At 44.7% G+C, this 72,089-nt stretch overlaps 2 protein-coding genes across 3 annotated transcripts; one reads left to right on the top strand and one right to left on the bottom strand.

The window, feature by feature from the left end:
• The first annotated feature begins 23,365 nt into the window (after nucleotides 1–23,365).
• Nucleotides 23,366–43,411, top strand: LACTB (lactamase beta). The gene is made up of 6 exons (XM_044279805.1): nucleotides 23,366–23,648; nucleotides 29,168–29,234; nucleotides 29,935–30,125; nucleotides 31,899–32,220; nucleotides 36,462–36,627; nucleotides 42,828–43,411. Exons 1-6 carry the CDS (start codon nucleotides 23,463–23,465, stop codon nucleotides 43,333–43,335), a joined length of 1,440 nt encoding a protein of 479 aa, XP_044135740.1. The 5' UTR covers nucleotides 23,366–23,462; the 3' UTR covers nucleotides 43,336–43,411.
• A 6,138-nt stretch (nucleotides 43,412–49,549) lies between these two features.
• Nucleotides 49,550–58,509, bottom strand: RPS27L (ribosomal protein S27 like). 2 transcript variants are annotated; one of them, XM_044283353.1, is made up of 4 exons: nucleotides 58,382–58,509; nucleotides 52,739–52,847; nucleotides 50,685–50,795; nucleotides 49,550–49,787 (listed from the first exon to the last, which is right to left on the bottom strand). In XM_044283353.1, exons 1-4 carry the CDS (start codon nucleotides 58,385–58,387, stop codon nucleotides 49,759–49,761), a joined length of 255 nt encoding a protein of 84 aa, XP_044139288.1. In that variant the 5' UTR covers nucleotides 58,388–58,509; the 3' UTR covers nucleotides 49,550–49,758. The 2 variants fall into 2 exon arrangements, with proteins under 2 accessions (XP_044139288.1, XP_044139287.1); XM_044283352.1 differs by lacking the exon at nucleotides 58,382–58,509 and adding an exon at nucleotides 52,986–53,135.
• Nucleotides 58,510–72,089: the final 13,580 nt, after the last annotated feature.

Genomic DNA, 72,089 nt, shown 5'->3' with positions numbered 1-72,089 from the left:
TCATCAAGAGAATGCCAAGAGTGTGCAAAGCAGTAATCAAAGCAAAAGGTGGCTACTTTGAAGAACCTAGAACAGTGATGGCTAACCTTAGCACTCCAGCTGTGGTGAAACTACAACTCCCAGCATGCTCCATTTATTTCTATAGCGTTCTGAGAGCAGCCAAGCAAGGGGGGCATCTTGGGAGTTGTAGTTTTACCACAGCTGGAGTGCCAAGGTTAGCCATCACTGACCTAGAATATTACATATTTTCAGTTGTTTCACACTTTTTTGTTATGTATATAATTCCACATGTGTTAATTCATAGTTTTGATGCCTTCAGTGTGAAGCTACAATTTTCATAGTCATGAAAATAAAGAAAACTCTTTGAATGAGAATGTGTGTCCAAACTTTTGGTCTGTACTGTTCATCCTTAATAGAAGTTACACAAGAGGGGCCAGATTGTGCTTTAATAACAGTGGCTAATAAATGACCAGCACTCTCACCTTCCATAAAATATCTCTGGTTCCTTAAAAAATGGCTTTTTCCATTAGATGTTCCTTTAACAGCCCTTGCGCCTCCCTCTAATTAGCTTTATTTTCCTGCGTTGGGTTTGTTTATATATTTGGATTCTGTGGTCAATACTCTATTGGATAGCTCTACAGCGAGAGCCCTACTTTTGGTCTTGTGGGCACTAATACCTCCTTATATATGCCTTCATTATATCCCATACTATCGGTACAGTGGCAGTTCCAATATTTGAAGTGAAAAATTCCACCAGTGCATTAGCGATCGTACCGCCAGTATCCACGAGCTGAAGCCAGAATGGCTTCAAACGCCAAATAGGTCATAAATTTAGCCCCAGGTTTCCTAACTTCAATTGCGCCAGGATGGGAGAGTGGTCAGACACAGTCCGGGGGAGGTAAGAGACCTCTTGCACAAGTTCCAATAAGGACAGAGATCCCAACACTAGATCAATTCTGGACAAGGAATTATTTGAGGAAGAGTAGCAAGAATATTGCCTTTCCTCTCGATGCTTAGCCCTCCAGAGATCGCACATATCTACCTCTAATATCAATCTAGCCAATCCTGAGGGTGAGGGGCCCAATACACCAGCATTTGAAGTGAATTTATCCAGAGGCTTGTCCATGTACATATTAAAGTCCCCAACCATCAGCACAGGGACACCAGGGAACCTGGCTGTAAACACTAGTATTTTTGTCAGAACCTTGCTGGAGTACGATGGGGAAATGTATACTGCCACCAGGATCAATCTAAAATGAAAAATAGAGCGGTCTACACATATATATATCTTCCAGTATTGGGAATAGATCTACAGGGAGTGCAGAATTATTAGGCAAGTTGTATTTTTGAGGATTAATTTTATTATTGAACAACAACCATGTTCTCAATGAACCCAAAAAACTAATATCAAAGCTGAATATTTTTGGAAGTAGTTTTTAGTTTGTTTTTAGTTTGTTTTTAGTTTTAGCTATTTTAGGGGGATATATGTGTGTGCAGGTGACTATTACTGTGCATAATTATTAGGCAACTTAACAAAAAACAAATATAAACCCATTTCAATTATTTATTTTTACCAGTGAAACCAATATAACATCTCAACATTCACAAATATACATTTCTGACATTCAAAAACAAAACAAAAACAAATCAGTGACCAATATAGCCACCTTTCTTTGCAAGGACACTCAAAAGCCTGCCATCCATGGATTCTGTCAGTGTTTTGATCTGTTCGCCATCAACATTGCGTGCAGCAGCAACCACAGCCTCCCAGACACTGTTCAGAGAGGTGTACTGTTTTCCCTCCTTGTAAATCTCACATTTGATGGTGGACCACAGGTTCTCAATGGGGTTCAGATCAGGTGAACAAGGAGGCCATGTCATTAGATTTTCTTCTTTTATACCCTTTCTTGCCAGCCACGCTGTGGAGTACTTGGACGCGTGTGATGGAGCATTGTCCTGCATGAATGATACCAGCCCAAACCAGTACTCCACCTCCACCTTGCTGGCGTCTGAGTCGGACTGGAGCTTTCTGCCCTTTACCAATCCAGCCACGGGCCCATCCATCTGGCCCATCAAGACTCACTCTCATTTCATCAGTCCATAAAACCTTAGAAAAATCAGTCTTAAGATATTTCTTGGCCCAGTCTTGACGTTTCAGCTTGTGTGTCTTGTTCAGTGGTGGTCGTCTTTCAGTCTTTCAGTTCATGGGCAGTTATTTTGCGCCTTGGTTTTTCCACACGCTTCTTGCGACCCTGTTGACTATTTTGAATGAAACGCTTGATTGTTCGATGATCACGCTTCAGAAGCTTTGCAATTTTAAGAGTGCTGCATCCCTCTGCAAGATATCTCACTATTTTTGACTTTTCTGAGCCTGTCAAGTCCTTCTTTTGACCCATTTTGCCAAAGGAAAGGAAGTTGCCTAATAATTATGCACACCTGATATAGGGTGTTGATGTCATTAGACCACACCCCTTCTCATTACAGAGATGCACATCACCTGATATGCTTAATTGGTAGTAGGCTTTCGAGCCTATACAGCTTGGAGTAAGACAACATGCATAAAGAGGATGATGTGGTCAAAATACTCATTTGCCTAATAATTCTGCACTCCCTGTATGTATTAAGATACTAACACCACGCGCATGGGTAGAATAAGTGCGCCATCCATGCTCTGTGTATCAGATGAGTTTTGTCAGATGTAAAATGTGTTTTAGATAGGCAAAGAATTGCTGTTTAGAAGTCTGACCCATTCCCTTGGGTGCAAAGCAGTAATCAAAGCAAAAGGTGGCCACTTTGAAGAACCTAGAACAGTGATGGCGAACCTATGGCACGGGTGCCAGAGGTGGCACTCAGAGCCCTCTCTGTGGGCACCCGCACTCTGGAAAAAGTCTATGGTGTATCAATATGCCTTAGACTCTTCCTGCCCTTCATCAGCGCAGGCGCACTATGAACAGCATAAGCAGTGCACTGAATGTAGGCAGGCTATGATAGCTAAATAATAGAGTACATGGCAGACATACTATATTGGACTGTAGTATTCAGGTTACATTGCCGCATTGGCACTTTGCGATAAATATGTGGGTTTTGGGTTGCAGTTTGGGCACTCGGCCTCTCAAAGGTTCGCCATCACTGACCTAGAATATGACATATTTTCAGTTGTTTCACACTTTTTTGTTATGTATATAATTCCACATGTGTTAATTCATAGTTTTGATGCCTTCAGTGTGAATCTACAGTTTTCATAGTCATGAAAATAAAAAAAACTCTTTGAATGAGAAGGTGTGACATCTACAGTACCCCACCCCCTTAACAGTGACCTCCACAGCCCCTTTAACAGTGAGCTTCACAGCACCCCACTTCCTTGACATTGACCTCCTCAGGGACCAGCTCATTAACAGTAACCTATACAGCATGCCGCCCTTTAACACTGACCTCCATATGGGACCGTCCCCTTATCTGTGACCTCCACTGTTCCCTGCCCCCTTCAAAGTGAGCTCACAGTACCCTGCTGACTTAACAGTGAGCTCCACAGTAGCTGCTCTTTTAATAGTGGCCCCTGCCCCCTTGACAGTGACCTCCACAGCGCCCTGCCCCTTTAAGGCTAGGGCTACATGACGACATGTGTCGCGCGACATTTTGTCACACCAATGTCGCGCAACAATTGTTATGATGGGCTATGGTGTCATGCTGCGACACGACAGTCGCAAGAAATCCATCCAAAACTATGATTATAAAAATTGTGTAGCCCTAGCCTTAAGCTAACCTACAGCAGTGAAGAAAAATGGCTTGGTTGTTACGGAAACCTGTATTAACCCCTTAGGGACCCATGACGTATCGGTACAGCATGGTTTCCAAGTCCTTAAGGACCCATGACGTATTGGTACAGCATGGTTTCCGAGTCCTTAAGGACCCATGACGTACCGGTACGTCATGTGTTGTTCCGATCACCGCCGCCCGGCGGGCGGTGATCAAAACAACGTGGCCGCTCAAATCATTGAGCAGGCACCTCGGCTAAATGCGCGGGGGGGTCCCATGACCCCCCCGTGTCGGCGATCGCCGCAAACCGCAGGTCAATTCAGACCTGCGGTTTGCGGCTTTTACCTGGTGCGGCGGCGGTGGTCGGCAGTGCCATCGGGTCCCCATGCGGCTGTAGGGGGGACCCGATGGCATGGAAGGCACTGCCTTCCGGTGAAGAGCCTGTGAGATCCAGCCCCCTGGATCTCACAGGCCGGAAGCTGTATGAGTAATACACACTGTATTACTCATACAGCCAATGCATTCCAATACAGAAGTATTGGAGTGCATTGTAAAGGATTAGACCCCCCAAAAGTTCATGTCCCAAAGTGGGACAAAAAAGAAAGTGAAAAAAAAGTTTTCCCCAAAAAATTTAAAGTTTCAAGTAAAAATAAACAAAAACCTAATTTTCCCCAAATAAAGTAAAAAAAAAATGGTAAAAAATAGGGGGGGAAAAATGTATACATATTAGGTATCACCGCGTCCTTATCGACCGGCTCTATAAACCTATCACATGACCTAACCCCTCAGATGAACACCGTAAAAATAAAAAATAAAAACGATGCTAAATAAAAAAAATTCATACATCACCCTACATCACAAAAAGTACAACAGCAAGTGATCAAAAAGGCCCACCAAAATAGTACCAATCTAACCGTCACCTCATCCCGCAAAAAAATAGCCCCTACCTGAGACAATCGCCCAAAAAATAAAAAAACTATGGCTCAGAATATGGAGACACTAAAACATCATTTTTTTTTGTTTTAAAAAAGCTGTTATTGTGTAAAACTTACATAAATAAATAAAAAGTATACATATTTGGTATCGCCGCGTTCGTATCGACCGGCGCTATGAAAATATATCACATGACCTAACCCCTCAGATAAACACCGTAAAAAATAAAAACTGTGCTAAATAAACCATTTTTTGTTACCTTACATCACAAAAAGTGTAATAGCAAGCGATCAAAAAGTCATATGCACCCCAAAATAGTAACAATCAAACCATCATCTCATCCCGCAAAAAAAAAGAGACCCTACCTAAGAAAAAACTATAGCTCTCAGAATATGGAGACACTAAAACATAATTTTTTTTTGTTTCAAAATTAATATTATTGTGTAAAACTTACATAAATTAAAAAAAGTATACATATTAGGTATCGCCGAGTCCGTATCGACCGCCTCTATTAAAATATCACATGACCTAACTCCTCAGATGAACACCGTAAAAAATTTAAAATAAAAACTGTGCTAAATAAACCATTTTTTTGTCACCTTACATCACAAAAAGTGTAATAGCAAGCGATCAAAAAGTCACACGCAACCCAAAATAGTGCCAATAAAACTGTCATCTCATCCTGCAAAAATCATACCCTACCCAAGGTAATCGCACAAAAACTGAAAAAAATATGGCTCTCAGACTATGGAAACACTAAAACATGATTTTTTTTGCTTCAAAAAAGAAATTATTGTGTAAAACTTACTAATATGTATATTTTTTTTATTTATGTATCACCGCATCCGTGACAACCTGGTCTATAAAAATATCACATGATCTAACCTGTCAGATGAATGTTGTAAATAACTAACAAAAAATAAAAACGGTGCCAAAACAGCTATTTCTTGTAATCTTGCCTCACAAAAAGTGTAATATAGAGCAAGCAAAAACCATATGCACCCTAAACTAGTACCAACAATACTGCCACCCTCTCCCATAGTTTCTAAAATAGGGCCACTTTTTTGGAGTTTCTACTCTAGGGGTGCATCAGGGGGGCTTCAAATGGGACATGGTGTCAAAAAAAAAACAGTCCAGCAAAATCTGCCTTCCAAAAACCATATGGCATTCCTTTCCTTCCTTCTGCGCCCTGCCGTGTGCCCTACAGTAGTTTACGACCACATATGGGGTGTTTCTGTAAACTATAGAATCAGGGCCATAAATATTGAGTTTGGTTTGGCTGTTAACCCTTGCTTTTTAACTGGAAAAAAAATATTAAAATGGAAAATCTGCCAAAAAAGTGAAATTTTCAAATTGTATCTCTATTTTCCATTAATTCTTGTGGAACACCTAAAGGGTTAACGACGTTTGTAAAATCAGTTTTGAATACCTCGAGGGGTGTAGTTTCTAGAATGGGGTCATTTTTTGGTGGTTTCTATTATGTAAGGTCAAAAATGGAACGCCTTTAGCTTTGATTACGGCACGCATTCGCTGTGGCATTGTTCCGATAAGCTTCTGCAATGTCACAAGATTTATTTCCATCCAGTGTTGCATTAATTTTTCACCAAGATCTTGCATTGATGATGGTAGAGTCTGACTGCTGCGCAAAGCCTTCTCCAGCACATCCCAAAGATTCTCAATGGGGTTAAGGTCTGGACACTGTGGTGGCCAATCCAATGTGTGAAAAAGATGTCTCATGCTCCCTGAACCACTCTTTCACAATTTGAGCCCGATGAATCCTGGCATTGTCATCTTGGAATATGCCCGTGGCATCAACGAAGAACAAATCCATTGATGGAATAACCTGGTCATTCAGTAGGTTCAGGTAGTCAGCTGACCTCATTCTTGAAGCACATACTGTGGCTGAACCTAGACCTGACCAACTGCAGCAACCCCAGATCATAGCACTGCCCCCACAGGCTTGTACAGTAGGCACTAGGCAAGATGGGTGCATCACTTCATCTGCCTCTCTTCTTACCCTGATGCACCCATCACTCTGGAACAGGGTAAATCTGGACTCATCAGACCACATGACCTTCTTCCATTGCTCCCGAGTCCAATCTTTATGCTCCCTAGCAAATTGAAGCCTTTTTTTCTGGTTTGCCTCACTGATTTTCTTACGGCTACACAGCTGTTCAGTCCCAATCCCTTGAGTTCCCTTCGAAATTGTGCATGTGTAAATACTCTTACTTTCACTATTAAACATAGCCCTGAGTTCTACTGTTGTTTTTCTTCTATTTGATTTTACCAGACGTTTAAGTGATCGGCGATCACAATCATTCAGGCTACATTTCTTCCTCGAATACGATGGGTCCCCAACTATCCTTCCAGTTTTTAATAATGCGTTGGACAGTTCTTTACCCCATTTTTGTAGTTTCTTAGATGTTTTCTCTGCTTGATGCATGCCAATGATTTAACCCTTCTCAAACAGACTAACATCTTTTCCACGACCACGAGATGTGTCTTTCGACGTGGTTGTTTAAGAAATGAGAAGCACCTCATTGCACCAGTTGGGGTTAAATAACTTGTTGCCAGCTGAAAGATAATCGCCCATGCAGTAATTATCTAATAGGAGGCTCATAACTATTTGCTTAGTTAAATCAAGGTGTTTTTTTGGGAATAGGCAGTGTGTGTGTGTGTGTGTGTGTGTGTGTGTGTGTGTGTGTATATATATATATATATATATACTGCGTTTATATTTTTGGTCAGTGTACATATATATATATATATATATATATATATATATAAATAAAAAATGTGGGGGGCTCAGCCAGCACAACCCTATATGCAGGTGTATATTGCTATGGCGAAATACAGATACAAACGCAAAAACACAAATGCAATCGCACTCTGAAAACCAGCACTCTGCCCTGCCTCTATGCTGGATGTTGAAAGAGGCATTGGGTACTATCCAGGGATGTGTGGGTACTTGCATCCGGGATCCGATGAAAGCTGTAATGGCACCGGACGGGGTTAAAAGCAGAGTGTGCCTGGCGTTGCATGCTGTACCTGCGCTCCCTGGACTTTGTGTGGCTGTCATGGCCCATAACAGGTAGGAACTAGTATTAGGGACCACTCATGGAGGCGACCTTGACGTGGTGATTGGCTTATTACGCTTTGGCCAAAATGTACACCAATGCCTCATTCAACATCCAGCATAGAGGCAGGGCAGAGTGCTGGTTGCAGAGTGCGATTGCATTTGTGTTTTTGCGTTTGTGTATATATATATATATACCTGCCAAATGTATAATTTTATCCAGTTTCCTCATATGCCATTTACTGGGAAAAAACAAAAACACAAGTCTAAGCGTGATTAGCAAATCAAAGTTGGGCCTCTCACACGTCCGTGTCAATGGTGGTTCATCCAAGATGTCCATGAAGAATCTGTTTGGCACGTGTTTGTCCGGTTTGTGCTATGCTAAAAAGTGGCAATCTTTGTTTTGCTCATCTTGTCCCAGCGTCCCACTAAGGTTACCTAAAAGCCCCTTTACATTCATATGAATGCTCATTTCCTATAATTCCCCCATGTAATGGTGCTACCAATCACAAGCGAATATTAGTTTGTCTGCAGCAGATCCCTGTTTACACAGGAGGCCATCACCCAACAAACAAGGAAATTGTATGGGGAAGAATGATCGTAGTAAACTTCCCCCAATTGTCGCTGCATCAAAATACAGCTAATGAGCAAAGAGGAATGTTCATCAGAATTACCGTATTGTCTGCTGTTTTGGCACCTATAAAAGGGCCTTACAGGGAATGTCATCAGAAAATGACCTGCTGTTTTAAATCACTTTATATGTTTAAAATATATTTTTTAATCATTTTTGATATTTTCAATTGTCGATGTCACGTTTGATATTTAGACTAAAACCAAAAATCCTGCAGTTTTTGCACTGGCTGCTATGTCTAATAATTGGCTCCACTTCTTGATCTGTACAGATCACTTTACTGCAGTTAAGGCTACTTTCACAATCGCTTTTTGTGCTGATCCGTCATGGATGGATCCGTTCAGACAATACAACCGTCTGCATCCGTTCAGAACGGATCAGTTTGTATTATCTTTAACATGGCCAAGACGGATCCGTTTTGAACACCATTGAAAGTCAATGGAGGACGGATCCGTTTTCTATTGTGTCAGCGAACACGGATCCATCCCCATTGACTTTCATTGTGTGCCAGGACGGATCCGTTTGGCTCAGATTGATGCCGCAGCGTTTTGGTGTTCGTCTCCAAAGCGGAATGGAGACTGAACTGATGCAAACTGAAGCATTCTGAGCGGATCCTTTTCCATTCAGAATGCATTAGAATGCAAACAGATCCGTTTTGGACCGCTTGTGAGAGCCCTGAACGGATCTCAGAAACGGAAAGCCAAAACGCAAGTGTGAAAGTAGACTAACTCATTCTCATCCTGTCTGTAATGATATCACCTCTGTATATAGATAAGACAGGATCCACCATTCACAATAGGTGATTGTCAGAGCTAAGGCTACTTTAACACGAGCGTCAGGATCCGTTCTGCCGCTCCGTCCCCATTGACTATAATGGGGACGGGGGCGGAGCTCCGGTGCAGCACGGCGAAAGGCCGCCGGACTAAAAGTACTGCATGTCCGACTTTTTAGTCTGGCGGTCTCTCGATGTGCACTGCCGTGCTGCGCCAGAGCTCCGCCCCCATCCCCATTATAGTCAATGGGGATGGAGCGGCAGTCCGGCGGCACGGCGGAATAGCGTCAGGACGGATCCGACAGGGTTAACAGCCTGTCGGATACGTCCTGCCACTAGTGTGCCTAATATATTCTTTCTTTGTACAATGACCTCTGCACAGGTCACAGAGCATGCCTAGAAAACTCTCCTATAGAAGTCAATGAGGTCCTCTCCTGACCATTGTGTCTATGGCCCATGTGGCTGCCGTAGACCAATTTTTGTAAATGCTGTTAAGAACAACTCAGGCAAGATGGCTGCCGCCATAATCATGTTCAGAAAATAGAAAAAAATATCTACAATCAAAAAATAAAAACCGATAATAAAAAAAAGAGATGTTACTATCTGCTTTTTAACTGGCAGATAAAAATTTTGGTGACACATTTTACTTTTACGCTATGTCTCTCATGAAATTGAAACTGTTAATCAAGGACATTTTATGTCTACTTAGGGTGCTGGATCAGGTACGTGTAGTCACAGAATGCCATGCTCCTTAAGCAAATAAACCACCCAGTATTCACTTAATGCTGTAAAACTTAGGAGTGGTGTGTTGCACAAAGTTTTTTATGCGAGGGATGTTATATGAACTGTATAAGATAAAACACTACTCCCAAAAAGTTAAGGATATCTGGCTTGCGGCTGAAATTTATGGTAAAAGTAAAAGGTTCACACTACAGTGATATATATCATGAAAGTAGAGCATTTAAATAGAAGCAGCAATGGTGATTTCCTCATCGCAATTTATTGAACCAAAAGCCAACAACAGTGGTGCGTATACCCCACAAAAAATGTCATTGTCTCAAAAACTTGTCATGTGGCCTTAAGCATCAATTACAGATTGACAACGACGTCTCTTGCTGTTCCCAAGTCTGCTGAAGCATGGCGTCCCACTCTTCTTGAAGCACAGCCCTCTGGTGTTCGAGGTTCTGGGGTACAGGGTTACGAGTATGTACACGGCGACTCAGCTGATCCCATATGTTTTCAATGGGATTCAGGTCTGGAGAAAATGCAGGTCACTACATTTGAGGTACCTCAGTCTCCAGCAGCCATTCCCTAATGATGAAACCTCGCTGAGCTTGAGCATTGTCGTCCATGAAGATGAAATTAGGCCTGTGTTGTTCATGCAGAGGCACAATGACGATTTATGATGCTATTCAAGTAGTATGGGCTTGTCACTGGACCATTCACAAAGTGTAGGGCAGTTCTGTATTAACGAGACACACCTGCCCACACTGTAACACCACCACCAAAGGCTCATCTAGTGACAACAGTGGCTGATGCATAGCGCTTTCCTTGACGTCTCCAACATCATTGGCGGTTATTTCTGCTTAGCATCAATCGACTTTCATCAGTGAACAGCACTGAGGCCCACTGGTCACTTGTTCAGTGTAGATACTCTCTGGCCCATGCAAGACTATGACACCAGTGCCGGGTGGTGTGGTCAGGTACCCTTGTGGGTTGTCTAGCATGCAGAACACACTGATGTAAACAGTTTTGAATGGTCTGACGTGACACTTGGGTGCCTTTCACCTGCCTTAAATGTGCCTGGAGTTGTGTGGCATTCATCATCTGGTTCCGCAGGGCATTGTTCAAAAGCAGTCATCAGTATGGAATGTGTTCAAAGGACATCCACTTCTATATGTCACATTCCGGAGGACTGAACAGACCTCTGGAACATCTTGCACAAAGGACACCGGCAGATTACAGAACAGGAAACAACAGAATACTTTATTACACAAGTAATAAAGGAACATGACAATAATGCAGGACTAGTAGGTAGGCAATAGTAGTAGCATTACCACTGAACCAAGTTCACCAGCAAGAGCCCCTGGTGATGGGGATGAACTTGGACCAGGGCTCACTGGTTGCACCTCCAGCATGGTCCCAATATACTTGGCCGCTGCCTGCAGAGAACCACGCTGGTGCAAGTAAATGACTGGAACCCAAATAAACTCATGACATGGATCAGTCAAGACACACAGGAACCAGCACACAAGCAGATGCCTGGACCCCATTCGGAACAGAAGCACAGCGGTTAAGGGCAGTGCTGCACACAGACTAAATGTCCTCCCTCCAGAGAACCCAGGAGCCCTCTCACGAAGGCAGGACATACACAGGACAGGAACAGAAGCAGAAAGCACAGCCAGGCTATACATGAAACAGACAGGACTAGAAGCAGTTAGGCACTGCCAGGCTAGACATGGAACAGACAGGATCAGAAGCAGTTAGGCACTGCCAGGCTATACATGAAACAGACAGGACTAAAAGCAGTTAGGCACTGCCAGGCTAGACATGGAACAGACAGGATCAGAAGCAGTTAGGCACTGCCAGGCTAGACATAGAACAGACAGGATCAAGACACAGAACGGGTACAGAAAATCAGGCAAGGAATGGACCAGGATACAACAACAACACATTACCAGGCGACACCACACAGAAGGGCTGATGGCAAAAAAAAACTGGGTCAGCAGCAAGTGGCTACACCCAGCAAGGCAAAAGACAGACTGACCCCAAAGCTCACAGATAAAAATAGCTGCATAACCAGGGCACCTGATATACCACACCCAGGCCCAGACCAGGGAATGTTAACCCCAGCAGAACTAGGAGTAACCAGAAGCATAGAACTTGCAATCATTAGTGTCAATTCCCACCAGTCACAAAATTCTGCAGCTAGCATGCCCAAACAACTATCATACACAGGATAAACTGTAGCCAGTACGAGGTTACAGGCAGCCAGACTACACAACAAGGAATGACAAAAGCGCACACTGCATCCAAACTCAGACCCTGTTCACTGTTGTTCTTTTTCATAAGTGTATAAAACATTTATCTAAATATCCTAGTTATAGTGGATTTGATTATATATACCTATAAGAGGCCATATTGTTATATGTATGTATTTTAAATATGGCCGAGAGAAGTTCATGGAAAGGTCACTGTAAATAAGATTTCTCCTCATGGATGTACCAGTCTGAAAAGAGGCCTTCTTGTCTCCTTAGGGATTTATGACAGGAGATAAGGGTGCTCTCCAGATGCAGCTAGTGCTAATTACCGCTACAGTTTGGTATTTATTAATGAAGCAGAAAATCTGTGATATCTATATACGCTTATAATCAACCTTAGTTTTGTATAAGAAAATCAATGACATATGTATCATTTTATATTGTTACGTATTATTAAGGACGTTTATGTATCTGTTATCATATATATATATTCTTAGGAACTCATATATTCCTATTATATGAAGAAGACAGTTTGGGTATGGACTTTGTTAATGAGTATCTGTAAAGATGTGGTATTTTTACTAACAATCAATTAACCGTTGGTGTAGCAGAGGAGGCACAGATATCTCTGTGAGAAAACAAGGCTCATTTATTTTATTATCGGTCCCATAAATTAACAGTGTGAGAAACATTCAACGGGGCACCTAGAAGTCTGTCCTTAATTGGTAAAAAGTGTCAGAATTATTCCCTATAGCTTTGATTTAGGTTCCAGAGGTCGTGTGTATAGAATGTGAGATAAAGTCATATTTGGATATTTAACCCTTAATAGAATGATACTAATAGCTTAGGTAATAGTGTCACCTAGGGGTAAATGAGCAACATTACACCAACAGCAGAAGTGCATTTTGGGTAATACAATGTGCGGCTCCTATCTCCGTATTCTTTTTCTCCTTCTTTGAATCATATTGTGTATTGCATACCGTGAGCCGGCACTCTTACTTTAATCTGGATGTGCCCCCGTTCTTTGAATCACAATGACATCACAGTCCTTATCATATGTACACGCCTAGCTGACAATGATTGAAAAACTCCAAGCTAGGAAGGTGTGTCTAACTGATAAGTTTGTGACCATAAACCACACATACATGAGGAAAGGGACCACCACCAACAACAATAAGAAAAGAGAAAACACAGAGAAACAAAGAAAACCCAGGAGAAAGATCCTAATGACCAGATCATACCTTAGAGCTGACTTCCCTTAGTCTCTGCACATCATCTGTATTCTCGGTAATGTATAACTTTATTTCATGTAGCATTGATATAAATTAATAAGCCTGATATTTAGTAAACTCCCCGCTGTTGGCGGATGTATAGTTATTAAAAGTGCTACATCAATATTGTCCCTATTTAGTAACGATGCATATTACTGAATAAAACACCTAAATATTGATTTCAGAGGTAACTCTCTGATTGGAATAATTTCATTCCATAGTCAATACCAGGCTTGATAATTTATATTTTTACCCCATTATCCAAAATTTTCCATAGTTGGGTGCAGAACAAGGGTTCATATCTTTTATTAACATTATTGAGTTTTTATATTAAAAAAATTGTGGTCGAGGCAGATTGTATTATATTCTTCTGTCTAATATGTACTCTGTATACGATGGTATTTGTGTGGCGAATTTTGGGTACTGCATATCACTGTGTATCTTTGCAGATTATTGAGTTTTACATTGATTAATCTTTGATTGTATTTTAAATTATTGTACAATAAATCATTTATATTTTTGCATAGATGCTTGTACCTTGTTTTACTGATTGCACAATATAATTAGATAACCGATCAAACTCTTTTTGAGGTATTATATATGTCCACCTCGAGGATCAACTGCCTTTGAAATTTCTCCTTTGATCCTTTATTTGATATAAAGTAATTTGCTTTATATCTCCGACATCACACTCAAGGCCACAGCCAGCAAGCATCACAGAACCAGCATACATGGGAACGCCACAGCCGGTACACAAAGTGCATGTAGCCAGCCGGCACGGCACCGGTGACAGGAGCCACAGAAATATGGATGTGGGAAGACATAAACACAGGCAACAGTTCACACACAACACCGCAGCCAGCACACAGCCTCAAGTAACCAGCATACACAGGAGTCAAAGTACACAGCCACAGCTGTCACAGTGAACCACACTGTGACACTATGCCTTCCTGTGACTCTTCTAGTCTCTCTGTATCTCTGTTGCAACCTGCTGATGACACTCTGTGACACTCTAAGCTCAGTGGCCACTTCCGTCTGAGAACATTGTGCTTGAAGCCTCCCAATGCCAAGGTACTGTTGATCAATTGTTAGGCGTTGTCTTGGTCTCATGATGTCAAAATCAGAACAGCCTGATGAGGAGGACTTTTTAAATACCAATTCTAATTGAACCAGGAAATTTATTGGGCGATTCATGGATCAAACACCTGTTGTGAACTTTGCCTTGAAGCTCCTTGTTAGATAACAGCAAGTTGTGCTAAAATATTGAACAGTTGGACATGTGCATTCAAAAGTTCAGAGAAGGTCACATTAACTTAACCTGTAAAGGTTAGAGTGCATTTTAGGTTCATCATGACATTTCCCCCACAAGCCAAGTGTCCCTAACTTTTTGAGTAGTGTATAGTCACTAGTAAATGACTAGTAAACATCAGCAGTAATACACTTGTTCAAAGCTGAAAGCACTTCTGTGTCTTAAGTATAAAATGTGTACAAGTGCACAGACAGGGCTGTACAAGGTGTGAATAACTAGGCTGCAAAGATCCATACATGCTCACGCCAACCTTGCAGCTGGACCTAAAACAAGGCAGAAAACATTTTAGTGTAACAACTTATTATGAGCCCAGTTCATGCACTGGTTCTGGAGACATGTCAGTTTCAATGCACCTCTGTGGAGTAGGTGGGATGATGATGATTCTGGGCACTGCACTTTACCCCATGCTCCCAGATGGTGTAAGTTGGCATCAAATCAGAACAGTCCTATCAGTGACTGACAGCCTTCCCTCTGTGTATAAAGAAAGCTGTCAATCACGGATAGAACCGTCTCCTCGACTTCAAAGCCCAGAATGAGTGGGAACATAAATGAGTGAAATACAAGTTATACAGAATCTTTTCCCACAAAATTATATACCAATCTGCTCAGCTCCTCCTGCTGTATAACATGCTGCTTGCTGATTAGTGATGGCCTTGCGGTTTGCCCGGCGGTTGGTTCGCGGTGAACTTTGCGCGTTCGCGATCCGCCGAACATGCGAACATATGGCGATGTCCGTGCGCGCCATATTCTTTTGCATTGCGCCGAACTTTGACCCATGACACATCCATCAGGTGGGACAGGACAGCCAATTGAGACGTTTTAGCACATGGACACCCCCCCAACCCTATACAGAACCTGATCTGGCAGCCATTTTACATTATGTGTTTTGCCATTGTAGGGACAGGTTGCATTTTAGAGCAGGTGCAGGCTGTTGGGAACTTAGGGACACAAAACGCTAGCTAATAGGGCCACAAAAGACCTTTTAAGGACTGGTAACGTTGTGCTATCGATAGGTGTGATAAACAGAGGGGAGTGATATACTTATAATATACTTTCTAACATAGAAAGTATATTATAGTGCATTTGTATGCTTCCAGAAAATACTGATTGAGGGCTGCGATCTATCAGCTTCCACAAAATAGTGATAGAGGTTCTCTATATACCTGCGTCCACAAAATACAGATTGCGGGTTTTGATATACCTGCTTCAACTAACAACTGATTTAGGCCGCCCATATATCAGCTTCCACAAAATAGTGATAGAGGTTTTCTATATAACTGAGTCCACCAAATTACTGCTTGAGGGTGATATACCAGCTTCAATTAACAACTGATTGAGGCCTGCTATATATCAGCTTCTACAAAATAGTGATAGAGGTTTTCCATATACCTGAGTCCACAAAATTACTGCTTGAGGGTGATATACCAGCTTCAACTAACAACTGATTGAGGCCTGCCATATATCAGCTTCAACTAACAACTGATTGAGGCCTGCCATATATCAGCTTCAACTAACAGCTGATTGAGGCCTGCCATATATCACCTTCCACAAAATAGTGATAGAGGTTTTCCATATACCTGCATCCACAAAATTACTGCTTGAGGGGGATATATCTGCTTCAACTAACAACTGTCCGACGCCTGCCATTTATCAGCTTCAACAAAATAGTGATAGAGGTTTTCCATATACCTTTGTCTACAAAATTACTGCTTGAGGGTGATATGCCAGCTTCAACTAACAACTGATTGAGGCCTGCCATATATCAGCTTCAACTAACAACTGATTGAGGCCTGCCATATATCACCTTCCACAAAATAGTGATAGAGGTTTTCCATATACCTGCGTCCACAAAATTACTGCTTGAGGGTGATATACCAGCTTCAACTAACAACTGATTGAGGCTTGCCATATATCAGCTTCTACAAAATAGTGATAGAGGTTTTCCATATACCTGCGTCCACAAAATACAGATTGCGGGTTTTGATATACCAGCTTCAACTAACAACTGATTGAGGCCTGCCATATATCAGCTTCCACAAATACTGCTCTTTTCTAGGGACTTTGGCACAGGGTCGTTTTGAAAATGACAGGCAGAGGAAGAAGCAGGCCGTTCCGCAGGGGTGGTAGGGGTCGGGCAGGTGCACCAGGCCGGAGCCTAAGTGGGAAGTTGGAGAAGGTGCGTGCGATTATGTCAAAGGACGCACCAGAGTTGGTTGAGTGGCTCACTAATCCTTCAGCTTCTGCACCCTCCTATTTTCCCATCCATTCCCAGACCTTACCGATGTGCAGCCATTCTTGGCATCAGATGAGAAAGAGGAGTTAGCAACGGCCGCCACCCACCCAGCGGTCTGACGACAGTACCCAGATCAGCCCAAGGAGGGTGGTCCCCGCTGTTGCTGACTACTCCGAGCTCTCTAATATCAGTGTTGGTGAAGGTGACGATGATGACGTGTCAATGGACGTCAAGTGGGCGCCCACAAGCCCACAAGAGAGAAAGAGGAGGGGAGTTCAGAGAAAGAGATGGAGCAGCAGATAGGGAGGAGAAGGAAGAGAAGCAGGCAGAACTCACAGTGCACAAGAGGCAAAAAGCAGACTGCAAATGTATCTGGAGCAAGCCATCCACCATGCACGGTCACATCTTGCACTCCCAGGACGCCGGCACATGGCTCCGCAGTGTGGGCTTTTTTTTAACGTGTCAGCTGCTGACAATAGTGTTGCCATCTGCAGCCTGTGCTGTCAAAGTCACGGTAAGCCCAAAACTCACCTAGGGACGACCGCCTTAAGAAGGCACCTAGCCTCCCATCACCAAGCCCAGTGGGAGCAAAGCCATCAGGACCAACAAAGCCACACTCCTGGCGCTTTACGTCCTGCTTCTTCTCCTTCTATTTGTCCTCCACTCCACCGTGCAATAGTCGCGTTCATCTGGCACAAGGCAGGCTTCCGTGGCCCAAATGTTCGAGCGTAAAAAAATTATGACAATGGAAAATCCTCTTGCCCAACGGCTGACCGCTGTCTTGTCGGAACTGCTAGCACGCCATATAAATTGGTGGACTCGGAGGCCTTTATAAAATTTGTGGCTATTGGCACACCGCAATGGAAGGTCCCCGGAAGGATTTCTCCTAGAAGGGCATTCCTGAACTATATGGCCACATTCAGCGGCTAGTTAATATATCTCTGGCACACAGTGTCGGTTCCAAGATACATCTGACCACAGACACGTAGTCTAGCAAACACAGGCAGGGAAGGTACATAACTTTTACTGCCCACTGGGTGAACCTTCTGACGGCCTCTTCTTCTCCTCCTCGGCTGACTCCTCCTTTTCCACTGCTACCGCCTCTTCCGCTGCATCCCCCAAGCTCCCCAGAACCTATTCAACGTGCCAGGTGAGACGTTGCCATGCTGTGCTGCAGCTGTTGTTCCTGGAAGCCAAGAGCCACACCGGTCCTGAACTGCTTTCAGCTCTGCGGTCACAGGCCAATCAGTGGCTAACCCCGCTCAATTTGACAGTTGGTAAAGTGGTGTGCGACAACGGTGCCAATCTGCTGAGCGTGCTGAAACAGGGCAAAATGACACGTGCCGTGCATGGCACACATCCTGAACTTAGTAGTGCAGCGATTCGTTGCCAAATACCCTGGGGACCAGGACGTCTTGCGGCTGTCACCACCAGACATCTGAGAAGCTCTGACAGATGCCTTTCAGAACCTCCTCCTTGAGCTTCCTTTTGGTTTTGCTTTCATTTTCTCGTCTCATTAGCCTCTCTCAGCTGTCATGTAGTTGCACTGATTGCATCCCTTCCCAGACTGCTTCACTTTGCGGTTTATATTCCTTCCTGCAGTGTGTGTATGCCGATCCTACTTCTGAGTCTTCTACAGATAAGTTTTGTTCATTCATTTGTGTTTTTCTGTTTGCTGGATCCCAGGTGACCCTGACTCCCTCTGTATCAAGTGTAGAGAGCCGGTGGTCGTGTCCCCTCACTATTATAGGGTGTTCAGGTGTTATACAGTCGAGGTACGAGGATATGCGATCATCTACCATTGGGATTTTCGCATAGGCTGAGCAGTCAGGGAGAGTGCCAGGTCTGATGCAGGGCTCTCCCTTTTGTTCCTTAGTTTTGGATCCAGTCAGTCGGATATTCATTTTGTGTCTTCTAGTTTCCTGTACACCTTCCGTCACAGCGGCAGGCCAGGAAAATCTCTGGCCATTTTAGAAGATCTTACACGGCCATGGCTCGCCTTGCTGACGTTCAGTGGCGAAACCACTTGCCCGTCAGACATCTGATTTGTGACAGCCTAACGCGCTGAAACTCCACCTTGTATATGCTTGATAGACTGCTCCAGCAACGTGCCGTTAACGACTACCTGTACGAACTCTGCAGCAAAACAGGTTGTGGGGAGCTCGGTTTCTTTTCACCGCGCCAGTTGCTGCTCATATGCAACGCATGCAGGCTTCTGCGGACATTTGAGGAGACGATCGAACTGGTCAGTCGCAGCCAGGGCGCCATCAGTGACATCGTACCTTACACCTTCTTTATGGAGCGTGCATTGCGTCGTGTCATTGATCAAGCCGTCGAGGAGCAGGAGCTGGAAGATGAGGAAGTCACAATGCTGAATGAGTTCCCAGGGGGGGCTACTCCATCTGAGACAAGTCAGCAGGAGTCTGAAGAATAGCCAGAGGATGGTGGCTGGGAGAGGAGGAGGAGCAAGAAGAGCAGGCTTTAAACTTTTCAGGGATCCTTGGTGTTGTCCATGGCTGGGGGGAGGAGACTGAGGACGACATTCTCCTGGGCGATGAGCAGGAGCCAGGGCGCTCCACCGCTTCCAACTTAGTGCAAATGGGGGCCTTCATGCTCCAGTGTTTGAAGAGGGACCACCGTATAAAAAGCATAAAGGTCAAGTACCTGTACTGGGTGGCAATGTACTTAGACCCCCGATACAAACACAAAATGGCGAACATGTTACCAGCATCACAGAGGGCTGTCAGAATTCAGTATTTCCAGGCCTTGCTGCGAGAGATGCTGCATTCTGCTGTTGTGGGCGCTGGCAGAGGAATTTCCACTCACAGTGAAACAGGTGCAGGTACTAATCCTACCGCGACTGCAAAAAGAAGGTGGTTTGAATATGTGTTGGTCACTTCGGATGTGAGATCATTCTTGCAGGTGTCCAACTACATCGGGTTAACGGCCGATGTGGAAGCTCTGAGAAGCGAGGAACCCTCTTGACTACTGGGTGTGCAGGCTTGACCTGTGGCCAGAGCTGGCACAATTTACCATGGAATTCTTGGCTTGCCCCTCGTCGAGTGTCCTGTCCGAAAGGACGTTCAGCGCAGCAGGGGGGATCGTGACCGATAAGCGCACGCGCCTAGCTCACAACAGTGTGGACTACCTCACATTTTTTTAATGAGGCATGGATCTCGGAGGAATTCTACACCTGTGATGACCACGTGTAATTAAATTTCCTCATGCCAGTCCACACATATCAGCCACCACCCAGAACAAAGAATGGTTCTTGCCTTATGTATATACAGCGGCACAAACGGCCTTTTATGTCAGGTGAATGCCTAATTTTTGGGGCCTGTACTGGCCGACAGTTACATATTTATCCTGTGACCGCCTAATGTACCTCCAGCTACAGAATCCAAAGTTCTGTGCTGTCAGGTGAATGCCTATTGGCTAATATTTGGGGCCTGTACTGGCCGACAGTTACATTTTTTATCTCTAGCCACATAATCACACCCTTGTCTCACTCCTCTGCCTCTCATTATGGTGGCGTATGAACCGCATTCACCATAAGGACCTTCTAATGTCACAGGGTCATGAGACTGTGCCCCCCACCCCGTACTGTGCCCCCTTACACCCTGAATTGTGCCCTCTTATCACACCCTGTGCAGTGCCCCTAGTCATTTCCTGTACTGTGCCCTCTTATACCCTTTTATCCGGTCACGGTATGGCAGAGTTTTCCGGTCACTGTACAGAGGTGTTAGGCTACTTTCACACTTGCGTTCGGTGCGGATTTGTCTTGTATCTGCACAGACGGATCCGCACCGATAATGCAAACACATGTATCCGTTCAGAACGGATCCGTTTGCATTATTCTTTCAAAAAAAAAGTCTAAGTCCGTGGTAACAAAATCCATAACGCAATTCACCTTTTACCATCAAATGAAGTGTGAACGAATTTCATAAGCGTAAATTTGCTGATCTCTATACATTATACTTACCTGTTCCCAGGCACCCGTGTCGTGCCTGATCCCTGCACGGCCGCCGCTGGATCTCCCCTTTGTATGGATCAAAACATGAGGCAATGGGCGGAGCAGCCAATAGCTGGCCGCGGCGGGGATGAGCCTCCATAGCAGCTAGGAAGGCTGGTCCTCGTCGCGGCCTGCTATTGGCTGTACCCCGCCATCGCCTCATGTTTTGATCCATACGAAGGGGAGATCCAGCGGCGGCCGTGCAGGGAACCGGCACGACACGGGTGCCAGGGAACAGGTAAGTATAATGTATAGAGATGAGTAAATTTACGCTTATGAAATTTGTTCACACTTCATTTCATGGTAAAAGGTGAATTGCGTTATGGATTCCGTTACCACGGACCATAACACAATTCTATTACGGAATGCATAACCCTTTGGAGGCATTCCGTTATTCAATCCGTCATAATAGAAGTCTATGGGCTGCAAAACAGATCCGTCCCGTTTCCGTTATAGCAGGTGCCGCAAGACAATTACAGTGCGGACTGACTAAGGCCGAGTTCAGATGTGTGAAATTAATAAACATCCACAGACACTAGTGACATGCTGCAGATTTTAAAATCCACACGGCAGGTCAATTTCTGCATGGAAAAAATATGCAAAGTGTACATAAGATTTGTCTAATCTCATTCACTGTGCTGGTACTGTAATACGCTGTGGTTTTTCTGCAAAAAAATCTGCACAGAAAAAACTCATGCAATCCGCAATGTGTGAAGGTACCCACCTAAACGGTGAAGTCCTAATTTAATTAAAGATGACCTTTCATCTGTTTTACTTATACTTATACCTGTACTTGCGGGGTTTTTCCTCCCTGGCTGTGACTCTCTCCGCTGTGATTGGATCGCGGCACAGCCAGGGCGAAGGAGACGCTGTCATAAAGCTGGGCCATTTGTTCAAACCTGTTTGGCTTGTGCAAATTTAGATTTTGCGGGGCGGCCTGGTTATTGGTGGGTGACTGACCTACTCCTAGGTGAATTGGAGGGTTCTTGCCTATAACCACCCGACAACGCCCCTTGATAAACCCTGGCGTCTCCTCCTCCCTGTACCGATGCTCAGTATTAACATACTGAGCAGGAAAACTTCAGGAGGGCGCAGCGGGCGATGTTTAAAAAAAACCAAAAAACGAAACGGTGGCAGCATCAGTGGGGGTACCCCGCAAGGTACAGGTATTTAGCTCCTATAAGTAAAACAAATGAAAGGTGAGGCTCATATGGCCATGTGTACTGTCCATGTGTTATCCTAAGGCCCCTTTTACACGAGCGAGTATTCCGCGCGGGTGCAATGCGTGATGAGAACCCATTGCGCCCGCACGGAATCCGGACCCATTCATTTCAATGGGGCTGTGTACATATGTGTTGGTTTTCATGCATCACTTGTGCGTTGCGTGAAAATCGCAGCATGTTCTATATTTTGCAATTTTCACACAACGCTGGCCCCATAGAAGTGAATGGAGCTGCGTGAAAATCGCATCCGCAAGCGTTTTTCACAGATGGTTGCTAAGAGATGTTTGTATACAGTCAGTTTTTTATCACGAGCGTGCAAAACTCATTGCACCCATGCGATAAAAACTGAACGCGATCGCAGTTCAGTTTTGCCTGCGATCGCACATTTTACACTGAACGCATTCGCAACGCATCCGGACCTAATAACGGACACGCTCTTCTGCAAGGGGCCTAACCCTTAGGCCCCTTTAACACGAGCGAGTTTTCCGCACGGGTGCAATCCGTGACGTGAACGCATAGCACCCGCACTGAATCCTGACCCATTCATTTCAATGTGTCTTTGTACATGAGTGTTTATTTTCACACATCAGTTCACACATTTTCACACATCAGTTCGTGAAAATCACAGCATGTTCTATATTCTGCGTTTTTTCACGCAACGCTGGCTCCATAGAAGTGAATGGGGCTTCAGTGAAAAACGCATCACATCTGGAAGCAAGTGCGGGTGCGATGCGTTTTTCACTGATGGTTGTTAGGAGATGTTGTTTGTAAACATTCAGTTTTTTAAAACTCATCAAAACGCATTGCACCCGCGCTGAAAAAACTTAACACAATTGCAGACAAAACTGACTGAACTTGCTTGCAAAATGGTGCGAGTTTCACTGAACGCATCCGGAGCCAATCCGTCACGCTCGTGTGAAAGAGGCCTAAATGTTCCTTGGCTCTGGACAATAAATACCCAAGGGTTAAAACGTAAAATAATGAATACATTGAATGGGATAATTCTGCGCTTTACACTAATCATAGTAATATTTTAGAGAAATAACTAATGTAAACAATATATATCATACTGTATAGTACACCCCCCAGAATTTGTACATTTGGTTTATTCCTAATTTCTTATGCGATACTTTATTATAGCCTTGGTGTGTACCACGTCCCTGCAGAGGGGAATCCAAGGCCCAGCCCTCCTCGGTGTCTCCTGATTTACACCGCCGAGTTTGTGTATCACTGTTCGGACCTGGAAGTGCTGGGGATCCGGAACTATGTTTTCCCGAATAACGCGACCTGCCCGCGCTCTTCCCCGGGTCTTGCTCGGCCTAGGGCTCGCTGTAGCAGCGGCTCGAGTTGCGGAAGGGCCCGGGGAGGAAGACGGACAAAAAAGAAGGAAAACCCGCGAGGCCTACGTGACAGCTATAGAGAGGAGCAGGGACCTGCTGAGGAGAGTGAAGGTACGACAGGGCTGTGCGGATAAACGCAGACCATAGCGCCAACATAGTCCGCAGGGCAGCGCACGATGGGACAGGCGTAGTGGAATGTCGCAGGGAGAGTTCTGGCGCAGAGTAGTGTGCGACATTCTACAATTGTGTCTCAGCACTGGGAGGCTACAAGACCTAATGTTTTGCCCTTTTCTCCTCCTTGGTGTGACAGAATCCTGAGGAGCCAGTCCCTATATTAAACCATTGACCTGTTTTATTGCAGCTGCTATTACTCGTTGGGCCTTATGCACATCAATTCTAGGGCTATGTTCACACACCACCGGTAAACTGATCCATGCACACAGCGGTTTGTGTCCGTCCAAAACCTGGTTCTCGTGTTGAATCCCATTATAGTCTAAGGCAGGGGTAGGCTGGCAGCCTCTAGCTGTTGCGAAGCTACAACTCCCAGCATGCTCTGCTCTTCTTAGACCTCTAATAGAAATGAATAGAGCATGCTGGGAATTGTAGTTTCACAGCCGGAGTGCTGAAGGTTGCTGGCCGATGGGCTCTAGCAGTGAACGATAATGCTGGATCTGGTGAACTCCGGCAGGCTTTTGTCTGCTGGATCCGTTTACCGGTGGTGTGAACGTAGCCTTAAGGCCTCATGCACACGGCCGTGGCCGGCAAACAGCGGAATGGGTCCGCAATCTGGAGCTGCGGTGCAGAACGGATGCACATGTTCTATTTTTTTGCAGTGCGGACAGATCACCGACCCATTCAAGTTGAATGGGTCTTGATCCGTCCCAGCCGCCGCACAGACATTGCCTATGCATTGGGGACCGCAAATTGCACATTTAGAAAATAGTGAATTTTTTCAAAATTTTCAGTGATTTTTTTTTAATAAATAGATTTAGATATAAATAAAGGTTTACCATTAACATGAAGTACAATGTGTCACGAGAAAACAGTCTAAGGCTACTTTCACACTTGCGTTCAGAGCGGATCCGTCTGATACGGATCCGCTCATATAATGCAGACGGTGGATCCGTTCAGAACGGATCCGTCTGCATTATATTGTAAAAAAAATTCTAAGTGTCAAAGTAGCCTCAGACGGATCTGTCCAGACTTTACATTGAAAGTCAATGGGGGACGGATCAGTTTGAAAATTGAGCCATACTGTGTCAACTTCAAACGGATCCGTCCCCATTGACTTACATTGTAAGTCTGGACGGATCCGTTTGCCTCCGCACGGCCAGGAGGACATCCGAACGCTGCAAGCAGCGTTCAGGTGTCCGCCTGCTGAGCAGAGCGGAGGACAAACGGTGCCAGACTGATGCATTCTGAGCGGATCCGGGTCCACTCAGAATGCATTAGGGCTGGACGGATCCGTTCGGGGACGCCTGTGAGAGCCTTCAAACGGAACTCACAAGCGGAGCCCCGAACGCTAGTGTGAAAGTAGCCTCAGAATGTCTTGGATAAGTAAGTGCTCCAAAGTCATCACCACATAATGTGACACATGTCGGATTTGCAGTCCTTAAGGTGAAAATTGGCTATGTCCTTATGGGGTAAAGGGTTTTCCAGGATTTCCATATTGATGACCTATCCTCAGGATAGGTCATCAATATGAGATTGGCTGGGGTGTGTTTTTAGGAAGCCGCAGCTCTTACAGGAGCTCCAGTGAGTGCCTCAGCCTCCTTTCAGCTTCCCAACCACAGCGCCATACATTGTATAGTGGCTGTGTTTGGTATTACAGCTCAGCCCCTTTCACTTTAATGGGGCTAAACTGAGCCTAGGCCATGTGACCAATGAACGTAAAATCATACAGTGTCGGGGCCTCTTCGTACAGCTGATCAGCGGGGGTCCTAAGAGTCGGACCCCTTCCATTCTCATATTGATGGCATTTTCTGAAGGTAAGCCTTCAATATGTAAGTTTTGAAACTGTGACTTGATTGTTAACTACTCGTTTTTCTTGCTGCACCAGTTTTCATACATGTTCCTCAATGAATCGTAGAAGAATCACTGGGAGATCTGCCACGTGACCGAGCTGTTGGGTCTCATACTCGGCCGCACATTTCCAGTGTTTATTTCAAATACGACACAATACAAAATATTTGTAATACAAAAGGGAACCTGTGGGCACCAAAATGGCCCCTGAACTGCCGCAGCACCTTTATAGCTGATGCCATCTGATTTCTAATGATATGCTTGTCTAAATTGTCCGATGGGCATGAATGTTGTACAGCAACTTTAATGCCACGCCCTTCATGTTTGATTGTTGGGCTTGTTCTTTTCAATCATGCACGATTCCTGCTTGAGATCTTGCGAGAGCGATCCATGCACAAGATCTCAAGTAGAATCTCGCATGAAGGAAATGACAACAGCCCATCAATCAGACGCGGAAAGGGGGAGCAGCAAACCTGACTTCATTTGCATACAGCAATCATGCCCATCGGACAACTTAGACAAGCACATCATTAGAAAGCAGATGGCATCAGCATTAAGATACTGTAGGCAGTTGAGGGGCCATTTTGGTGCTGACAATAGAATGTAGCACCACATACCTATTATACCCAGTGATGTATCTTCTGATGTAAACGTTCTCTTTCCTCATCTTCTCCATTCAGACCAGACCACCATGACAACTTTTTTCAGCCGCATCTTGTCTGCAGAGTTTTAGTGGGGAACCTAAGATTCTGTCTCTGCACAATCTTAGGTTCCTCACTTTTCATCATCATCCCCACCTCTCAACACCAACTCCAATTTCTGATGCCGCCTCAGTACTGTGCTGTGTTCCCCAATGACCAAAAATAACAGTTCCATACAGATAGCACCCTCCCCAATACAAATAGAGCTCCCAAACTGCCCTCAATAGTAATAGTGCCCCCTGAAGTACCACCAATAGCTATAATGTTCCCCATGATGTCCCCTATAGAATTAAGAAGCCCCTATTGTGCCCCCAGTAGTAATAAGGCTGATCTATAAGGTAACCCTATAGAGTAGGGCTGAAATGTTTACTCGATTGAATCAAGTAATTTGACAAAAAAATAATCATCCTTGATGCAAATTTTTTGCATCGAGGATTCGTTTGTGTCATAGTGACGACGGAGCGGAAGTGAAGCGCTTGCTTTTACTTACCACTCCATGGTCACCCGGCGGCCCGCACTGCGCTGCCCTTTCTTCCCGACACATCGTCAGGTCATAGTGCACGTAAGCGCGCACTATGACCCGACGCTGTGTGACGTCAGGACGACAGTGCAGCGCGCTGAGAAGAAGATGGAGGAGCTGTGGAGTGGTGCCCCTACAGGAAAGGTAAGTACTGTTCCTGGGGTCATGGCTAGGAGGGGCAGATGGTGGCACTGGGGTGGCAGCTGGTGGCACTTAGGGGGCAAGCTGGTGGCACCTAGGGGGCAAGCTGGTGGCACTGGGGGGCAGCTGATGGCAATTGGGGGCAAGCTGGTGGCACTGAGGGGAAGCTGATGGCACACTAGGTGGCAGCTCATGGCACTGGGGGGGGCAGTTGATGGCTTTGAGGGGGCAGCTGGTGGCACTGGGGGGCAAGCTGGTGGCACTAGGGTGGGGGAGAGCTGAAGGCACTGTGGGAACGGAGCTGATGGCACAGGGGGATAGTGGTGCTGATAGCACTGGGGGGAGCTGATGCACTTGGGCTGATCGCACAGGGGGAAAGAAGGGTGTTGGGGACTGATGGCAGGGTGTCTGATGTGTTTTTATAAAGGTAAACAGTCTATTAATTAATTTTTTCTTATTAGATTACTTGATTAATCGTAAAAAATAATCGATAGAATATCCCGATTTCTAAAATCGTTTACTGCAGTCCTTCTATAGAGCCCTCAATAGTAATAAAGCCCCTATAGTGTCCCCAGTAGCTATAGTGCTCTTTATAGTGGCCCCAGTATATTTTATGTCCCCTGTAGTAGCTTAAGTAGTTATAATGCGCCCCTTTAAAGTCCCCAGTATTCATAATGCCCACTCTGCAGTCCCTTATGTAGTTTTAATGCCCTTCTGCAGTCATAACCCCCTACAGTGCCACCTATATTATAATGCCCACCTGTAAAATGCCTCCTATATTATAGTGCTTCAGCCTGTATTAATGCATCCAGTAGTGCCCCATGTATTATAATGCCCCCACCTCTGTAATGCTCCAGAGTTACCCCCAGTAATGCCTCATCAATTATAATGCCCCCCCTGTAGTGCTCCTGATTGCCTCATGTATTATAATTCTTTCCCCCGTAGTGCTCTGGCCTGTATTACTGCCCCAAGTAGTGCCTCATGTATTATTATGCCCCCTGTTGAGTGCTTCATTCTGTATTAATGACCCTAGTGCCCCGTGTATTATAATGCCCCTCCTAGTGCTCCGGCCTGTATTAATTCCCCTAGCAGTGCTCAGTGTATTATGGTGCCATGTCCTGTATTAATGACCCCAGTAATGCCCTATGTATTATTATGCCCCTCCTAGTACTCCAGCCTCAGTAGTGCCCCATGTATTATAGTGTCCTCCGTGTAGTGCCCCATTCCTGTATTAATGCCCACTGTAGTGCTCCAGCCTGTATTAATGCCTCCAGTAGTGCCCCATGTATTATAATGACCCTCAACTGTAGTGCTCCGGCCTGTATTAATGCCTCCAGTAGTGCCCGATGTATTATAATGACCCTCAACTGTAGTGCTCCGGCCTGTATTCAGGCCTCTAGTTGTGCCCACATATAAAAAAAATAAACAAAAAAAAACTCATCTGACTCCCGCTTCCCGCTGTCGTCTGCAATGCAGGCCTCTTCCGGCCTGTCTCTGATGTCATTGTAACCTCCTGCGCCAGATCTTATGTGGCACAATGACATTGTCACGGATACAGGCATCCTGATGCAGGCGTTTGTGACCACGTTGTGGTGCCACCTGAGACCCTTCGGCGCAGGAGGTTGCGGTGATGTTATCACAACCTCCTGTGCCATTCTACTGCCTCATAGGCTTCAGGCCTACTTCCCTCTTCCCCATGTTATGCTCTGGGGCTGAAAATTGTCCTTGCATTGTGTTCCACTGCGTAACTCTGCAGAAAAAAAATCCATCTGGATTATGTTGCGGATTTTTCCGCACTGTTTCCCACTGCAGAGTCATTTTCCCATTGAATTGAATGGAGAGATTCTCATACAAGAAATCCACTCCAAAAAATCCACAACTTTTTTAAAAATCTGCGCCGCCGGAGTTTTGGCTGAAATTTCCACCGCGTGTGAGGGCACCCTAAATCTTCTCCATTCACTCCTCCTTCACCCTCATCCTTCTGAACCTGACCTGTCATCCAGCAGTATTCACCACACTCCATTCAGTCAGAAGCACAAGAGATATCGGCTGGTGGCGGCTCATGCCGCGTTGTATCTACTCCCATATTGTGTTAATATTGTACAAATCAATTACCTTCTGTGTCACCCCGATGTCCTTAATAGATTGTAAGCTCTTGCGAGCAGGGCCCTCATTCCTCTTGTTTGTAATGTGCTGCGGAATATGTTGGCGCTATACAAATAAAGATTATTATTACTACTATTCAGGATGAAGTGGGATCTCCGGGCATAGTTGTCGGCGTTTCTGTAGACGGACAAGCTGTTTGGTCAGAAGGTAAGTGTGACACATCTGATTATTAACCTAACATTACACAGGTCTCATGATGGAGACAAAAGGCCCAAAGACATTTGTTTTGGTAAAACACAATTACAACCGGATTTTTCTATGAAAACGGTAGTGATAAATGAGGTACAGAAAGCTCATTGTGTTATGCAGCCTGATCCAATATTATTGTGTTCACAAGAAGCCCGGGTCTGTTTGGCTTGTTCTCCACATATTCATCATACGTTGCAGTGAAATGTGGATTTGCTTGGTAACACATTTAAAGTGGTAGTCCTAAAAATACAACCTCTGTCCATAAGCTCTAAATGAGGTCCTCCTCTTAGGACCCACAAGTGAAGGGGAATACTGTGGGCGACCCCACGTTGTGAAATATGTGACCTTGTAAGACATGGGCATGCTCATTCCTCGAAAGAGGGTCTCAGGTGTTGTAGGAGCCCCTCGTCACATATCCACTTTTTTGGTAAATGCTGATTTAAGGGAAATAGGCTTGTTTTAGTGTTTAAAATAAAAATAAATCTCTGCCTAGACTAACTGGTTATATTCCTCTAAATGTTTGCAGTAAAAAGCCAGAACATTAAGGGTTTGTAGGGGAGTTAAGACCGCTGTAAGACTTAGAGGGATGGCATTCAGATTATTTGTGAAATCTTCTAATCACTTAAGCAGGAGTGAATGCTGTGCTTCTTTCCTATAGGGCTTGGGTTTGCCGATGTGGAGAACCGGATTCCATGTTCACCAGACAGTGTCATGCGTGTAGCCAGTATCAGCAAATCCTTTACTATGGCGGCAGTGGCCAAACTGTGGGAGGAGGGTCGTCTAGATCTAGATGCACCAGTGCAGAAGTATGTACCGGAGTTCCCAGAAAAGGAGTTTGAAGGTGAAAAGGTGTGGACAGTGCCGATATTAATTTACTGTTAGGAACAAAGCAGTACAGTAGTGAAATTCTGCCGGAAGGGCTTTGTAACCCTCTCTGAACACAAAGATACTGCTCTTCTCCGATACTCAGTTTATTATATGTGCTTAGATACACATTAACATATCTGATAATGGCAGACACCGCCATTGGAGTACAAACGCCATCCGAGGGTTTTTCAGTTTTCACATAAACCCTGGAAAATGTCAGGAATCTCAGGTCCGGAGATTTACTGGAGTTGCCCTTTCACATGTGAGATGTTCCTGGGTGCATAGGCATGAGGTGGGTATTTCAACACGCCCTCTGGGATTTTGCGGAACACTGCTGTGTTCACACATGCACTAACTTGGACAGAAGCCGGAGTTAGTACTAGGCTCTAGGGAGGAAAAGTCTGGGTAAAGTCCTCCGAGTAAACTCCAGAACATATTTGGGTTACCCTGCATGTGTGAATGGGGCTGATGAGAGTTGAAATTTTTGGGTGGAGAAGCTGACTTTTGTAAGAGCATATGGATCTATATCCAACTTCTTTTTTATATTCGTTAACAGGGGCGGACTGGGACCTTAAAAAATGGCCCTGGAAAAAAATACAAAAAATTGCTCCGTTGTGTAGTCGGGTCCAAATTGATGGAAGGCAGGGCCAGCAATACCATATTGTGGCACATTATACCACCCCAACAGAGCCAAATACCACAGTCCATCACAAAATACTGCCAGCAGCACAAAATAAATTCCCAGAAACTTCCACTGGCCGGCCGTGAGGAGGGACCAGGTGGCCCCCTGGGAAATTTCGTCTATGGCCAATCCGCCCCTGTTAGTTGACATATTTGACCTACATAAGAAGATAGCCTGTATCAGGCGATAGTGCCTGACCTGACATAATGCATGGGGAGATGCAGGGGTAACACAGGGCAGTCTGACCACTGCCACTGGACACAGCCGCAAAGGAAATAAGGAAACAAAGGAGAAAAACAGAAAAGAGATTTTACTGGGAGTCAGTTTTTCCCCCCATTATTTTAAGGGCTCATGCACACAAACGTATTTTCTTTCCGTGTCCGCTCCATTTTTTTTGCGGACCGTATGCGGACCCATTAATTTCAATGCGTCTGCAAAAAAAAATACGGAAGTTACTCCGTGTGCATTCTATTTCCATATGTCCGTATTCTTGTTCCGCAAAAAAATAGAACATGTCCTATTATTATCCCCATTACGGACAAGGATAGTACTGTTCTATCAGGGGCCAGCTGTTCTGTTCCGCAAAATACGGAATGCACACAGATGTCATCTGTATTTTTTGCGGATCTGTTTTTTGTGGACCGCAAAATATATACGGACGTGTGCATGAGCCCTAAGAATGAGAATGGGGGCCATGCCTGCTCCCTTGGTAGCTACATGGACTCCATACAAGTATAGTAAACCATATGTGTGTTCCTCTTTAGGATGCCTTCACAAGTGGTGGAATAACCTGCCAGTAAATACGCAGGTGCAGATTTCTGTGCGGGTTGCATCCCCCATTGAAATTAATGGAAACATTCTCCTTTAGAAAAGCCGCACCGCATCATTATATACACAGCAGAACACAGGGCAGCCATTGACACTTGGCCCCATAGGAAGTCTCTATGTGGCTATTTTCTGGCGGATTAGTCCACCACATGTGATGGCACCCTTAGAAGCACATAATTTGACGGTTCTTTTTCTGGTTAATTAATTTCATTGATTTTCTTAAATTGTGGCTATTTCACTTCCAGGTGACAATAACCACCAGGTTGTTGGTGTCACACCTAAGTGGTATCAGACATTATGAAAAGGATATCCAGAAAATCAGGAAGAAAATAGGGAAGAAATTCTCAGAAGCGAGTGTGTCAGTTGTGAGTACCTCAGAGAAAACCCCTCCGGAGGATACCGAATCAAGTAAGGCAGAGGAGCCGCACAAGCTCAAGCCGCTGGATACTGCAAAATCCCAGAAAAGGGCATCTTTGGAACCTGAGGAGTTCTATATTAAGGACAAGTTCAACAGTGTGATAGACGCTCTAGGACTTTTTAAGACTGATCCTTTGGTGTTTAAACCTGGTAGGTGACTTGATATTGCACTGTACATGGGACATTGATATGATATGATTTGAGGGTTATGGGTGCAGCTACATAGGTCTCTTATTCACCTTCACTTTACAATGGCACATACTGTAATATATACTGCTTTTGAAGGCCATAGGATAGCCTAGCAGCTTATATTAAAGGGACTGTCCGGGATTTTATTTGTTTTTTAAATTCCAACCCTCCTTCGGCATCTGAGAAGAGATTTATACTTACTGTACTTGCTCCCCTCCGTTCCAGCTATGTGCCTCCTTGGCTGTCATCAATGCATTTTTAGTCCCGCCATCAGCTTCCACACAGACAGGGTCACATGCAGCGTAGCAGCCAATCATTGGCCTCAGTGTTGATGTGTCCCCAAGCAGCACATGAACCAGCAGTAATGTACCGCTTGCATACACATCATCGCTGAGGCCAGTTATTAGCTGCAGCGGCGCACATGACCCACCAATCATAGTTACCGATTGGTGGAGGAATTAAAGAGGTTGTCCGAGTCTTTAATACTGATGCCCTATACTCAGAATAGGTCATCAGTATGTGATTGGTGGTGTTTGAAGAGTCTGCTGCGCTCCAGTAAGTATTGCAAACTCCTTGGAGCTTACTAAGCACAATGCCGTCCATTGGACCGAGCCTGTGCTTGATATTGCAATTCAGTCCCATTCACTTGAATGGGACTGAGCTGCACCTAGGCCATGTGAACGATGAATGTGATGTCACTGGCCTCTGCACTCCACAAGCTAATTGGTGGGGTTGCCGGGAGTCAGACCCCCACCAATCAGATACCCCCTCCAGTATTAAACACTTAGACAACCTGTTTGAAGAAAGAAAAAAAATTCTGGATGAATGGGCTGTCCAAGGGCTCCAATGCACCAAGCACAACATCAATAAATAATATTTTACACTGTCCTTATCCTGTCCAGACCTGAGCTATAGAGTAAAATATACAGACTACAGGGGTCATTTATTAAACTGGAGTAAAGTAGAACTGGCTTAGTTGCCCATAGCAACCAATCAGAGTTCACCTTTTATTTTGACAGCTCCTTTGGAAAATGATTGGTTGCTTTGGGCAACTAAGCCAGTTCTACTTTACACCAGTTTGATAAATGATCCCATACGTCTCTAGCGATACAAGGTGTACACTGTTGTAATAGCAATAATGATTATCACTGGAGAGGAATGCCTAATATATTTCTGACAGATTCAGCCACTTTTCAGACTGATGTAATACCAGGGATTGTTTGTACCCAACATTATGGATGGAACACCCAGACCTTCCGTGGTTCTTCAGAACCAGAGGTAAAGTGTTCTGCCTCATTTTCTGCTGAAGTACAGGGGGTTCAGGTGTTCAGCCCTTAATACTGGAGTAATAAAGCACCCATATTATATCTGTCTAAAAGTTGCCTTAGTTGATGCATTATCTGAGGAAACCGCAGCACTCCATGTCATAGTGGCCGGGCTGCTGGTGAATAAAGGATCACTATATTGTCACCATGACATGCAGTGCTGCACTCTTCTTAATTTCTGAAGGTCTAGATGGGGGCTCACAAGCTACAGCCTGAGGGCTAATGCACACAAACGTATTTTCTTTTCTTATCTGTTCTGTTTTTTATTGCGGACCCTATGCGGAGCCATTCATTTTAATGGGTCCACACAAAAAATGGAAGGTACTCCGTGTGCATTCCGTTTCCGTATTTCCATTAGGGATCGACCGATTATCAGTTTTACCGATATTATCGGCCGATATTCAGGATTTTTAATGTTATCGGTATCGGCATCTATTTTGCCGATATTCCGATAACGTATTGGGAACAAGGATCGTGCTGCTGTCAGCGCACTCAGTGTTCCCTCAGCAGCACAGGGGAGAAGGAAGCAGTGTCTCCCTCCACCCTGTGCTGCTGCCACCAATGAGAGGAGGGAGGAGAAGGGGAGGGGCTGTGGCCACTGCGCCACCAATGAAGATAACTCTCTCATTCATTCAAATTCAACAGGAGGCAGGAGCTAGCTGCAGAATCACATAGCCGGCTCCCGACCTCTATGACAAGTAGCTGCAATCTGCGGTAGTTAACAGCTCCTCACTGGAAAAAATCTGCATTGTGTGCACTGAGAATTTCAAATTCTCATAGAATAAAATGTACTTGACCTGCAGTGCGGATTTTCCGCATGCAAATCCGCACGCAATCCTGATCGTGTGCATTTAGCCTAAGGGGGCTGTTAGTAAAAAAAAAAAAAAAAAAAACCAAAATATTAATTATAAATGAAAAATAAAGATTTGCAACAAAAAAAATACACGTTAACAATAAACATTCATTTTCAGCAGATTTGTGTAGGAATTATTTTATTTTTAAATGACAATTCACAGAATATCGGTATAAATTATCGGCCTGAAAGTTCACAGATTATCGGTATCGGTCCTAAAAAATCAATATCGGTCGATCCCTAATTTCTATTCCAAAAAATAGAACATGTCTTATTATTGGATAGTACTCCACAAAATACAGAATGCACACGGACGTCATCCGTATTTTGTGCGGACCGCAAATACATATGGTCATGTGCATGAGCCCTGACACTGCGTGCACCGCAGAAAAGGCCTTGTTCTCCCAGGGATGCACTGAGGTGGCCTGCTGGAGTGCCGCTGATCTGTTTGTTTATTTATGTGAGGTTTAGGAATTTATCATTACAGTATAGGAGGATGGGAATGATATACTACGTAATTCCACGTACTTGCATGAAAAAGGTGGTTGGCGCTCTCTTGCAGTTATTGCATTTCAGTAACATAGGCAGCATTGAATGTAGACGTGTGGCATGTATGAATCCTCACATCTTACGTTTTTCTGCATAAGGACTGTGCTAGTCTGTCCAGTTTTGTTTGCCGGAAAGTTGTATGAAGGTATTTTTGTGTATCAATGATTAGATTAGAATTTATTACACTGTATGCTTTCTACCCTCGAAGCGGTTTTCTGTGTACAGTATACATTTTTAACACAAGTGGATGATGACCATACAATAAATTGACTTTGTTTCAATGATTTTAAGAGCACAAGCTCTGATGTCTAAGCTTGTGGTATATATGAGATTTGTACACCTTAATATTTGACATTTGCTTTTTTATGTGTAAACTTCTGCTTGGCTGTAGGTTTTAGGTCCAAATGATAGTTATGATACATTATTCCTGTTAGTCACAAAGTTACCTGAATGTGGACATGGTTGTCTGTTTAGGCTACTACTTTAAAACAAATTCCAGCTTAAAACTAGTCTTTCCAGTTCTGTTGGTTTTATGAAAATATGTGCACGTAAAGTTGTATGTGTGAACTCTGCCCATGTTGAACGCTTATTTTTAAGAGGTGTAGTCTGCATATCTTTCTGCCTGGGTTACACTTTTACCTGCTAATGTCACTTTTTTTTTTTTTTGTGAAAAACTACACATTTTTCATAAAACTACAAGTTTCATGAAGGTATCTGTGTATAAAGTGCTGAGTGGCATTGTGACAAAGTGTCTTTTTTCAGAAAATATATGAGGAAGGGGTTAGTAAGATTTTCTTTATTTTGTAATTTAGGTTTTATTTGTACATGTCAAAACTGTAAAAATTGTCCTGGCGACCAGGGGTTTAAAATGTCCAGGTACATCTGATAGGGAAAGCATTTATTAGGAAAATGTGGACGACTGGCACTTATATCCAAGGTTCCTTTTCCATGGGTGCCTGCCTATAGCTAGCAGCAATCCACCATATGGCAAGTTATTCATCACTCATTAAGGCTACATTAAGACATGTCGTAGTTTTATTCTGTCCACCTCTCGGCACACTTGGCATGCTGCGGCCGGCCTGCCCCCATTATAGTCAATGGGATCGGAGTGGACTTCCGGCGGCATGCTGCACTAGCGGCAACACAGTCCGGCATGCTGTTTACCCACCGGAACAGCCTGCCGGAGAAGGCTGCCGCTAGTGTGAGATTAGCCTTATTTTCAGCCGATAACTGGGAGTGGATTAAATGTGTGATCATTCATTCCCCACCAATCCCATTACCTTTTCAATAGTGGCCGCAGCACATCTGCTATTTTGCACAGTGAGATGTGCTGCAAAGAAGTGATAATTTTCAAGCCCTCATAAAAGATGTGATGAAACTGCAGTGATTAGGAAGGAACATCTCTAATATCTTTTTATTTTGTCACTGCTCGACTATTTATTCAATCCCTATTAAGTTTGTTGTTTCCTCTGTAGGTTCACAGTTCCTATATTCTACCCATGCATGGACATTATTAAGTGCTGTAGTCGAGCGTGCCTCGGGACGCAAGTTTCTGGAGTATATGCAGCAGATGTTTAAAGATCTGGGCATGAGAAACACTCTTCCTGAGGAACATGAACCGATTATATACAACAGAGCAAGGTATGTGCAGTTCAAGCAGAAAGGAGAGAAAACATATGCAGCAAAAAATGCCTCAGTCGCCAAATAATTTATTATTCCTAATACATAATACGCTTAGTGCAGATTCACTGCAAACTACACCCCGATACACAGAAGTGATGAAAGCTGATGCATTTCTGTAACAGATTAAAGGGGTTATCCAACACCCATAATGCCCAGCCCCTTATACAGGTTATACTTACCCTGCTCCCCGACACCCGCGTCACTCCTGATGCCCGCACTGCCTCTGTTGCCCACAGCTTCCCTAGCATCATGGGAGACGCTATGGAGGCTCGTCCCTGTCGGGGCCTGCTATTGGCAGGTCCCTGCCCCGCGCTGGATGTTTTGATCCGCGCAATGGGGAGATGCAGCGACGCCGGTGCCAGGGTAAGTATAACCTGTATGAGGTGTCCAGGCATTTTGGGGGGCATTATAGGAGTTGGATAACCCCTTTTAAGCATGCAACAGATTTGAAAATCTACAGCATGCTTGCTTTTCTACGTGGAACATTTCTAAAACTCTGTTCACACGTGTTGTGCTGTAATTTCATATGGATTTACAGTGCAGAATCTGCTCCACAAATCTGCCACTGGCACCCTCACAGTAGTTTTCAGTAAAAGATAATTCTGAACATGTGAGCAAATGTAAGCTTTTATAAACCACTGCTATCAGTGCTGAGGTAGTAGTGTGCAGTGCTCAAAAAAGCTGCAGCCTTTATATACCGAGTCAGTGCAAAGTAGTCCAAGCAACAGAATCCATATTCTTGGAATTATGGCCAGACATTTATTCATAGGTCTCCTAGTGTATTGTATGGTATTTTTCTACAAAAAACATTTCTACTTTCTGTGTGTACTGTACATCGCACAGCTTTGTGGCTGGAAAGCTCCCTGCTCACACTAGTATGCTTTCTTATTCTTTGTAATAAGAGAATTGCGTAGTTATATCTGATTCTGTCACAGATTCAGACTTGTTGACTCAGCTGTTGGACGCCTAGGGGGGCTGGAAATTTGGAGAGCAATAAGGCCTCATGCATACCACCGTATTTGGATCTGTGCCCCATCCACATTCTTTGTGGATCACAGGCAGACCCATTCATTTCTATGGGGTCACAAGAAATGTGGACAGCAAAAAGATGTTATCAGTGTGCTGTCTGCATTCGTGCGGTCGTTCCGCAAATTATAGAACATATTGTATTGTCTGTTTTTGCGTACAAGAATAGGCATTTCTATAATAATGACTGAGGAATCTGCAGGATGCACACAGTCGGTATCTGTATTTTGTGGATTCACGATTTGCAATGCCCATGTGCATATGAGGCTTTACACAAAGGAACCTGAAGATCTCCTTCATTATATGGTAGTACTGAAAAGAAACAAACGGAACTGTACATCAAGCGCAGTACCCATCTGAATCTTACGTCTCATCCCATCCAAACTGACAGTATGAGTAGTTATTGATGGGTATCAGAATGACGTGGGACGGTGAGTTTTATGTTCATAGATTAATGTACCTTTTGGATTGTTCACTTGCCATTGCCTAGTACCTTCTTTACTGGTCTGCAACATTATTCCTGTAGCTTTCAGTAAAGCGCCTCCCACCCCAGGCACAGATGTATGAGGAATCCTTCAGCATGAAGGAATGCTGGGAGCAGTGGTCAAGAAACCACAAAAACATGCCACAATCATGAATTTTTGTCTAAGTCTGCACAATAAATGTGTGTCCTGGAGTAACCCTCCCCACAAAGAATGCGCATACAGCGGCCAGTAGTGTTCTGTAACTACTTCCACCCTTTAGGCTACATTTACACGACAAGGCAAACATTTTTTTACCCATCCCTTTCTGAGAAACGTTCTCCATCAATTGTATAGGGCCATCGTTCTGTGAAAATAGACAACATAGGACATCCTATTTTTTGATGGCCATTATTTATGGGCTGTCAAAAAAAAAAAAAAAAAAAAACAGCCGTGTGAATAACTCCATAAACAACCATTGTTCTTAAAACGGTTGTGTGAATGTAGCCTTAGGGCCGCCGGAACTGCCTGCCGGATCCGTCAAAACGTATGCCAACTGATTGCATTTGTAAGGGCTCTTTCACACTTGCGTTGTCCGGATCCGGCGTGTACTCCACTTGCCGGAATTACACGCCGGATCCGGAAAAACGCAAGTGAACTGAAAGCATTTGAAGACGGATCTGTCTTCAAAATGCGTTCAGTGTTACTATGGCAGCCAGGACGCTATTAAAGTCCTGGTTGCCATAGTAGTAGTGGGGAGCAGCATACTTACAGTCCGTGCGGCACCCGGGGCGCTCCAGAATGAAGTCAGAGCTCCCCATGCGCATGGATGACGTGCCATGCGATCACGTCATCCATGCGCGTGGGGCGCCCTGACGTCACTCTGGAGCGCCCCGGGAGCCGCACGGACGGTAAGTATACTGCTCCCCCGCTCCCCACTACACTTTACCATGGCAAACAGGACTTTAGCGTCCTGGCAGCCATGGTAACCATTCAGAAAAAGCTAAACGTCGGATCCGGCAATGCGCCGAAACGACGTTTAGCTTAAGGCCGGATCCGGATTAATGCCTTTCAATGGGCATTAATTCCGGATCCGGCCTTGCGGCAAGTGTTCAGGATTTTTGGCCGGAGCAAAAAGCGCAGCATGCTGCGGTATTTTCTCCGGCCAAAAAACTTTCCGGTCCTGAACTGAAGACATCCTGATGCATCCTGAACGGATTTCACTCCATTCAGAATGCATTAGGATAAAACTGATCAGGATTCTTCCGGCATAGAGCCCCCAACGACGGAACTCTATGCCAGAAGAAACGCAAGTGTGAAAGAGCCCTAAGACTGATCAGGATCCTGATCCGTCTTACAAATGCATTGAAATGCCGAATCCGTCTTTCCGGTGTCATCCAGAAAGTGTTCCGGATTTTTGGCCGGAGATAAAACCGTAGCATGCTGCTGTATTATCTCCGTTCTGAACAGTCAAAAAGACTGAACTGAAGACATCCTGAACGAATTGCTCTCCATTCAGAATGCATGGGGATATAACTAATCAGTTATTTTCCGGTATAGAGCCCCTAGGACGGAACTCAATGCCGGAAAAGAAAAATGCTAGTGTGAAAGTACCTTTTAGACATTCACACATAGGGGGAGATGTATCAAAACTGGTGGAAAAGAACCAATCTGATTGCACCTTTCCTTTGGAAGAGGCCTTTTGGAAAATTTGCATATCTCAAATATGTCTGAGGGCCTGAGAACTGAATAAAGCTCTTGAGCCGCTCACTGGGAACCACTATATTAGGGAATTTGATTTATAGTCATTTCCTAATACATACATTTTAGCTGAGGAACAGTTCAGAAGACAGGTTTTGCAATGTTACAATCTTTTTGCAATTATCTTTTGTTTCCATATTTTCCTTTCAGCCTCCCTGTGATGTTATTGCCCTCTGCTGGCTATGCTGTGCATCTGCATTTTTTTTGTTACAGACAAGTATACATTTAAAGGGGTTGTCTGAGATAATTAGAAATCTCTTTATCCATTGCTGTTCTCTGCGGGGCTGGTTCGGTCCTGCTGCTGCTGGTTTACAAATACAGCAGACCACTGCAGCCAATTACGTAACCGTAGACCTGGACAACATCAGTGCAGCCAATCACCGATAATATTTTCCTATATAGGAATCCTTTTGTATGAACACTTCACTATGAAATGATCATAGCACATGATTCACATCATTTATCTTCTGAAACCTTCCACAAAATGCTTCCCTTTATGAAGCTTGTTTTTTTGCAGAAGTGTTTCATTTTGTACTAGTGAATTAGTTTCGTTAACCTCTTCATTACCAGGCAATGTGTTTTATTTTTACTCTCTGCCTTCCTGGAACCCTAGCTTTTTTTATTTTTTCTGTTCACGTAGCTATATGAGGGCATTTTTTTTTTTTTGGTGGGATAAGTTGTACTTTGTAATGGCACCATTTACCATTACAGACAATGGAAGATGGAGAAAATTCCAAATGGGGTGGAATTGGGAAAAATAAATTATTATGGATTTTGTTTTTACAGTGTTCACTATGCTATAAAACTGACCCGTGCTCTTTATTCTCTGGGTCAGTATGATTACAACTATACTACATTTATCTAGTTTTTTTTTATATTACTAGTATTACTACTACATTTATATTTTTTGGAAAAAATAAAAAATTATTCTGACTGACTGAGATGTGCAGAGTTTCCATGGCAAAATCCACATATTGCATGCGGATTTGTCATGGATTTCACCCTGTGCATTGTAAGACCTCTTTCACACTAGCGTTACGGATTGCCTCAGAATACATTCAGTGAAACTTGAACGATTTTGGGACCAAATTATTTCAGTTTATTCTGTGATTGCGTTCAGTGGTTGCTTTTTTTCACGCAGATGCTATCAGTTTTTCATACACGTAAAAAAAACATCAGTGAAAAACGGATGTAATGCGTTCCCTACGGAAGCCCCATTCACTTCTATGTGACCAGGGCTGCGTGAAAAACGCTGAAAATAGAACATGCTGCGATTCTCACATAACACAGAGATGATGTGTGAAAAACAACGCTCATGTACACAGACCCATAGAAATGAATTGGTCAGGATTCGGTGCGGGTGCAATGCGTTCAATTCACGCGTTGCATCTGTACGGAAAACCCACTCATGTGACGGGCCTAAAAGCTAAGTTCACATGTTGCACATTTGTAGAGGATGAAATTTGCATGTCATTTTACAACACACTTCTCAGTTGTGGATTTACTTACAGATTTAAAGGGGTTTTCCAGGAGTTTGAATACTGATGACTAGGGATGAGCAAATCAACATCCGAAGTCGATTTGCATAAAACTTAATTCTAATACTGTACGGAGCAGGAGCTCCGTACAGTATCAGAATGTATTGGCTCCGATGAGCCAAAGGTATTGCCTTGAGAAGTCTCGCGAGACTTCGCACAATAACTTCATAAATTAATTTGTACTGTAAAAAAACATTTCCCGAACTCGGGTTCAGTTCCAAGTGGTACCTTGGAACCGAACCAGAGTTCGGAAACGTTTTTTTAACAGTACAAATTCATTTATGAAGTTATTGCGCGAAATCTCACGAGACTTCTCATCAGTGTAAGGCCTCTCTTTTTTACTTTTCGTTCCGTATATGGAACTATTCATTTCAATGGGTCAACAAAAAAAAATTGAATGTACTCCTTATGCATTCAGTTTCCGTGCCGTTCAAAGATAGAACAGTACTATCCTTGTCAGTTATGCGGACAATAATAGGACATGTTCTATTAGGGGCCAGATGTTCCGTTCCGCAAAAAACGGAATGCACACGGATGTCATCCGTATTTTTTGCGGATCGTTTTTTTTTTTGCAGATGGCAAAATACTCAAAAAGCCATCCGGTCGTTTGCAATAGGCCTAATACTCCCAGAAAACCCCTATAAACTGCTTTGAAGATGATGGAAGAAATCCGCATCTAAAAAATCCACACCACGTAGAAGGTGTTAGGATAATCCCAGAAACTTGTATTGTACCATATTTTGCAGTGTGGAATTCACACCAAAAATCTACAAGAAATGCGCAACATGTGAATTTCACCAAAGGGTGAAATCCACATCCATTGACACACTGCCGCACCACAGCTGAATTTACATTGCAGACTTTTTTTTTTTTTTTGCATCATGTGGATGACTTTTTTAATTCTCATCCGTTTTGCTGGCAATGTAAAACGCTGCAGATTTGCTGCACTCACGCAGCGCATCCACTACATATGAACAGACTGTGACCTATGAAACAGCACTGGCAGTGTGTATTCTTCAGCCCGCAGTCCTCTGTTTGATTCTGTGACAGCAGTAGAATATAGGGGTGAAGCAGAATGGTGTTTGTCACCTGTGCACCTGGATTTTTGCAACTACCAATATAAATAATGCTTCATATCTTATTATTGAGGAACATACTGCATTTTTATCTTTTACCAGTCAAATTCTGCTGCATGTGAAATCACTTTTAAAGGGAATGTCTCATTCAGTTAAATTAGATTTAGCATGCAGAAATGTTTTTGATTTTTAAAACATTCCCTGGGGGTGGCTGTAGTAAATATATATAAAATATAAGTCTGATTTAAATGTTTTTCTGATGATACATACATTTTCTTTTTGTCTATCACCTACAGATTTTACCGTCTCAGTGACAAGAAGCGTCTGATAAACTGTCCATATGTTGACAACTCCTGTAAATGGGCAGGTGGAGGATTTCTTTCTACTGTGAATGACCTGATGAGGTTTGGAAATGTCCTCCTGTATAGCTACCAAGCCAAGGACACAACCACAGGGTTGCCAGGATATCTAAAAGCAGATACTGTTTCTATGATGTGGCGACAAGTCTCCAATACCGAAATGTCTTGGGATAAGGATGGAAAGTATGCCATGGGATGGGGAACTGTGGAGGCAAAGCAGGATTTTGGGCAATGCAAGTGCCAAAAACATTACGTATCGCACACGGGAGGAGCAGTCGGAGCCAGCAGTGTCGTGCTTATCCTACCTGAGGAAGACAATCAGACATTGATCCCACCAAGGGGGGTCGTGGTGACTATAATTGCCAACATGCAGGGTACAGGGCTCAACAGCACGGCCTTAAAAATTGCACTGGAATTTGAAAAGGCAAAGTCAGCCCAGTCATAAGCAGCAGCTACTGGGATCCATATTTTTAAAGGAATGATTTTATAATACTTAAACTAATAAAAAATAAAAATAAATACATTCTTGGTTTAAGTTACATTAAACCGCATTTTCATGTTTCATACAGTAGGTTTGCACTATATCAGGCCTGGCCAACCTGCGGATCTCCAGCTGTTGTAAAACTACAATTCCCACCATGCCCTGCTGTAGGCTGATATTTGTAGACCAGGGATGCTTAACCTGCAGCCCTCCAGCTGTTGCAAAACTAAAACTCCCAGCATGCCCTAGTAGCTGTAGGATGTCCAGGCATACTGGGAGTTGTAGTTTTGGAACAGCTGGAGGGCCGCAGGTTGAGCATCCCTGTTGCAGACAGTCTGGGCATGCTAGGAGTTGTAGTTTTGCAACAGCTGGAGAGCTGCAGGTTGGCCATCCCTGCACTATATTGTTACATCCCAGTGCACTAGGCATCATACTCCATTGGCTTCTGCACGTATTAACTTCTCTCATTCACTGAGCTACACTGTCCAGCTGCCTGTACATTGTGTTTTCAGTGCTCACGTGCATTACTTAATAAGTTTGCTAATTTATATTAAAATTACCTAAATGGCCATAAGCGGTTATGTGACCCATAGAACTATGACCGAGTTGTACCTTTCAGGTTCCCTCCCTCTGGTGGTGCTCCTACGCCAGTGATGGCTAACCTTGGCACTCCAGCTGTGGTAAAACTACAACTCCCAAGATGCCCCCCTTGCTTGGCTGCTCTCAGAACTCTATAGAAATAAATGGAGGATGCTGTAGTTTCACCACAGCTGGAGTGCCAAGGTTAGCCATCATTGTCCTACGCTGACCCTTATAGTGGGCTGGATTTCTCCCCATCATACCTGCCGTTCCCAGGATTATATTGCGGCATTTCTGGTTCGCTGAAAGGGACGGGCAGAGGCACAGCAAAACTCCAGAGGAAGTACTTTGTGTGTTGGAGCATGCAGTGCCTGGCGGCATCGGTGATGCGCTAAAGGCACAGACTTCCGAACCCCAGGGGGAGGAGGAGCTTCCGGCAAGAAGTTAGGCCGGGGAGAGCGGCATGTGTCACGTGACCAGCGGACAGCGTAGAACGTGACGTCATCACAGAAGCGCCTATGAGAAGGGTGCATTGTGGATGTTAAGTCGGCGTCCTAGCAGCGCTCTGGTGCAGTAGCAGAAGCAGCATGGAGGAGGAAAAGCATGTGGAAGAGTCTGCAGTCCCTCTAGCCTTGGTACCTCTAAAGGGGTGAGTGTTCTGGGCATAACGTTGTACTTCTCTCTGATTATGTACTTATACTAATGTATTACAGACAAAACCTAGGAAGGTGGTGACAAAATGGAAGAATAAAGGAACGTGTTCTTTGTAAAACTGGGTTGTCATCTGAATGGGGGAAGAGGATTTGTCAGCCATGTTTTGATAAAACAGTGGCTGAAGAATAGTCATCTTTTTACAAATGTCTTCAGGCACTAGTCAAATTGGAAGTAAATTTTCTACCCTATCATCTAAAAAAAAAAAAAAAAAAAAAAAAAAGCCTAAAATTAGATGACATAATACTATACAAGAACATAATTTGTCTGTTTCTGATGAAGACGACATATATTCCTCATTATATGGGCAGTGTGATGATTCATCCCTATCGTCTTCTGAAGAAGGTGAAATAAGTGGTAGACCATGTTTCCCTATAGAAGACACAGAGAAACTCCTAAAAGCAGTACGTTCAACTAAGGGCATTGAAGAGGTAAAGGAACCCAGGTCCATCCAGGATATTATGTTGGGGGAGGGGGGGGGGTGGAATCTAGACACCATAGCACCTTACCGGTTCATAAAAATGTTTCAGCTTTAGGCCGAATGCACACGGTCGTGAGCGGTCCATGAAACCACAGGCTGGATTCCTGCTGAGAGCAGGAAGCGCACAGCGTCATAGCAACCAATAACGCCGTGCGCTCCTGCTCTCAGCAGGAATCCAGCCCGTGGTTCCACGGACCGCTCACGGCTGTGTGCATTTGGCCTTAATCAAAGGAGAATGGAAAAAAAAAAACTAACAGAAAAGTCTACATGTCTAAAAATCTTAAAAGTAAATATCCCTTCGAAAAAGAAGATTGTGCCACATGGGCTAAAGCACCAAGAATAGACGTTCTAGTACTAGATAAAGCCGCCGACAACAAGAAAAAATTCCCGGGGTTTCAGAGTTCTTTCCCCCCAAAAAATAGGTTCAACCGCCCTTTTCGTCCCTTTAGAAGTAATCAAGGAGACAAAATCCAGGGAGGACAGATTTCGGAATCAAAGGAGAGGTAGAAATTACTTTTTCAACCAATCCCTTGGAGGTGAAAAGAAACAAGACCAGCAATAACGCCAGATGTCAGGTAGGGGGAAGATTAAAAAAAAAAATGTCTTCCCTGCCTGGTCCCACATTTCTTCAATTTCATGAATACTAGACACCATTCACAACAGATTAAAACTAGAATTTCGTCTGGCCCCACCAGCAAGATTCTTAATTACAAAAGATCAGGCCTCGGCTCTAGGAAATTCGGCCATGGAAAACGAGGTGCAAAAATTAGTAGAAAAATCCGTTTTAGTGCCAGTAACAAAAGCAGAAGAAGGGGTTTTACTCTCCCCTGTTTTTAGTGAAAAAAATAGACGGGTCCTTCAGGACAATAATAAACCTAAAAGAATTGAACTGGTTTTTACAGATAAAGTTCAAAATGGAAACTATAAAAATCAGCCATAAACCTTCTTCCTACTGTTTTATGGCAGTACTCGATCTCAAAAGATGCATATCATCATGTCCCAATCTTTCTAGAGCATCAAAAATTCCTAAGAGTTGCAGTGAGAATAGAGGGTCACCTTCAACATTTTCAGTTCCAGGCTCTCCCGTTTGGCCTGTCCATGGCTCCAAGAGTATTTACGAAAATAATTGCAGAAATGGCAGCTCACATAAAAGGGAAAAAAATATTCTCTCTTCATACCATATCTGGATGATTTTCGAATAGTAGGGGGAACAGAAGAAGCTTGTAGAACAGCAGTATTGATAGTATCAGAAATTCTGAACAAGTTTGGCTGGGGTTTGAATCTGGAAAAGTCAAGAACAGATCCCACCAGAAGACAGTCTTTTCTGGGACTGATAATAGATTCCTCATGCCAGAAATGTTTTTTTTTTACCACAGGAAAAAGTAATCCTTGTCCAGGGAAAAAAAATGTAATAAAAATATCAGAGATATTAGTGGAATCTGATTCAGGGAGTTCCATGGAAGCTGAAAGACCTCGTGTGTCTAACTACAGACGCAAGCCCCTAGGGGTGGGGTGCTCACATCCAAGAGATCTCCCTTCAGGGTCGTTGGAGGGATATCCAGGAAAGAGGATCCTCCAACCTAAAAGAACTAACTGCGGTACGCCTTGCAATGACCCCTGTCCTCCCAAGAATAAGAGGAAAAGATCTTAGGGTCATGACAGACAACAAGACCGTAGTCTCGTATCTGAACAAACAGGGGGCACAATGGGCAAAACTGATGCAGGAAGCCCAGAAAATCCTATTAGCAGAAAAGGAGTGTGCCTCGATCTCAGCAGTACATACCAGAGGTGTGGAAAATGGACAGGCAGACTTTCTGAGTCGCCATTTTTTCTCTAAGGGCAAATGGACTTTAGACCAATCTATTTTCAAGAACATAACAGCCCTCTGGGGACAACCAGACATCGACCTCTTTGCTACTTCCTAGAACAGAAAGGTCAAGAGATTAGAGATTCTTCTCCCAAAATCCAGCAGGAGCCCCTAGTTGGATAGATGCTTTCTTTCAGAAATGGAATTTTCCTCTAGCTTACACCTTTCCCCCCCCTCTTCCCTTGATTCCTTGTGTTTTACGGAAAATCAGGGAAGATGGGGCAAGGGTTATTATGCAAGGGTTTGGCAAAAATTCCTAGACTTTACTGAGATCCAGTTTAATGACATCCCCTCTTCTGCTCCCATTCATCTAATTTTAGAGTTCCTTCAGAAGGTACTGGATTTAGGCCTAGCAAGTAGTACTTTGAAGGTACATATTTCGGCTCAGTCAGCTTTGTTTGATCAGGACAGCAGGGATCCCATGGGTGTCCAGGTTCTTTACAGCAGTAGCCAGATCCACCCTAACAACTTCCATTAGACCTCCTCCCTGGGATTTAAACCTAGTGTTAAAGGCTTTAACTCAACCTCCATTTGAGCCTTTAGAGACCATCTTTATTAAATGTCTCACCTTGAAGTTGCGCCTTCTAGTAGCCTTAACATCTGCTCGCAGGATTAATGAGATTCAGGCCATCTCCATTAATCCTCAATATACCACTATTTTAGAGGATAAAGTTATCTCGCACTAAAGACTAGCGCAGATCATCTTCACTCTTTCAAGGAGTGAATAAGGGAAAGGCAGCCACAAAGAGTTCTATAGCTAGGTGGATTGTCTCTGCTATATCTTTTTCTTATCTTGCTTCCGGGTTGTCTCCTCCGGTGTGGCTTTAAAGGGATTCTGTCACTAAGTTTTGGGCTATAGAGCTGCGGACATGCACGGCTAGATCACCGCTAGCATGTGCGCAATATATCTGTCCTATAGGGCTATGTGGTTTTAATTTCTTTAAAAAAAGGATTTTATAGATATGTAAATTAGTCTTGTATGTGTCCAAGGAGCTGTACTAACCTTCCTGGAGCCCAGCCGTGCCCAGCCACGCCCGCCTGTGAAGGAGCCCAGCACCGCCTATGTCCTCAGAATCTCCTCCTTTCATCAACTACAGATTGCCGTAATATCGCGATGCGCGAGCTCGCGCATGCGCAGTTCTTTCCCTGAGGCTGATGCCAGCACAGGGAAGGAACACTATACCGGCACTGCGCATGCGCGAGCTTGCGCATCGCGAGATTACGGCAATCTGTAGTTGATGAAAGGAGGAGATTCGGAGGACATAGGCGGTGCTGGGCTCCTTCACAGGCGGGCGTGGCTGGGCACGGCTGGGCTCCAGGAAGGTTAGTACAGCCCCTTGGACACATACAAGACTAATTTACATATCTATAAAATCCTTTTTTAAATAAATTAAAAAACCACACAGCCCTATAGGACAGATATATTGCGGACATGCTAGCGGCGATCTAGCCGTGCATGTCCGCAGCTCTATAGCCCAAAACTTTGTGACAGAATCCCTTTAAGACACATTCTGCCAGGGCAGTTGCTACTTCCTGGGTGGAAAGATCCTCGGTTTCCATAGAGGATATTTGCAGAGCGGCTACCTGGTCTTCTCCTTCAACCTTTTTCAAACACTATCGGCTTGATTTGAACTCCTCTCCTTCGGGGTCGTCCTTTGGGGAAAAGGTGCTTCTTTCTACTCTCCCACCCAGATTTTTCGTCTAGTAAATCTCTCGTGATGCCGTCATGGGCGAAGGGAAAAATGATGATTACTTACCGGTAATTTGATTTTCCAGAGCCCATGACAGCACCCTTATTTTCCCTCCCTATTGGGTTATCATGATTCTCTTATACTCACACGGGTGTTGCATAAAAAAAAAAAATAATTTTATCATCTAACACTATGTTGGCCGACTTAGGGTCCATTCACACGCCCGTTGTTTCCTTCCTGATCTGTTCCGTTTTTTGCGGAACAGATCTGGACCCATTCATTTTCAATGGGTCCTGAAAAAAATTGGACAGCACAATGTCTGATTTTTTTTCAGGACACATTGAAAATGAATGGGTCCAGATCTGTTCCGCAAAAAACGGAACAGATCAGGAAGGAAACAACGGACGTGTGAATAGACCCATAATCCGATGCATGGATATCAAACTGAATTGGGAGGAGAGTGTCTGCCCTTTTATTCTGCAGATTTCCTGTCTGTGGGGCGGATCCTCTCTCTCATGGGCTCTGGAAAATCAAATCACCAGTAAGTAATCGTCATTATCTTGCGCACACACTAGATGCATTCAGTTACCATAAGAAAAGGCATCAGAGTGGGTAAAAGGTGGTTAGAAGTCAAAAAGTTGTAAAGTATGCAAATGTTGCCCTAATATTTTTTCCCTAGTTATGAAGCAGATGTATCAAAATATAACAGTACTGGTGGCACAGATTGAAAATGTTACATGTAGATACGGTGAGGACCGATCCATAGCACTGCCACAAGAACTTCTCGTTTCCTATAAATATACAGCAGAAAACATTGTTAAAGTTTTTTTTTTAATGATGACACAACTGTCAATTGCAATTCTGCATTTATTTAGGAAATGGTTTGCACATATTCAAAGTCCAACTGCAAAAACAAATCTCCCTGAATTACAAAAGCCAACGAGACTGTACTATACCACAGTACCACTGCAAGGAAAGTGGTGCACGAGACCAGACATAAGGCAAATCATCCTGAGGGTAAGGTGCGGCAGAATCCAGTCCTGCTATGAAGAAAGAGCTCAGTGTTGTTTTCTTCTAAAGGAACAACCTGTGAACAGAAGAATGCTGTGTTACTTACAAGGAGCAGCAACGTCTTATGTTAGAAGGTGGTTTCTAGCCGAAACCACAAAACTAGTCATATAACAAACTGAAGAAGTACCTTTTTTTTCTAAGTGCTTTTGAAAAAAAGTCACCAAAATTGCTTTGTAACACATTGCTCACAACACATGGACTGACTGGGAACTTAGAGTGGCCCTGGAAAAAAATAGTAAAAATGGCCCCGTTTTGTAGTTGGGTCCTAATTGATGAAAGGCAGGGCCAGCAATAACATATTGTGGCACATTATACCGTCCCAACAGAGCCAAATACCACAGTCCATCACAAAAACTTTCTTTGGCCGGCTGCGAGGAGGGCTCAGGCGGCCGCCTGGGCATTGGCCCACCAGGGAACTTCTTTGTAAGGTCTATGGCCAATCTGCCCCTGCTCACACAGCCTCCCCATCCCCCCCACACACACATATCTTCTGCTCACAATTAACCTTCCATTGTTTACAATTGGAAATCTGCATTGTAGTTTATACAACCTAATGGGTGTCTAAACAACCCCTTCAAAGCTCAAGTAAGTTTCCACCACTCTGCAAAAGGCTCAACTCCCAGCAATAAAGAATAGAAGATTAGTTACCTGACAGAGCCGACTCTCTTGGCTGCAGTGGTGATGTCATGACAACACATTACCACTGCATCCAATCAGTGGCCAGCGATTGGCTGCAGCAGTCAAGTATTGTCGGCGACGTCACTGCTGCAGCCGGGAGAAGTGGCGAGGGATCTGTCAGGTATGTAATCTATTCTTTATCATAGGTCGATCTTCTGAGTCGTCTGCTTTCCTCTTTAACCAAGAGAATATATAAAAACCTATAAAACAAGCAGCGTATTAACCCATACATTACCTTCTGTGAGCCTGGCTTTTCCACCTGTGGGCTGACAAAGCACAGTAGAGCAGCCTACACACAGGACAACTGTTTGTGCATGGCTGAAAACCGTAGTGATCTTATAGCAGCCTAGAAAGAAAAGCAGAAATAAAGATTACACATAGGCCACACTGATAGAGCTGACCATAACGTGTACATCTACTACATTGCTACATACCGGACAGGTGACAAGTCAGGCTGACCCACCAGCAGGGTACTATTATATACATCACATACTATTCTACATTGTTAAAGGGGTTTTGCAGCCAGTACATACGGATGACCTATCCTCAGGATAGCTCATCAATATCGCATCAGTGGGAGTCCGATTCCCATCACACCTCTGCAGACTGTTTGAAGAGGTGGCAGCAGTCATACGAGCAGTGCCCATCATCTTGGCGGTGCAGTCTCATCACAAGTGCTCACCCCATTCAAGTCAATGGAACAAGCACACTTGTAACGACACTGCGCCGCCCAGACTTCAGAGAGCACGCACAGTGTAATCTTGAAGAAGAAGTAGCGCTCACACGAGTGCCGCCTCCTCTTCAAACAGCTGAACGGCGGAGGTGCCTACCCCGAGGATAGGTCATCAATACATACTGGCTGCAAAACCCCTAACGGCTAACTGGAAAAATGATACAGCTAAATTTATGAACGTCTTCGGTCTTAGCTATTTTTTTTATCATATTTTCAGTTAGCCATTAAAAAGGTATCCGCACCTCTCACTTTTTATTTTCTGCACTGGCCAACACATAGATCTTTACTTCTATAGAATACTTGGATCTTCATCTTCTACTTCCTCCTACATAAACACTCTTACAACGGACACGCCCTAAAATAAGAGTGGCGTCATAGGTAATCTTTTAACAAGGTGGCGCATTACAGTTTAACCATTTAGTGACCAGCCTGTTTAGTGACCAGCCATTTTGGTTTAGTTAACATTTTTGATAGCTTTATTTCATTTTTTTTTGGGTGGCTGAATAAGCAAAAACAGATTTTTGCATTTAGCGTTAGTATCATGGAGATACCAAATATGTGGAGGGGATTTTATTTTTGCTATTGTTTCCATTGAAAAGCTTTTTTCAATGGAATAAAGAAGTATTATTTTTTTATTTAAACTTTTTTTTTTAGCCACTTACTAGTCCTACAAGGAGACTTTAACAGGCGATCTTTTGATCGCTTCCATCATACACTGTACTGATAATGCAGTACAGTGTATTATACTGTCGGTGCTATACTGACGGACACACGCAGGCTGCACCAGGGAGGAGCAGCCCGATAGGCATACCCTGTAGGCAGGGCTGGAGCCTTCATTAGGTCCCAGGCTGCCATGCGAAGACAACTGGAAATCTCATTCACAGGGTGCTGATGGAAGACAGAGGGACAGCTCTCCTTCTAAACCACTTAGATGCTGCATCTAAGTGGTTAAAAGGACCGGATCAGAGTCCCTGCACAGGATTAGACTAGGCTGCTGTAAAAAGGCAGGGGCCTAGCCTAAGGACCCTTAGTGATTGCTGTAAAAAAGATGAATTGGCTGTTACTAAGGGGTTAAAGACAAACTGTTATTATTTAGGGGTTTCCCATCCAAGGTTCCTGGAGCCAGATCCCAGAACTCAGCCAGAGCTAAACCATGAACATATCTGATCCAAATGATATCACTGGACAAGAAACGTAGAATGCTTCACCTACACCAAACCTCTTTGCTGGGGAATGCCTAATGCCATTCGTGCCACAGTCAAAAGGTTTAGCACAGTGGCTGATGCTGGATGATAAATCTGGCACACCTCTAGACTGTCTGGTCCACCTTTATACCACCTATTTTGTGCTAAAATTTTGCCGCAAAATTGGTCACCTTAAGCCATACCCCTTTGGTAGACAAAGGCACAGTGGATTATTTGTTTTTGGCTTATTTTTTTCATAAATATGTCTAAAGTAAGATGCCTAAAATTTGACGCATATTATGCGACATTTGTAAATGTGGGTCACTGTACTTATATGCGAAGTGAAAAATAAATGCATCAGTCAGTTCTTACCTGGACATTTCACATCCATGAAGTAGGAATTTGGGCTCTGGACCAACCTCTTCTTCTTATGCCTAGTCCTCTCCTCGTCAGCGGAGGGATGCAGCAAGTCTTTAGCCAACTGAAAAAAAAATTAAAATTCACATTTCACTGTTCAGTTTCATTTCTAGGAAAATGAGAAAGTATCTTAGATACAGGATGTAATGTTCAGGACATGTGGAGAAAGCGGAGAACATCAGCTCCGCATGAGCAGTCTTACCATGCTGTCTGCTAGAACACAAGGATGGGTGCCCGTTATACCACTCACTGTCTGGGTTATACTGCAAATACATCCAACTGTCCACAGACTAAATAGTGTGCAGACATGTACAGACATGTACTCGGCGCGGTAAGCACCGCCAGGTCTGACGGCGTTAACTAGAACAATTAACCTTTGGCTGCTCTCCAGCGATAGCTGCGGTGTGAACACATAGGTTTTACGTCTACATCAGACTTTGACTTTGACAGATTTTCATAGCTGGTTTTGTAACAGGCATGAGCGCTTAGGCAGTGTCCCACATTTAACATATACACATGATGTTAGACAGGTGCCAAACATATCCGTTAAATCCTTTTTCGCCTGACTCTTCAGCATGAGAAAAAACAAAAACAAACAAACAAAAAAAAAAACAGCATTTTAGACACCAGACTTAATAAAGCTGTGCACTGGCAATGGATCCGCCACATTTATGTTTAGACGCCGGCCTCTACTTAACGTCGGCGGATCCACCTCCACACCTAAATGTAAGATTGCGATAGCTTCCTTGCTGTCTTAGGCTACATGCACACGACCATATGTGTTTTGCGGTCCGCAACTTGCGGATCCGCAAAAAAGATGGCATCCGTATGCCATCAGTTTTATTTTGCGGATCCATTGTAACAATGTCTAAAATGTACATTTTTTTGTGGGGGTACGGAATGGACATACTGATGCGGACAGCACACGGTGTGCTGTCCGCATTTTTTGCGGCCCCATTGAAATGAATGGGTCCACACCCTATCTGGAAAAAAAAAAAAAACGGAACGGAAACAAACAACAGTCGTGTGCATGAGGCCTTACATTTAGACCATTTTTTACGCCTAAAACAGGCCCATTCACACCCACTTTCTCAGACATGGCATGAGCGGTGAAAGTCGCAGATGAAATTAGGCGCATTTCTGCCGCATATTGTAGAGCAAAGGTCCTTTGTGCCGCAATCTGAGCCAGAAATACGGCTAATTTAAGTGTATTTCTGTTTAATAAATGAGTGTATTAGGCCAGATCTCTACCAGGTCCTAATATAGTCAATGGGCTGCGGCGGGAATAGGCAGTATCCGTCTACGCCAGATACAAGGAACTCCGGCAGGCTTTCCTTTACCAGGATAGCCTGCTGGAGGATTATAACGCTTGTGTGAAACTAGCCTAATGGAAGTAAAAACAGCCTGGCACTATGGAAGTGCATGTTGATTTCTGGGATTATTTAGAGGCACCAATAAAAATGCTAGACCTACATTGTAAGGCTACATGCACACGACCATATGTGTTTTGCAGTCCGCTGGCTCCCCCCTGAAAACTGATGTTGTGGAAGATTAGGATCAGGCATATTACATTCAGCTGCCCAATCCTTTTGTTAGTAGGGAGATAAGCTGCTGCCAGAGGAGTCTGCTTTGTCCCTTCTTCCCATTCACTGCACATGCATATGCGGCTGAGCATGTATATGTATAGGAGGATGGGGAGAAACATATAAGGCTACTTTCATATCTGCGTTTTCGATTCCGCTATTGAGATCCATCATAGGATCTCAATAGCGATAGAAAACGCTTCAGTTTTGTCCCAATTCATTGTCAATGGGGACTGAACTGAACGAAACGTGGTACACCAAAATGCATTCCGTTCCGTTTGGTTGCGTCCTCAACGCAGACAGAAAAACGCTGCAAGCGGCGTCTTTCTGTCCGCTATGTGATGCGGAGCAAGACGGATCCGTCCTGGCACACAATGTAAGTCAATGGGGACGGATCCGTTTTCTCCGACAATAGAAAATGGATCCATCCTCCATTGACTTTCATTGGTGTTGAAGACGGATCCGTCATGGCTATAGAAGACATAATACATCCGGATCCGTTCACGACGGATGCATGCGGTTGTATTATTGTAACGGGAGCGTTTTTGCAGATCCATGACTGATCCGCAAAAAACACTAATGTGAAAGTAGCCTATTGCGCACGGCCATTATAATGGACTCTTTCGGTGCAGTTTTTCAATCACACATTAGATGGTACTACACACTAATTTCTTCTCCACATACTGTAGATTTATTTCTCATAGTACACGTGATGAAAAATGCTAGAAAAAATTAAATAATAAGTCATACAACAGGATTGGTCACCAGTATCTGAACATCCGGGACCCCCGCCGATCAGCTGTTTGAGAAGGCAATGGCGCTCCTGTGAGCGGCCTTCTCTCAGCTTTTCCTAGGCCACGTGATGTCACGCTCATTGGTCACGTGGCCTAGGAGCAGCTCAGCCCCATAGAAGTGAATGGGGCTGAGATGCAATACCAAGCACAGCCGCTATACAATGTTGGCTTTTGGGCCCAGCGTGACGGCATTTATGAAACTGCGCAGTTTGTTAACTGTTCGGATGCTGCTGTGGTGAATGTGTATGGTGAGTGGACAAACCGTACCATTGTGAATAAGAGACGTGCCACTGATGTGAGACATGAATGTTGATTAGAAAGGTGCGCATGGGCAGACAGTCACAGTGGAGCAGCTCACCACCAGATGTGCGTCTAAGGCTAGGCCACAAGGCGACATGTGATGCGCGACTTCTTGATACATTTTTGTGTTGACAGTTGGGGACCTGGTGTCACAATGCAAAGGATTTTTTGCAATTGTCACATCACAGTTGCAGCATGTCACATTGCAACACCATCTACTATCATTACAAGACATGTCTCATGACTTTTCAGAGACAAAAAGTCGTTTGAAACGTGTAGTCGTACAGTAAAACGGTTCAGTGATGGGGCTCTGAAGCAGAAGGAAGGTCACTGCACCTCTGCTAACAAAACTGCATCTGCAGAAAAGACTTCAGCTCTCGCAGAAGTACCGGAATTGGACCTCCGCTGATTGCCAAGGATTGTCTTCTCTGAGGAGTCTCATTTTCTGCTTTATTTAAAAGATGGATATTGGCGTGTCAGGAGAGGAACATCGGAGAACAACCACCCTGCAACCATTGCTGGAAGAACACAAGCTGGTGGTGGCAGCGTTATTGTCTGGGGAATGTTTTTGGGGCATTCCCTGGTCCCACTCATCCATGTGGAAGCCCGATTTGGGTATGAATCCATCCTTGTAGATCACATACACCCATTCATGCGGATTGTCTTCCCTGGGGCGGATGGGATCTTCCAGCAAGACAATGTGACATGTCACACCACTAGAAATCTCTGACATTGGATGGAAGAGTACGACCAAGACTTCCAGGTACTACCCTGGCCTATTAGGTCATCCGATGGAACCCAAATGAGCATCTGTGGGACCACCTTGATCGACTTGACAGTGTATAAAATCACATCTACAGTGCACGTGTTCAGCTACAGCAGAAAGGACACGTCCCTGAGCTGACAGCCTGGATTCAATCTAACAGAACATTTGCAGCAATGAATGGGGATATCTCTGGATCCATGTGGGGTACCGAGATGGTTCTAGCTTTGTTAGGGCCCATGTACACGAACGTGTGCCGGCTGGGCCCGTAATATATGGACACCAGCAGTTTGTGCACAGCATCATGCATGTGGAATGGGTCCGCAATCTGGAAGGTGCAGTGCGGAACTACTACATATTCTATTTTTTTACGGTGCAGACAGATCATGGACCCATTCAAGTTGAATGGGTATGCATCCATCTGCGGCAGCCACACAGATAGTGCCCGTGCATTGGAGACCGCAATCTGCGGTCCCCAATGCAAGGTACAGACAGCGCACATTCGTGAGCATGAGCTCTTAGATGAGATCCTTCCTTCTGTACTATACGATTTTCTTTTTTTTACATCAATCACGGATAACCCGTCTACACTGTGCCTGCAATGTACTCTAGAAATGCAATATATTCTACTGTAGTGCGGTATATGTCACTCGTGCCGTGGCCACGTCACCGATGAAGCCAGTCACATGTGCCCAGTAAACGCTGCGGGGGCTGGAACATGGAGACAGCAGAGCTGAGGGGAGCAGGCAAGTACGAATCCTGAGCTTAGTGGGGCAGTAAAATGTCATTATTAGGGTCCATTCACACATCCGTAACCGTTTTGCGGTCCGCACTATAATAGAAATGCCTTTTCAGACAAGAATAGGACATGTTCAATTTTTTTGCGGGGCCGCGGAACGGAAGTGCGGATGCGGACAGCACACTGTCTGCTGTCCGCATCTTTTGCAGCCCTATTGAAAATGAATGGGTCCGCACCCGTTCCGCAAAATTGCGGACATGAGAATGGACCCTTAGGGCTGTTTCACACGAGTGAGTCCATTGGAGAAATCACACTCTGTGTGAGTGTGATCCTCTGTTCTAGACTTGCAGGAGCGCACGGCATTATCATGATTTATAATGCTATGTGCCTCTGCTTCAGAGGGGCAAAGGTTTAAAAGTAATATCAGGAAGTATTACTTTACTGAGAGAGTAGTGGATGCATGGAATAGCCTTCCTGCAGAAGTGGTAGCTGCAAATACAGTGAAGGAGTCCAAGCATGCATGGGATAGGCATAAGGCCATCCTTCATATAAGATAGGGCCAGGGGCTATCCATAGTATTTAGTATATTGGGCAGACTAGATGGGCCAAATGGTTCTTATCTGCCGACACACTCTATGCTTGACAGCTACTCACTATGATCCTGTAATAGTAAGGTCATGCAGAGACACACAGCATTATAAGTCAGTATAATGCCCTGCGCGCCTGAAAGTCCAGAGCAGAGGGTCATGATCCCATGGAGCAAGATTCCAATGGACTCGCTCGTGTGAAACAGCCCTTACTGGAGATCTCCTTTAAGGGGGTGATCATTTACTAAGACCAGCTTATACACCGGCTGCAGGAGGATGCGGCTAATACATGACGAGGGTGTGCGTCACCATAAGTCAGGCGCGTCTATGGCAGTCCGTGCCCCGGCTAGGGTAGTTTTTGAACATTTATGCTGGTTTCCAGGCATAAATGTTAGTAAATTTGCCCCGACGACAACACGTCCCCTCCAACTGCCTAACACAGTGTAAAAATCAGCCCCATAACTAAATATTGTCAAAAATGGGACTTTTTAGGACTACATAAGTATTAAGCAAGTCCCTTAATAAATGACCCCCGATATGTTTTTATAGAGGCGCAGGGGTAACCCGTCCAGGACACCGCCACATTAGTCAGCCTGGTCCGGGACACGAGCTCCTCGGCGCCCGGTCATTACACTGCTTTATAGCCATGCCATCTTATATACCCACGACGCACTGAAAGGCCTGACCGTGCGGTAACGCGCGCCAGATGGCACATAACCGCGCCATGTGACCAGCCTTCCCCGGCAGCGCACACTACACAGCTCATGAGACGGCTCCTCACAGCAATGCAGGACGGGCAGTCCCTGTCACCAGCCCCCCAGCTGTCACTTACAGGCATGACTCCAACGTGTACATCAACAACACACTCCACGCAGCACGGCTTCCAGTTCCGGGCAAGGAGGCGGGCAGTGCCAGCAGGAGGCTATGTACTGAGCAGCTGGCGGCCATATTACTTACGGGCAACCACATATACTAACTGACTGCATGGCGGCCTGTCAGCAGCATGACTGCTCTTCACAGTGGGGGCTCATGTGCTGCAATTTTAGGGAGGATCCTGCACTCCATGACAGAATGCACAGATATATATATATAATTTTTTACAAGAGCGCAAAATGGCACAAAGTTGTGCATACCACTTTATGACTGGCCTAATTGGGTGTCAGTGTTGGGGCATAAGCCCAATCAGATTGGCGGTTTAGGGTGGCTCCACGTAGGACGTAAAAATTGGTGGAAAAGTCTTTTGCGCATTTTACTACGGATCAACAACAACAAAAACATGACAAAAAAAACCCATGAATTACATGGCTGTGGATTCACCCTCTCCATTGCAAAGGGTGAAATCCATGATGACGATCCCCAGGTTAATTGACATATTGCAGGTTTGAAATCCACACCACAGGTCAGTTTATGATGTGGACTGCCCATGTGCTGCATGAAAATCCACGGCCTACCCACCACATGTGAACAAACTGTAAAGAAAGATAGAACACGTCCTATTCTGGTCCATATAGTGCAGATCTAAAACCCATAGAACTCAATAGGACTGCAAAAGAATGTGAATCGCACACGGACAGTAGCCTAAGGCTACTTTCACACCTGCGTTCGGTGCGGATCCGTCTTGTATCCGCACAGACAATGCAAATGCTTGTATCCGTTCAGAACGGATCAGTTTGCATCATTCTTTAAATAAAAAGTCTAAGTTAAAACGGATCCGTCCTGACTTACATTGAAAGTCAATGGGGGATGGATTAATTTTCAATTGCACCATATTGTGTCAGTGAAAATGGATCCGTCCCCATTGACTTACATTGTAAGTCAGGACGGATCCGCTTGGCTCCGCATCGTCAGGCGGACACCAAAACGCTGCAAGCAGCGTTTGGGTGTCCGCCTCCAGAGCGGAATGGAGACGGAACGGAGCCAAACTGATGCATTCTGAGCGGATCCTTATCCATTCAGAATGCATTAGGGCAAAACTGATCCGTTTTGGGCCGCTTGAGAGAGCCCTGAAACGGATCTCACAAGCGGACCCAGAAACGCCAGTGTGAAAGTAGCCTTATTTAAATGACCGCAAAACAGATACGGTTCTGTGCACGAGCCCTATCAGTTATACTCAGCGCCCATAACAGTGACGTCCACAGTGCCCCCATAACAGTGACGTCCACAGTGCCCCCATAACAGTGACGTCCACAGTGCCCCCATAACAGTGACGTCCACAGTGCCCCCATAACAGTGACGTCCACAGTGCCCCCATAACAGTGACATTCACAGTGCCCTCATAACAGTGACCTCCACAGCGCCCCCATAACAATGACCTCCACAGCGCCGCCATAACAGTGACATCCACAGAGCCCCCATAATAGTGACATCCACAGCGCCCCATAACAGTGACATCCACAGTGCCCCCATAACTTTACCATCCACAGTGCACCCATAACAGTGCCATCCATTGCCCCATGTGCCATCCATTACCCCATGTTTGCCATCCAGAGCCCCATGTTTGCCATCCAGTACCCCCTTGTGCCATCCAGTGCCCCACTTGTGCCATCAATTGACCACCTTTTGCCATCCAGTTCCCCTATTGTGCCAACCATTGCCCCCTTTGCCAACCATTGCCCCCATTGTGCCATTCATTACCCCCTTGGGCCATCCAGTGTCTCCTGTTTGCCATCCAGTGTCCCCCTTGTGCCATCCAGTGCCCCTATTGTGTCATCCATTTCCCCCATTGTGTCATCCATTACCCCATGAGGCCATTCAGTGCTCCTTGTTTACCATCCAGTACCCCTTGGGCCATCCAGTGCCCCCCTTATGCCATCCATTGCCCCCTTGTGCCATCCATTGCCACCTTGTGCCATCTATTTCCCCCATTGTGCCATCCATTACCCCATGGGGCCATCCAGTGCCCCTTGTTTCACATCCAGTATCCCTTGTGCCATCCAGTGCCGCACTTGTGCCATCAATTGCCCCCCTTGTGCCATTCATTACCCCCTTGGGCCATCCAGTGTCTCTTGTTTGCCATCCAGTGCCCCCCTTGTGCCATCCAGTTCCCCTATTGTGTCATCCATCTCCCCCATTGTGTCATCCATTACCCCATGAGGCCATCCAGTGCCCCTTGTTTACCATCCAGTACCCCTTGGGCCATCCAGTGCCCCCCTTATGCCATCCATTGCCCCTTGTGACCACCTTTTGCCATCCAGTTCCCCTATTGTGCCAACCATTGCCCCCTTGTGCCAACCATTGCCCCCATTCTGCCATTCATTACCCCCTTGGGCCATCCAGTGTCTCCTGTTTGCCATCCAGTGCCCCCCTTGTGCCATCCAGTGCCCCTATTGTGTCATCCATTTCCCCCATTGTGTCATCCATTACCCCATAAGGCCATCCAGTGCCCCTTGTTTACCATCCAGTACCCCTTGGGCCATCCAGTGCCCCCCTTATGCCATCCATTGCCCCCTTGTGCCATCCATTGCCACCTTGTGCCATCTATTTCCCCCATTGTGCCATCCATTACCCCATGGGGCCATTCAGTGCCCCTTGTTTCACATCCAGTATCCCTTGTGCCATCCAGTGCCGCACTTGTGCCATCAATTGACCCCCTTGTGCCATTGCCCCCTTGTGCCATCCAGTGCCCCACTTGTGCCATCAATTGACCCCCTTGTGCCAACCATTGCCCCGTTGTGCCATCCATTACCCCATGTGCAATACATTGACCCCCTTGTGCCATCCAGTGCCCCTATTGTGCCATCCATTGCCCCCTTGTGCCATCTATTTCACCCATTGTGCCATCCAGTGCCTCCTGTGACATGCACAGCATAGCGATCAGCCTCTGTGGCTGATCGCTATGCTGTCACTCCTGCAAGGGTTAACAGCCAAACTAAACTCAATATCTATTACCCTGATTCTGCAGTTTACGGTAACACCCCATATGTGGTTGTCGACTGCTGCATGGGCACACGGCAGAGCTTAGAACAGATGGAGCACCATATGGTTTTTGGAGGGCAGATTTCACTGGAATAATTTTCAGGCGCTGTGTCGCATTTCAAGTTACCCTGAGGTACCCCAAAATGTGACCCAATTTTGGAAACGATACCCCCTAAAGTATTCATCTAGGGGTGTAGTGAGAATTTTATCATTTTACGGTATTCATCTAGGGGTATAATAAGAATTTATTTTTACATTTTGGAGTTTGCCTAATTTTGCAAATTATAATTGGCTAATTATTTAATGAAATGTGGAGTGTTAAAAAACTGTGGATTGAATAATAAAAAAAATGGCCAAAAGTGCATAAAAGAATAAAAAAAAAGTAACTTAATTAAAATTAATAATCTAGGGAAGTATGGTAAATGCGGAAACACTGCTTGAGGCCTCATGCACACGAGCGTATTTTCTTGTACATTCTTTTTATTTTATTTTTTGCGGACTGTATACGGAACCATTCATTTCAATGGGTCCACAAAAAAAGGTACTCCGTGTGCATTCCATTTCCGTATGTCTCTATTTACGCTCTGCCCCCCAAAAAAGAAAATGTCCTATTATTGTCTACGTTCCGGACAAGGCTAGTACTGTTCTATTTGGGGCCAGCTGTTCCGTTCCGCAAAATACAGAATGCACACGGACGTCATCCTTTTTTTTTTTTTTTGTGGATCCGTTTGTTGTGGACCGCAAAATACATACAGTCGTGTGCATGAGGCCTAATAATGCAAAGTCCTTGCTTATCTGGACAGGTGTCACATTGATATATGGTATCCCGCCGTATCCCATTCTTGTAAAAGACCCTTCATCTCTTTTGGGCTCTGCTTTTTTTCGCAGTAGTGGGCACCTCTCATGGGAATGTTGCCCTGGGAGAATTCTGCTGGCATGACTAGATGATGCTATCCCACTGCTATCCTGGCGCTGCTCTCCAAATATACATTTTTTTATGGTTTGTTCTTGAAAATCAAGATATGTTCCTTGGTTCCCTGCTCTTTGGAGCGTGACAAAAGAATTATACCTGGCTACTTGCATAAGGTTGGCTGCAAGTTTCTTATACCAAATGCGGGATTTCCTGACCGCGCTATAGGACTGCAGCATTTGGTCTGCAAGGTCCACCCCGCCCATATATTTATTGTAATCCTGTATGCAGACAGGCTTACAGACGGTGGTATTGGTGCCGTTACTGTCTGTATGTATGAGGACATCTTTTTTGTCTCGACATTTTACAAGAAAGTTATTCCCATTGCAAAGACCCTTTATTTCCCCAGACTTCAATTCATGGTTGACTAAAGGCTTGGGCAGGACTCTTTGATTGCAGCGCATGGTGCCACATGCCACTGTCTTTCTGACTAAAAGGCACCTGAAAAGGGGTACACTGGTATAATTATTGTCGACGTACAAGTCTTACTCCTTATCTAAAAGAGGGTGTCAAACATCCCACACTATTTTACCTGCCACATTGAGGGAAGAGGGACATTCAGGAGGGCAAAAGTGGGTATCTTTGCCTTCATACACTCAAAATCTATAGGTGTAGCCAGATCCGCTCTGACAGAGCCCAATTTTAGCCCAAATCGTGCCCTCTTCCTTGGCAAATATTAGCGAAATTGAAGCCTGCCTTTACAAAGGACAAGTGACTCATCCACGGCAATATTTTTTACCATTTAAATAATTTATAAGGGGCCTAATTTTATAAAGCCTGTCATGGCTGGGGTCATCACGTGGGGGGCACTGTGTGTTGTCAGCGAAATGAAGAAATCGCAGGATTGTCTCAAATCACTGTCATGTCATTACTTCCCTGTACATGGGGGTATTGTACCTCACATCAGATGACCAATAAGATCTTACAGTGTTTTTTTTATATATGAGACCCATATTTAGAAGGAGGCCCCAAAATTGTAAAATTTCCGCCACAACAACAGGGCACCATACGTCATTCTGGGCGTAATATGAGGTGGGGTGACTAGCGATGAATTGAGCAGCGTATAAATTGGTCTGCTCAACCATCAAATTTAGCAGTTCTTCTCATAAGAAGATTTTAAAAAATTCCACCCCCCTAAACCCCATAACATCATAATGGATGCCTGTGACAGAATTAAATTCTGGAACAGACGGAGCATCTGACTCTGTGGGCATCCATTCGGGGTCAATGGCGCTAGTGCAAGGCAAAGAGTCTTGTCTGCGACTTTGCTGTGGCTTGTCATCACTAGTGTTAGCAGACGATGATGACATTTATATATATACAGTGTATATATATATATATATATATATATATACATATATAATTTTTGTATATTTTTTGTGTATATATATTTTTAGATTTTTTATTTTTTTCAAACCTCTTACCCTAACACTATTCCGACCTATTTCTATCTGCCAGTACTCAGGCTAACTACTGTAACTACGGCTAATTACCAGTAATTTTATATACGGTATATAAATATACGGTATGGGCAAAATTGCAGGGGGCGCACCCGTTAAGATGCCGGTGTCACCGCAAGTATACTTGCGGTGACACTTTAATTTCATGACGTACTGTGCATGTCATGATGCGGTAATTAACACCACATCATGACGTTCATAGTACATCATTCGTCACTAAGGGGTTAATAGAGAGGTGAAAGCGCAGTCCTATCCAATAAAGGGATTGTCCAAGTTATTTGTATTGATAGCCTATCCTCAGGATAGGTCATCAATATCAGATCGGCGGGGATCCAACACCCGGCACCCCCACGGATCAGCTGGTTGAAGAGAAGGCGTGTGCTGTGGAAGCGCAGCCTTCTCTTCATTGTTTACTTACTCACTATTGCAACCGCAGGGGTGAGCAGTGTAATTACAAGAAGCCGTCCTATTCACTTCAAAGGGATGGCTCATTCCTTTTCAAGTGTATACTACAGAGCCGCCCATAGAAGTGGATGGGACAGCCTGTAATTACACTGCTCACCACTGCTGTTGCGATAGCGAGCAAGTAAACAATGAAGAGAAGGCTGCGCTGGCACAGCCTCTTCTCTACAACCAGCTGATCGGCGAGTGCTGATCTGATATTGATGACCTATTCTGAGGATAGGTTATCAATAAAAATAACTTGGAAAACCCCTAACATCTATAGGAGTTATGTAAAGAGCTGAGACCTGTAACTATCACAGACCTCAGTAGAAATGGCCACGTGTGTCACGGTGCGGTTCACTGTGACAGTTGTGGCCGTGTAGGCTGGCTGCATGCCCTCTCGCGTACTGGCTGCAGGCTGACTCCTGTGTTTGCTGGTTGCTTGGGACTGCATGCTGGCTGCAGTGTTGTGTGTGAACTATGGCCTGTGTTGTGGCTTCCCGTGTCTGCATCTCTGTGGTTCCTGTCACCGGTGCCGTGCAGGCTGCATCCACTTTGTGTACTGGCTGTGGGTGTTGCCATGTATGCTGGTTCTGCGATGCACGCTGACTGCGGCCTTGTGTGTGACCTGTGGCCTGTATCGTTTGTTCAGTGCTTCTTGTTAATCGTAGTTCTGATTGGGTTAACTTTCCCTGGTCTGTTCCTGGGTGTGACTTATCAGGTGCCCTGTTATTCAGCTATATCTATCTGTGAGCTGTGGGGCTTGTGGTCAGTCTGTCTTGGGCCTTTCTGGGTGTAATGACAGTGGGCACAAAGGCAGGTGCCGGAGTCCCACTATGGTGTCATTGAGCATGATGGGTGTAACTGTTCTTTACGTGTTCTCTTTTATTATATTACTGTTCTGTCCTGTTTTTTCCCTGCTCTGTGCTTTCTTTCTGCCATTTATTTTTCAGCTAACCTGAGGTAAATCTATTTACGGATTCTGATTGGCTGATGGTTGCTTACCTGTATCTGGGGTACCTGTCTTCTGCCCTTCCCATGATTGGCCAGCTGTTCTCTGTGGCGGGAATTTGGAATATTTATAGAAGCTGTCAGTGGGTTCAGAGCTGTCAGTCACCGAACCTGTGAAAAGGAGAAGACGTTGTCCCGCCCGCCCTCCCCTTTGAAGTCACGATCCTGAATGAGAGGGGGGTTAGTCACCCAGTTTCGCTGGGGGGACATTTGTGGTTTTACTGACGTTTTAATGGTGTTTGATTAATTTATGAATTGATTAATTATTTATTAAATTTGGTTTATTATGTATTTTAACCCTTAATAAAGGACCGCGGCCATATTGCACCATATTTGGGTTTGGTCATTATTTTAGTTAAGTTTTAGATAAGAACTGTGCTCATATGACACCATACCTTGCTGCTCACCTAGGGGGTCAGTCTGTCATGTGCCTTACTAGGTGTAGCCCCTTGCTGCTGACCCAGAGGGTTTTGCCATCTGCCCTTATTTGTGGTGTCGCCTGGTAAAGCATTGTTGCCGGATTGTCTGTTCTTCTGTACCTGTTCTGTGATGTTGTTATTGTATCCTTGTTTATGCCTTGCCTGTTCTTCTGTACCTGTTCTCTGTCTGGATCCACTCTGTTCCATGTCTAGCCTAGCAGTGCTCTAATGCGTCTGATAACCTGGCAGTGCTAAACTGCTTCTGATCCTGTCCTATGTCCAGCCTGGCAGTGCCTACTTCTTCTGATCTAGTCTGTTTCTTGTCTGTCCTGCAGTTCCTTACTGCTTCTGTTGTCCTGCCTTCATGAGAGGGCTCCTGGGTTCTCCGGAGGGAGAATCTCTAGTCTGTGTGAATCTCTAGTTTGTGTGCAGCTCTGCCTGAGACTGCCATGCTTCCTGGAGATGTGACCAGTAAGCCCTCGGCCCAGTTCATCCCCACCACCAGGGGCTCTGTGAAGAACGGGGCTCACCGGCTCTCTGCCCTCTGGTTTTGTCTCTGGTCTTCGGGTGCACTTGGTTCTGTGGTAGTGCTATCACTATTGCTTAAAGGGAGTCTGTACCCTACATAACATGTTTTAAACTGATGATATAGCTCTGTGCGAGGCAGATCCATAACACTCATGGTACCTATGTTTAGTTTTGGCTAGACTTTTAGACATTTATGGCATATCCTGTGGAGGAAGATCAGAATACCACTGGTTGTGTTCATGGTGTCTAATAGGTCTGGAATTACACTGCAGCCATAACATGGTTGCCAAGAGCTTACCAAAATGGGTTTTCAGCCACAGGATATAAACTAGAAAGTTTGAATTTATATACAAGAGAGATCGTTAAACACAATTACGTGGCATGAAGTCACCTCCTCTATTGGGGGTGAGAGTTGAGAAAGGCCTGCTGCAGCAGGTGGTTGTAGAGTAGCAGAAACAAAGAGCGGTAGGAAAGGGAGCCTCCGTCCCACATGTGCAAAGAAGAAATCCCTTTGTGTGGAGGCCTGAACTGAAGTCACTGGCTAGCAGCAACTGCAGTCACCAAAAGACAGCTGCTTATAGCAATCATGGCCCACGGAGCATGTGGAGAGAGAGTCTCCCTCCCTGCAAGCCTGGATGGAAGGGGGCTTGACTGAATGGCCAGCCTGTGAAGTTTAAAGTGCTGTATTTGCAGGAGGGGAGGAAGGCTCCTTCCTGCAGAAGATGACTTGCAGATGAAACCACTACAGAGACAACCAATGAGGTGATGCAGAGTGTGGGAGGAGAGGAAGTCTCCCTACCCAACAAAGTGGCAGACGAGGAAGCTGGGTTGGTTTTAGAAGAAAAGGCAGCTGGGAAGAGCAGAATTTGTGCCACTGAGCCTGAAGGCCTATGCTCTGGCCTGTATGTCACTTGACTCAGGGGGTGGGTACAGTGTAGCGACTACACCCCACAGCCGTGAAATATAATGAGGCAAAGCTGCAGGAGATCTCCAGCCAACTGCACTTTAAACTATTGGAGCACCAGATGGGTTGTGTATAGTTAAAAGGTTATGTGTGAAACCCCCTCCATGTCTTTGCAATCTTGCTTCCTCTACTTTTCTGAAGTGTATGAACAAGTCCGTTCACCAACTGGCAATGTACAAGAGGATAAATGACAATGTATGCTGTGTAATAATATAATTTGTCCTCTACTGGATTTCCAAGAATGTTCTAAGAACAATGATGTTATTCAGAAATAATTGTTCAAAGGTCACAACATTAACCTCTAGATTAAAGGCCATGAGAGCTTGTGAGTCAAAAATACCCGTGTGTGAACACAAGGCTATGAAGGCCAAACAGCATGTCAGGACAGTGGGATCTGTGCTCCTCTATACAATCTACAGCATTATATCCTGTGGAAGCCATCATCCATAAACTCAAGCTTTCACATGTATCCCAACAATTCTTCCTGTCTTACAGTGCACCAGGCAAAAAAAAAACCAAGGAGCCATTGGCTCCTAATATGAAAAATTTAGGAGCCAAATGAAATTTTTTAGTTGCCAAATTTTTGTTGTAACATAAGGGTCAGAAACAGGGTTTTCTTTAGCCTCTTGGCTATTAGTTTTTTCATTCATAAACCTCCACATTGAGCTCCCAGCAGCAGATAGAAGCTGGCACTTCTGGTGTGACATCACCTGGGCACATGGTCTTTACTCAGCAGAGGCTCCGTTCCCGCCATGCTGTCCCTGGCACTTCATGAGCAGTCGGCAGTGGCGCGTGCTCCCTTGTTCCATGAATGGCAGTTAAATTATCGTGCATATTCATACGCATTAGACATTTTTTAGGGAGATAAACTGTCTGTACAGGTGTCCATAACGCTTGTACAGTCGTTATTGCGCATAAAACTTTGTTCTCTAATTGCGACCTCTCCCGCTCACCATGTCTGCGATGCTGCATGCCTAACCCTGCTGTTCCGTCAAGACTCCACCTGAAGCCTGGCAGGTAACAGACATATTTTTATGAGGAGCGCCGTTGGACCTCTCCTGCATATCAGCCGTACTGTGCATACAAAATAGATGGACTAAGTGCAAAAAAAAAAGAGGGGTGTAAAGTGGTTGTCCCAAATGGCCATTTATTACATAACCACAGGTTAGATAAGTCTGGGGCTACATGGTGACTTTGGCCCCTTGCAGACGAGCTTTACTCCCGCAGCGAGTCCGCAATGTAGCTCCCGGCCTGACCTCCCAGCACTGACGGGAATCACATAGCATTATATTGATTTATAATGCTATGTAACCCTTACAGTTCTGGAATGTATTGGATAACACGGACAGCATTATGTCAGTGTTAATAAATAAATATAATGCTGTGTGACCCCCGGCAGCGCTGGGAGGTCAGGCCGGGAGCTACATTGCGGACTCGCTGCGGGAGGAACACTCGTCTGCAAGGGGCCTTTGGCTGTGACAAACATCAAATGGCCAGAGATCACAGTGTAGCAATGCAGCATTGCCACTAGTGAGAGGGGTCATTTTGGGACCTGCACATTGTCATGACAGCCCAATAATTCTCACGACTGTAGGGTTGCAATGCGACCCCATTCACTGTCACGATTTGAAACCCTGCACTACATTACGATGATTGGTTGTGCTGGCAGCAGTGCATTCCTTTCTTTTTATTTAGCACACAGACATAAAGTGCACCAGGCCCTGTGACAGAACTGCGTAAACCAGCTATGGAATCAGTTTCATCTGCTAGTGCGAGGAGACATACAGCCCAGCGTTACTGGCTGAGCGCACTGCAGCGGTCCACCATCATTGCCCTCTCTTCTCCACCACTTAACCCTTACATGGGGGGCACCGGGCACCCTCAGAACATGGCGCAGTGTACGCAGAACGCTCACCTCCGCGCGCTGCAGGACTGAAAAACTCGTCTACTTTAGCTGCCCCTTGTCTATGGAGCAGTCGGCAGTGAGCGCACTCCCCGTTTTCATAACTGAAAAGCAAGCTGCTGTGTTTAGTGCAGCAGAAGGGGGGTGTGAGAGGAGCAGCCAATGGTACGGCAGCACGCTGATACTGACCAATCAGCAGCCTCCTCACTAATAGAGCTCTGCACTGTACGGAGCTCTCTTATTGGATTGCTGTGTGTCTGCTGGATGCAAGACCTTTCTTCTTAAAGCAGCGGAGGGTCTAGGTGCAAATGGCGACAAGACTACAAAGTCTTGTCGCCATTTTGCAATTCTAAGTCGCATTGGCGACCATTTTGGTCGCCAACTGGAGCCCTGTCTTACACATTGTACCCCACCATACTGCTAGCCAACTGCCTCTGATGTATGACTACTGTCATGGTTGGGACGTGGTCGTAAAAGCCACAGGGGAATCATATTAACTGACTAGAACCAATTGATATTCATTGTTCGATGTTAATGGCTGGATGGTAGTCAGCAAAACCTCATAGCCATGAACACAAAATAAACAACCGCAGCATGGCCGCCATATGTGGTCATATGATAAATGTGATTACATTTTAAAAAATCTGAAGCTTTCATTGACCTATAGTAGAAATTTTAAATCCACAGCATGTCAACTTCTGCTGCAGAGTTCCACCATGGATTTCACCCTTTGCAATGCACAGGGTGTACAAAGAGATATCTCTCACGGAAAGAGAGAAATTTCGCTAGTGCCATCTTCGGAAATTTGCTCCCCATTAATCAAAGTCAGAAGTTTTAACAAGCCTTGGAACATGACAAGGGAAAATGGCCTGTTTCGGGGTGCTTGCCCCTTATCAGTATGGAGTAGAATCCTGGCTGGCTGAGTGCAAAGACTTGAACGCAGGATTCTGGCTCTCATTAAAGAGACCAGCATTGTATGCTGGCCGCAGCCAGCCGCAATCCTACCCTTTGGTGAAGAGTGGCAAATCCCCTGAAACAGCTATGGATGGATATCAGGCTTGCCTATGTTCCAAGACTTGTTAAACAGTTGGACTTTGATTCGTATAGAGCCACTTCCAGAAGGTGGCGCTAGTGAGATGGTTCTCTTTCCCTGGGAGATACATCTTTGCACATTTTATTTTCCATGGAGCATTGCCAGTAAGTCTTCATACACAGCTGGTCTCTTCTGTAACGGACATTTTGTTTCTGATGACTGGCCATGTAAATGGGCTCTAAGACTTAAAGATGTTGTCCAGGTTCTAGTGGGTGTCCAACAATCAGTACTCCCATTGACCAGCTGTTTTCAGCCGGCACTGGGTCTGCTTCAGCTGATTAGTGGGAGTGCGGGGTATCTGACCCCACCAATCTGATATTGATGACTTATTCCAAGGATATGAATTAGATAAAAGTAGTAGGGCACACCTACACTTGGTTACACATGGAGACCTGGGCTTATTATTTAGAACGATGTATATTTATTTTATAACCATTCAGAATATTTAAAGAAATATATATATACAGTATATATTAAAAAAGCTGTAATTAAAATACAACAATCTCGTAAAACTCACATGTAAAACATATATCACATAGAAAACATATAGCACATAGAAGGGTAAAGTCTCTCTATTTCCTTAGTGCATATAGGTGGTGATCCTAGTAAAGTGACTTGATGCAAATAGCGACGTCTGTCCGATGGTCTCACCAACATGGCTGGTATTAAGATAAGACGTGCACTTGTTTGATACTGATAGTCTTTTTTGAGTATTCAGTTGTAAAAGTTATATTTGCCATATGAAAACAATTACCTTTTCGATCATCTACAGTGTTTCATATGGTGTCTTAGGTATCGCTCTTTACATGTCAGTTCAGCATTAGTTTACTCACTGTTACTGGATTTGCCGGCTTTTACTGCGTGTATCGTGGCGTCCCACGCGTAGCTCGATCGTTGCAGGCAGTGGTCTGGCCTCCAGAATTATTATCAGCGGTATGTATCTCATATGGGGCTTGGGGATCCTCGGTAACTATCTGCGGATGTGCCGATACAGTGGTTCCCTGGTAGTGATCTTGTGCATATAGTCGATTTAGGTTTCACTGAGTATGCAGGTTTTCGGCGTTTCCCGTGTAAATCGTGTCACCGATCCCTCTCCCTTTTGGTTACTTGAAACACTTCAATTTTGTTGTTTATTTCATGAGAATTGTTGATCATATTACCATACGCGTTTTGGAGTTAACTAAGACGCCTTCCTCAGTGGTCAAGGATAGGTCATCAATATCTAGAATGTAGGCAACCTGTCACAACTAGACAGCTGAGAAGCTCTGACAGAAGCCTTTCAGAACCTCCTCCTTGAGTTCTCTTTGTTGTGCTGTTCAGTTCCTCATCTGGTTAGCCTCTCTCAGCTGTCATGGAGTTAGACTGATTGCTTCCCTTTAAATCCCTCCCCATGGTGCATTGCTGGGCGGCTTATACTTCCTCCTGGAGTGTGTGTGCATGCTGATCTTGTTTTCCTGTCTGCTACAAAGTTAAGTGCTGAACATTTATCTGTTATTTTCTGTTTGCTGGATCCCAGGTGACCCTGACTCCCTCCGTGTCTAGAGTAGGGAGCCGGTGGTCGTGTCCCCTCACTATTGTAGGGTGTTCAGGGGTATATAGTCGAGGTACGTGGATATGCAAACCTCCACCTTTCGGATCTTTGCATAGGCTGAGCAGCCAGGGAAAGTCTCAGGTCTTGTGCAGGGGTCTCCCTTTGGTTCCTTAGCTTTGGATCCACTCAGTCATATATGCATGTTGCTTTGTCTTGTTTCCTGTACACCGTCCGTGACATTATAAGCCGCCAAAACCGTCTCAAGCATGGATCCGGTTTCACTTTTGGCTGAACGCTTCCAG

The sequence above is a fragment of the Bufo gargarizans genome, chromosome 2, assembly GCF_014858855.1.
Source record: "Bufo gargarizans isolate SCDJY-AF-19 chromosome 2, ASM1485885v1, whole genome shotgun sequence".
NCBI classification, from domain to species: Eukaryota; Metazoa; Chordata; class Amphibia; order Anura; family Bufonidae; genus Bufo; species Bufo gargarizans.
The sequence above is the reverse complement of the archived record's forward strand: the minus strand, read 5'-3'. Positions and strand labels throughout refer to the sequence as shown.

Excerpts from the sequence above, each read along its gene's own strand:
- LACTB (XM_044279805.1), top strand. The coding sequence starts at position 23,463 with ATGTTTTCCCGAATAACGCGACCTGCCCGCGCTCTTCCCCGGGTCTTG. Across the intron at positions 29,235-29,934 it reads ACAAGCTGTTTGGTCAGAAG|GGCTTGGGTTTGCCGATGTG; the intron begins GTAAGTGTGACA and ends TCTTTCCTATAG. Across the intron at positions 30,126-31,898 it reads AGGAGTTTGAAGGTGAAAAG|GTGACAATAACCACCAGGTT; the intron begins GTGTGGACAGTG and ends TTTCACTTCCAG.
- RPS27L (XM_044283352.1), bottom strand. The coding sequence starts at position 53,102 with ATGTCTGTACATGTCTGCACACTATTTAGTCTGTGGACAGTTGGATGT. Across the intron at positions 52,848-52,985 it reads GTGTTCTAGCAGACAGCATG|TTGGCTAAAGACTTGCTGCA; the intron begins GTAAGACTGCTC and ends TTTTTTTTTCAG. Across the intron at positions 50,796-52,738 it reads CATGGATGTGAAATGTCCAG|GCTGCTATAAGATCACTACG; the intron begins GTAAGAACTGAC and ends TTTTCTTTCTAG.